Source organism: Daucus carota, chromosome 3 (genome assembly GCF_001625215.2).
Source record: "Daucus carota subsp. sativus chromosome 3, DH1 v3.0, whole genome shotgun sequence".
Taxonomy (NCBI): domain Eukaryota; kingdom Viridiplantae; phylum Streptophyta; class Magnoliopsida; order Apiales; family Apiaceae; genus Daucus; species Daucus carota.
In genome coordinates, this window is record NC_030383.2 from 38,931,592 (window position 1) to 39,003,680 (window position 72,089).

At 35.5% G+C, this 72,089-nt stretch overlaps 6 protein-coding genes across 8 annotated transcripts; 2 read left to right on the top strand and 4 right to left on the bottom strand.

Moving 5' to 3' along the window:
• Positions 1-23,268: 23,268 nt before the first annotated feature.
• On the top strand, positions 23,269-25,627 carry LOC108211549 (cation/calcium exchanger 4). The gene has a single exon (XM_017383182.2). The coding sequence runs from the start codon at positions 23,592-23,594 to the stop codon at positions 25,437-25,439; it is 1,848 nt and encodes a 615-aa protein (XP_017238671.1). The 5' UTR covers positions 23,269-23,591; the 3' UTR covers positions 25,440-25,627.
• A 575-nt stretch (positions 25,628-26,202) lies between these two features.
• On the bottom strand, positions 26,203-27,866 carry LOC108211059 (RING-box protein 1a-like). The gene is made up of 5 exons (XM_017382547.2): positions 27,609-27,866; positions 27,471-27,521; positions 27,323-27,382; positions 26,985-27,056; positions 26,203-26,856 (listed from the first exon to the last, which is right to left on the bottom strand). Exons 1-5 carry the CDS (start codon positions 27,748-27,750, stop codon positions 26,819-26,821), a joined length of 363 nt encoding a protein of 120 aa, XP_017238036.1. The 5' UTR covers positions 27,751-27,866; the 3' UTR covers positions 26,203-26,818.
• A 177-nt stretch (positions 27,867-28,043) lies between these two features.
• Positions 28,044-31,349, bottom strand: LOC108211058 (mechanosensitive ion channel protein 10). 2 transcript variants are annotated; one of them, XM_017382545.2, is made up of 4 exons: positions 29,769-31,349; positions 29,561-29,684; positions 28,879-29,172; positions 28,044-28,747 (listed from the first exon to the last, which is right to left on the bottom strand). In XM_017382545.2, exons 1-4 carry the CDS (start codon positions 31,133-31,135, stop codon positions 28,253-28,255), a joined length of 2,280 nt encoding a protein of 759 aa, XP_017238034.1. In that variant the 5' UTR covers positions 31,136-31,349; the 3' UTR covers positions 28,044-28,252. The 2 variants fall into 2 exon arrangements, with proteins under 2 accessions (XP_017238034.1, XP_017238033.1); XM_017382544.2 differs by having other exon boundaries at positions 28,858-29,172.
• A 6,037-nt stretch (positions 31,350-37,386) lies between these two features.
• On the top strand, positions 37,387-44,624 carry LOC108213502 (phospholipid:diacylglycerol acyltransferase 1). The gene is made up of 6 exons (XM_017385302.2): positions 37,387-38,002; positions 38,977-39,199; positions 39,756-40,039; positions 41,939-42,248; positions 43,225-43,481; positions 43,830-44,624. Exons 1-6 carry the CDS (start codon positions 37,521-37,523, stop codon positions 44,311-44,313), a joined length of 2,040 nt encoding a protein of 679 aa, XP_017240791.1. The 5' UTR covers positions 37,387-37,520; the 3' UTR covers positions 44,314-44,624.
• Positions 44,625-44,873: 249 nt separating this feature from the next.
• On the bottom strand, positions 44,874-46,424 carry LOC108213470 (formin-like protein 5). The gene has a single exon (XM_017385265.2). The coding sequence runs from the start codon at positions 46,422-46,424 to the stop codon at positions 44,874-44,876; it is 1,551 nt and encodes a 516-aa protein (XP_017240754.1).
• A 6,086-nt stretch (positions 46,425-52,510) lies between these two features.
• LOC108214818 (U-box domain-containing protein 34) lies at positions 52,511-60,335 on the bottom strand. Of its 2 annotated transcripts, none has more exons than XM_017387025.2 (10): positions 59,971-60,335; positions 57,943-58,064; positions 57,700-57,815; positions 57,226-57,347; positions 56,825-57,117; positions 56,268-56,357; positions 55,565-55,990; positions 54,633-55,382; positions 54,336-54,524; positions 52,511-52,868 (listed from the first exon to the last, which is right to left on the bottom strand). In XM_017387025.2, exons 1-10 carry the CDS (start codon positions 60,167-60,169, stop codon positions 52,788-52,790), a joined length of 2,388 nt encoding a protein of 795 aa, XP_017242514.1. In that variant the 5' UTR covers positions 60,170-60,335; the 3' UTR covers positions 52,511-52,787. The 2 variants fall into 2 exon arrangements, with proteins under 2 accessions (XP_017242514.1, XP_017242516.1); XM_017387027.2 differs by having other exon boundaries at positions 57,943-58,061; positions 59,971-60,111.
• Positions 60,336-72,089: the final 11,754 nt, after the last annotated feature.

Genomic DNA, 72,089 nt, shown 5'->3' on the forward strand with positions numbered 1-72,089 from the left:
GCTTTTTTGGTTATTTGGAACTTAGTTGGAGTTTGGTGGAATTAATTTTGGCCATTTAAAATTAATTAATTTTTAATTCGAGTTTATCCAATTAATTCGAATTATTAATTAATTGGTTAATTGGAAATAAATTATTAATTGAAATTTGAGAGAAATTTGAGAATTAACATTTTATTTGAAAAATTCTCGCTTAATACAATTTCTAATTATAAAAATGGCGGGCCAATTTGGGAGACGAACTATAATGGATATTTGGATCCTGATTCCAGTTTGGAAAGGTTCAAACCTTGGGTGAGGTTTTTAAATAGTCAAAGTCTGGTCAGTACGGCGATCACTGCACATGCTGATCTATAATTAGACCTCTTCAGGACTTCTACTCCATTGCCATCCACACTACTCTTCTGGATAGCTTCAGGGTTTCCGAAAACATTACTGGAGGTCGAAGCATTAATATTTCAGCTGATAATGTCAACAGGATTCTTGGATTTCCACGTAACAACTTTGCTGATATTCCAACAGATGCTGAAATCACTCAATTCTTTCAGACTATTCTTTACCAAGGAGAGATTCATCTGCCAAGGATGCTGAAAGGGAACTTGAAACCTGAGTGGGATTTATTCTTCGATACACTGGCAAAGGTCTTTTCCCCAACCACTCGAAGTAACTTCAACATTATCTCCTCCCTTCTTCAAGTCATTGGATTTTGTATTGTTCACAATCGACCAATCAATTTTGGCAAATTGATTCCTCAGTCGATTCTAAAGAAGTTGGGACCACTCAGCAGTCGGTCTATTGCACAGAATGCCTGGGTAGTATGTTTTTACCCTCGGTTCATAATGTTGTTTTTGAACGATAAGATGACAGACGCTGAGAAGAATTCTTATTTCAATTCTCCAATCGCACCAACTCAGCGTGTCTGTACCAAGCTGATGAAGGCATTGACCAACAAGAGAAAGTATGAGAATATTCCACTTGTTGTTACTCCATATCTGGTGGACCAGTTCAATGCTCAGCCACAACTGCACCAGTTTCAAGTGGCACAACCTCAGCAACAGCAACAACAACAACAACAACAACAAGATCAACCTGAACAACAGCAACAACCACAACCACAACCAGAACCACTACAAATTCAACAACCAGAACAACATCAATCACCATACCAATCACCACATCATTCCCCTCTACATCAAACATATTCTTCACATTCATTTGAAGACGAACCTCAGGAATACAATTTCTTCGAAACTCATCCGTCTTCATCTGAACCACTACCACAACAACAACACACTCACAATATACCACAAACACAATCAACCTCTAAACAATTACCTGCTGACTCAACATCTAACCCGGAGCTGCAGTCCTTTCGACAGGACTTACAGGTAGCTTAGGTACTTTCTGACTTGTCATCTAATTTTAATGTTGATGCGTCAGATTTTGTTTGTGACCTTGATTTTGTTTTCCAGACTACCAGCAATGAACCTGACAACACACAGGTTCATAACCAAGCTGATGACATCATTCATCCAACTCTTTCTTCTGCAAACACAACAATCAACACTCTTAATCAACCCATTCGTAAGATTGCCAGAAAGAGCAGTTCGAGCAGTTTGACGAGTCAACCCGCAGCTCTGTCTTCCATTAAGAAGCCAAGGTTGGAAGCCCTGGAGACATCTGCAGCCTCATCCTTGCCTTCCCAAAAAGGCTTGGACCTAGAACAGGCAATGAAACAGTCTCTGGACTCATTCTCTCAACAGGAAGATGCCATTGAAGTTGACCGCCCTGCCACGGTACCATGTACAGAGTCAAGCACTGCGCTAGCACTCACGCTAGTGCAAGACCAAACAGATACACAGGTTACTATGTTTACTGAGTGCACGGATTTTCAAAACCAAGTTAATATGTATGAAAACTTTGCTGATCACACTTTTTTTTATGATCAGGAGGTACTTGGCACCATGCAAGTAAATCTGCCCTCGCAGGCATCCGGAGGACAATTTGTTCCTCTACTACCTTTGAACCCATCTCAGGGGACATTGGTAGTCTATACGAGTACAGCTGGAAGAGTGCAAACAATGAGTGATGAAAGGCAAACACCGAGCGATACACATGCACGTGAGGCTAGTGAAACAGCTCTGAGTGTACGTGAGGTGAGTGCACACACTGACCCGGCGCTGTTTGAGGAACAAATTGCAAAGCCTAAAGATGAATTAGCCCGGATGATAGCTGAAAATGAGAGGCTAAAGGGTGCACAGTTGGTGACCCTAGAAAAGAAAACAGATGAGAGGCCATCCAGTTCTTCCAGGGATGAGCTTAATGAAGAAATTCATGAGTTGACTGTCGAAATGAGATCTAATCATGCATTGTATATGGCCAAATTTGATGATATCGACAGTAAACTTGATCAACCCCTTAGGAACTCAAAATCTAATGCTGATACCTCCATAGAGGATCCCTCAACTAAGGGGGAGAATAGAGGAGACAAAGGAGACAGGGATGACAAGGGAAATAGCTCAAATCAAAGCAACAAAGGCAATACTTCTGAATCTGCTCCTGACAATTCTGGAAGGTCAAAAGGCAAAGAGCCGTTACATCAATCTGATAATGTCTTCAATTCTGACAATTATGATGATTATCCGAAAGACATGGATGATGATGACGTCTTCAATGCTACTTACCGTCAAGAAGAGGAAGAAGGCAAATTTGAGGAGAGCTACTTGTTCCAAGATGAAGAACCTGTTGATTCTGAACATGAAGAGAATGTCCGGAAGTTTAAAGCTGAGAACGAAGCTAGGAAGCGTAAGCTTCGTGATTACCAAAAGCTTCTAGAGGACAAGCTGATCACTGAGGATCAAATCAAGATTGAAAAACAGAAAATCTATGATGCTGCGTGCAAGTAGAAAAATCTTGATATAAAAACGAAAGTCGGAAAAAGCTGGGACATTTTAAAGAGAATATTCAATGGACCTCAAAGGGAGCCTTTCAATGACAGAAAGTTCTTATCTCTGATCTACGATCTTCGAGAGGTAAACCCTGACGAGGATATCTTTATGCATGCCTTTGCTTTGGAAATTGATTACTTGACTGTAGGAGTCAATAATTTTCTTGAAGAGTGGGAGCTGATTGTATATACACAGAGGAATGGTTCTTTCAGATTTTCTGTTGAATTTCTCAAATCATTCTCTGTATCTGAGCTCTGGGTACTTCGCAACAAGGTGAAGCATTGCTCCAACCTGAACGAACTCCTTCGCGACAAACTGCTGGATTGTGCTGTCTTCAATAGTCCACAGGTTGTTAAGAACCCATACTGTGTGAAGTTCGTTCACAAGGAGATCTTAAGCACTGTCTATCTCAATGAAGAAGCTTTGCCAAAGTACCCTGCTAAGCAGCTGGCTCTAGCATCCACTCTACTTCGAACCAAGGGCTTCGCTTCTAAAGCCAAGTCTGATGCTGATGATGTGATCTTGTCTTACTGCACCCGAAGAAATATTTCTCAATACTTTTGGAGGATGAAGGGTGTTACAAAATCTCAGCCATCAGACTTCCGTGAAGACCCTGTGGAAATGGAAGTGTTACATCAACTGGCTCTGGCAAGGGAACGTAAGAAGTGTGGTGAATCCACTACATCAGAAATGTCAACCAGGGAAGAACCGTTAACTCCTGTCCTTCACAGTTCAGATATAGAAGAAGGAGAAGCTGATCTTTAGATTTGATAAGGAATTTGTTATATATGTTCAGAAAGAACATCCTTGTGTAATCTAATGTACTTGTTTGAATTCTGGTCAATGTTTAACTAAATACCATAAACTTTTTGCGATTTACAATTCATGTTTAATCCTTTGTCTTATCAGCTAGTTGAGTTATCCTCTCGATAATTTGCATGTTATGTTAACAAACAAATAGGGGGAGATTGAAAGGCATATGTTAAGCCTATTTGTATTTAAGAGTATCAACTCAACTCTGATAAGAAAGAAAGTAAATAGCAAGCACTATTGAAGGAATCCGTATGAAGAACGTCAAGTGATTTATTAAAATCATATGTCTAAAGAATTCAAGATGCTGCTGCACACCACTGAAAAAAGTTCATTAATATGTTCAAGCCTCAGTGTACAAATAATATTTTGTAGCACATCCAGAAGTCCAGAAGGTATAAAGTTTTAATACTTTATTTATTTAGAAGATTCCAAACTATTTCTACTTATGAAGAAGAACTACAAAGACAAAGACTCGACGAACAAGCCACTTCTCAAATGTTTAATTAATAAAGAATTTTTGAGTCAGCTAGATACAGATGAACCAGACAGTACATTTGTGTGTCAGCTACTCAGATTAAATATTCTGCGTCAACAATAGGTGGTCGTTCAATCAAGACAAAGAATCTGATCTTTTAAAGGAAGTCAGAAGACCTGTTGCTGAAGAAGTGCTCAATATAATTATTCTTTTAATTAATTCACATCTCAAAATAATTATATAAGTTATGTAATTTATTTATTAAATTGATTCACACTCGAATTAATTTAATTTATGAATTTATATAATTAATATAATTAAGTGGATAATTATTGGATTAATTATATAAAGAAAATACATAATTATATTGTTTTTGGGCACGGCGGTATGACAATCTATTTTCAAATAGATTGTCATACCGCACCCTGTTGAGTGCTTATGACAGTAGCCATGACAAACACTTGGTTTGTCATACTGATTGAAGGAGGCATGACAATCCTTATATTGTCATACCGAAATCAAAAGGTATGACAATTCTAAGGATTGTCATACCGTTTCCATGACTTAGGGACCAAGGGTGCTTGTCATACCGTTTCTCATACGGTAGTCATACCGTTTGTCATACTGATTTGATAAGGTATGACAATGCTTGTGTTTGTCATACCTTCCCACTTGTGCCATGACAATGCCTTGTATTGTCATACCTTTCCATGTAATTGTCATAACACTTTGTTAGATTGTCATAGCACTTCCTTAGATTGTCATGGCTAGCTTTGTCATACTAGTTCAAGTGATTTGCCTATAAATAGGCCTTCACATCTTCATTTGTATGTTGTTCATTGCCTTGTAAACTTTCAAGTTGTTTGTAACTTGCTATTGTTATATCCTCAGTTTTCTGTGCTTTGATCACTCGGTTGTTTTAATCCGCTAAGTTAGAATACTTCCTGTCAAATTTATTCTACGAACTAGTGGACATTAAAACGAACCATATTAATTATATAATGACTTAAAAATTGTTATATTAATTAATTTAAATCTGATTAACAAGTTATACTCCAATCAGATTATTCCGCCGCGATTATTTTCTGACGATTGTATTCAACCCCCCCTTCTACAATCATATTTGGACCTAACAATATCTTTCACCTCCGCATCATCATTCTCCTGATTGACCTCTGGAGAGTCAAACACAGCCCTGGCAACATCCCATTCCTCTCCTTCCTTATGTAAGTTGGCAAGCCTCCTTTCCCTACGAATCTGTCTTTGATTTTCTAACTTCTCCCCTGCTCTCCTTTGCTCAGCATGATCTCTAGAGACATCAACAATGTCCTGAGGATTTGCAATTTCATACTCTTCAGCAGGGAAAATGTCATTGTGATATGCAAGTTCATCAGCAAAGACTTCATTCTGAGGGATTTCTCCTTCCTCCAGATCATCATCAGCTCCAACCATCCTAATCACCCTGTCAGTGTCCACAAACTCAGGAATATATTCATCATGATCATAGCTTGATTGACCTCGAAGAGCAGAGTCAATAAGCTCCTCAGTTACTCCAGTGATCACCCTCTTCCCTCGTGCTTTTTCCACTGCTCTCTCCCCCTCAGTTGAGTAATCCTCTCGTGAAAGTTGAGACGCTAGTAGCTTAGCCTCTAGTGCAGTCAACCTGTGCTCCATTGTAGTCTTTATTTCCACTAACTCCTCCCGTAGAACAAGATTTTCAGCTTCTAAATGTTGAACTTTGAATTTCAGAGCCTCAAATTCTGTCACAGATACAGTTGGAATAGGTGTTTCAAATGTAGGTTGAGCTGTGGGGTTCTCACTTGATCGTTCTACAGGTGTTTCTCTCGTGTCACTCATAGATTGAACACTCAGTGGGTTATAGGGTTTCTGTATAGCAAGTTCTGTTGGTGTTTCCCTCTCACTCAAAGAAGTTCCAGCATCCATAGTAGTTGTACCTGCAGAAGAAATCTTCTTAGCCTCTTCTAGAGAGGCCACAGAAGGTGCAATGAGGGTTCGTGAGCCCTCGTCCTCAGTTTCCTCGTCAGATGAATCTGATTCATAGGAAATAAGTTGCCAACTACGCGAAGGTAGTGAGTCCTTAGATGGATCCTGAGTTGGAATCTCAGGGTGGGTAGACACAGGGCTCGAAGGATGTGATCCTTGAATAGGCGAAGCACCCTGGTTTCCCACAACTGCCACTGACGGCGAAAGACTTCGTGACAAGTCCTCCGTAACTGGCACACTTCCTGACATGAAGGGCTCAGAAACAAATTGCCGTTCACCTTCGAGAGGTGAAGAGTCCCGTGAGGGATCTGGGAATGTTCCTCCCAGGGGGGTAGACAAGGGTGGAGATTGTGGCAAATCACCCAAATTTCCCCCAGAAGCTTGTGAAGGCACTTGACCCTGAATAGGATCAGAAACAACAGTGTCTATCCCTAACATGGACGACAAAATGTTCGCTACCGTCAATTCTTCAATAGTGTGTGCAACCTCACTGTGCATTGACATAATATTTGGTTGAGGTGGTGAAGAAGTAGACAATACTGCAGTTGTCTCAGGTTCCATTCTCCCAATTTGACTAGGAGACAGAGCTGCAGAATCAGAAACATTCTCCTTGTGTGGTGCACTAAAGGCACTTTATCCCTCGCGCTCTGATATATCATGTGGTTGGCTAAGGGGTTGAGATGTTTCTGCTACAACAGTTTGTGTATAGGTGCCTGGGTTATGAATTTGTGGGTTGTCAAATTCACTGGCACGTGGAGGAAGTGGAGTGAGTGGATTGAGATCCAATAAATTCTGAACCCAATCTTCAGGTGCACTAAATGACAAATTATCAGGATCATAAGTAGGCATACCTGATTGAAGTACTGGATTGTAGGTATTCGTGAAGAGCTCATCAATATCCAGCAGTTCATTGTCATTGATTGCAGCTTCAGTGGTTTGGATAGGAACATCCACTTCATCTTCAGAATCAGTGGTGTTGTCCTGTAACGAATCCTCTCCTTCTTCAGATTGATCATCATTTTCAGAGGAGTTCTCTGCAGCATCCTCCACTATTACTTCCTCTTCCTCCTCAGCAACATTCTGAGCCTCAGGAATTTTATCTGGAACAACAGGCTCAGGTTCAGGTTCAGCTTGTTGGACGAGAACTTCTTCAGCCACCACTTCAGCAGCAACAGGTTGAACAGGTGGTGGAGGTACGTTCTGATTTAGAAATGCTTGCATTGCCTCAGGGATCACCACTTGCTCATTGTTGGTGTAGTTCTGATGGTTTTCCAGCATTGAAATAACTCTTGTTGTCATGAAGCAGGATATGATATTGTCTGCATTTGGATAGACAACACGCTCAGCAGGGGTCAGCATTTGATTCAGCATTATCTAGAAGAATCAAGGATATAAGAGCACGTGTCTTGCTTTCCTCAAAGAATCCTGAAATGCCCCCATTATCAAATGACCCAGATTGATCCTTGTATTCTGAGCAATAGCTATGCCAATCTCCTGACTGAATGTAGTTATTCCATGAAATCCACCTGTCTTGGGTGCAAATACATAGGAAATGGAATTAAAGAAGAAATTTCATTCCCTAGGCAGACGTCTGACATAAAGTTTTGATGGAAGTTCTCCATCAGTTCCCCTTTGACAGTGAATGGCATAGAAGAAGTTTATTCTCTCAGCTCTTTCAGGTGCTGCCTCGAAATCCTCTGTTGGCAGTTGAAGTGCAGTGTTCAGAGAGTTTTCAGTAATGATCGGTGTTCGTCCCTGAATGACACATTTAATGCCAAGTACCTGTCCTTCATTTACAACAGAAATAGAAGACAGAAAATCTCGAAGTAGAGACTTGTTAAGCATAACAGATTCAGTCATAGCAAACCTAGAAAAAGAAAACTCAGACATATATCGAACCCAGCGTCGATAATTTGCTTGCGTAATTAAATTATTATTTTCAACAATTGCGTAATTTGTCTTCGGAATATCAAAATTTGCAGCCATTTTTAATTAAAATTAAAAATTGATTAGAAATTTCGTTTCACGAGAAATAACGGACAAATATTCACTTTTGTTACGAAAATAATTAGTAAAATACGCTCCGAAAAACCCTAAATCCAAGAATTTTAGATTTCGATGAAATTACAATATGTCGTTCCTCTCGAAATTCTAAGAATTATGGTATCGGTCTCGCAAATTTTAGACACAAAAATCACAATCAAATCTAGCCTAGAAGTTCAAGAGTTTCGAAAACCCCTTACGAAAAACAACGACGGATCGTTAATATTATTATATAAAAGTGAAGAGCTCGTCAAGGGGATCACAAAACTACTCTTAGATAACAAAATGGGCAAGATTTGGTGTGAGTTTAGTGATTTTAAAAACTCTCGAGTCGTGAGTTCTTGAAAGCAGTTGAGAGGGTTTTTTGCTTGTGTATATGCGTGTGTGTATATCAGTGGAAATAAAGAATAAATTAGAAGAAAAGACTGCTATATACACGCATAAACAAACACACAAAAAAAAATGCTGAGTGATGCACAGTGATACACAGGGGTATCGAGGCGCAAATTGGTTAAAGACCAATTTGCCCTTCATAGAGTGCACTGAGATATGCAATTGGCGCAATTATATTAATGACCATAGTGCACCCTATACGTGCAGTGGATGGCGCAAGTTCGATGAGTCTTAAAAAGTTTCCAAGTCAAAAATGTGCCCCGTATCACTAGTGAATGATACCTGGCGCAAGTTGTTCAATGACTGTTTTGGCCTCCATACATTCACTGTATGAGGCGCGAATTCAGTCACTGACTTAGAAAAAATTTAAGTCAAACATCTTGTCCTTCATATCACAATTAAATCAGACAATATTTTACCAAACTAATTTCAGTTAAATACTATTGAAATAATTATGCTGCAAATATTTTAATTTAGAATCTAATTAATGGATAACTTAAAATAATTTGAATTGCTTCAAATCCATTAATCAAATTAAATTAAAATATGAATCAAATAAATACCAATATTCATTAATTGAATATAAGCACTTAATTAATTCAAGAAAATTAATTTTAAATATCTACCACTTAACAAATAATCACATAATCATATAAAATCATGCAAATCCTATAAATCATGGCAAATAATTAAAACTAATTATCAGATAAATATGTAAATTACTGGATGCTCTTTGGAAATTCACAAGTCTTGAAAATATGGACATTTTAAAACTTGTGAACTTACGAACAAATTGTAGTTATTTCTTGTCTAATTAATTAGACATATTTAACATCCCAAGTTCACCAACCAGTCTAGAGAAAGTGGATTCGTCTAGTGGTTTAGTGAAGATGTCTGCAATTTGTTGATCAGTAGGTACGAAGTGTAACTCTACTGTTCCATTCATGACATGCTCGCGAAGGAAATGATACCTGATATCAATATGCTTAGTCCTGGTGTGTTGAACAGGATTGTTGGCAATGGCAATGGCACTCGTGTTATCACACAGAATCGGAATTTTATCCAACATGAGTCCATAATCTTGTAGTTGATTTCTCATCCACAAGATTTGAGCGCAGCAACTTCCAGCAGCTATGTATTCAGCTTCCGCTGTAGATGTAGATACGGAGTGTTGCTTCTTGCTGTACCATGACACCAACCTTCATCAAAGAAACTGACAGCTTCCTGAAGTTCTTTTCTTATCAATCTTGCATCCTGCAAAGTCAGAATCTGTATAGCCGATTAGATTAAAACCTCTATCTTTAGGATACCATATCCCTAGATTGGGGGTTTCCTTAAGATACCTAAAAATACGCTTAACAGCTATAAGATGAGACTCTTTAGGATCAGCCTGGAATCTAGCACATAAACAAGTTGCGAACATGATATCTGGCCTACTAGCAGTTAAGTACAAGAGAGAGCCAATCATACCTCGATACTTCGTGATGTCAACTGACTTACCAGATTTGTCCTGATCAAGTTTGACAGCAGTTGGCATAAGGGTTTTGGCAGGAGATGCTTCTTCCATTCCATATTTCTTCAGAAGATCCTTGATGTATTTAGATTGACAGATAAAAATACTGTCAGGCTTCTGAATAACTTGAAGTCCTAGGAAGAAGGACAATTCTCCCATCATGCTCATCTCGTACTTGCTCTGCATAAGCTTAGCAAATCTCTCGCATAAAAGATAATTAGTAGAACCAAATATAATGTCATCGACATATACTTGTACAAGAATTATATCATCCTTATGCTTTTTATGGAAAAGAGTTTTATCGATGATACCTCTGGTGAAACCATTTTCAAGTAGAAACTTGGAGAGAGTTTCATACCATGTTCGAGGGGCTTGCTTCAGGCCATAAAGTGCTTTGAAGAGAAAGTAAACGAAATCTTCAAATTCCTTATCTTCAAACCCAGGGGGTTGTTCAACATAGACTTCCTCTTCGAGATCACCATTCAGGAATGCACTTTTCACATCCATCTGATATACTTTGAAGTTGGAGTGTGCAGCAAATGCTAAGAATATCCTGATTGCTTCAAGCCTAGCAACTGGAGCATAGGTTTCATCATAGTCGATTCCTTCATTTGCATTAGGTTCCCTAGTATCAGCTTCAGGTACATCTTCTCCTATGTAAATGTCATCCAAATTCTCAAATTCTAGAGAATCAGATTCATTTTCCTTTTGAAGACTTGGGAGCTTGGTATCATCAAACCTTACATTGATGCTTTCAATCAGCTTGTCATCATTGATCAGATAAACCCTGTAGGCCTTTGACTCTAAAGAATAACCCAGAAAAATGCCTTCTTCAACTTTAGCATCAAACTTTCCCAGATGCTCTTCTTTTAGAACATAGCATTTTGCACCAAACACATGAAAGTAACTCAGTGATGGTTTTCTGTTGGCCATTACTTCATAAGGAGTCTTATCCAACTCTTTGTTAATCAGGGTACGATTTTGAGTGTAGCAAGCAGTATTCACAGCTTCAGCCCAGAAATAGATTGTAAGTCTTGATTGACTAATCATTGTCCTTGCTGCTTCAATCAAGGTCCTGTTCTTCCTTTCTACGACACCATTTTGTTGTGGAGTCCTTGGAGCTGAATACTGACGAGATATACCCTTATCAGTACAGAATTCATTAAGAACAGCATTACAAAATTCTGTTCCATTGTCTGATCTGATTGCCCTTACTGGCAAATCTGCTTCCTTTTCAATCTTCTTGATATGATCAATGATGACTTGTGCTGCTTCATCCTTTGTATGTAAGAATAATACCCATGTGTATTTTGAGTAGTCATCGACGATCACAAGAGCATATCTTTTCCTTGACATAAAAGGAATGTTAACAGGCCCAAACAGATCCATATGAATCAGTTGAAGGGGTGAACCAATGTCAGTCATGCCTTTGCTCCTGTGTGATGCTTTCTTTGACTTCCCTTTTTCACATGCACCGCAGAGTCCTTCTTGACAAAATTCTTTATGCGGCAGTCCTCTCACAAGTTCTCTTTTGACTAAAGAATTCATAGTCTTAAAGTTCAAGTGTGAGAGCTTCTGATGCCATAACCAACTATCATCAGCAGAGGCCTTGCTATAGAAACACTTGACCTCCCCCTTACTTGATGAATCTATGTCGGCTATAAACAAACTTGATTTTCTTACACCACGGAGTGTAAGATCCTTGTTCTTCCGGTTCTGGATCAAGCAAACTTCCTTCTGAAAGATTACGTCGTATCCTTTGTTACAGAACTGACTGATACTCAGTAAATTGTGTTTGAGTCCTTCTACCAGAGAAATATCTTCAATGATGACATTTCCAACTTTCAGCTTACCATATCCCGTTGTGAATCCTTTGCTGTCATCTCCAAAGACTACAATCGGGCCGGTTCTCATAACCACATCTGTGAGCAGGGACTTTTCTCCAGTCATGTGTCTCGAACAACCACTATCAAGAACCCACACAACTTTACTTTTCTTTCCTGTGCCCTGCATTCACAAATGGATTAAGCTTTCTTTGGTACCCAGACATTCTTGGGTCCAGGTGGTTTAGTAGAAACAGGAGTATCAACAGAATCTGATTTAACATGTGCTTGTTCATGGGTGACTGGACTCTTCTCCTTTTTAGTCTTAGCAGAAGTGCTTTTAGACTTGGAGTTTGGAGTTTCCTTCTTCTTAGAAGGACTAGCAGTCTTTGCCACAGGGGCAACAGCAGGTGCAGGCATATTCATATTCATGGTAGATGATGCAGAAAAAGATGCATTTAACATGGTAAAACATGCAGACATCATATTCATAGCACATTGCATGCAACCTACTTTACCACATGGAAAATGAACAACATTCATGTTAACAGTATTAGGCATGCTAGTAACAGGAGTATCTACTTTAGTCATTTTACATGCATGAGTAAGATGATTAGTAGAATTGCAATTGTTACAAACCTTTCTAGCACTAGGAGTCATAGAGTTGGTTTTCTTAGCATCTAGCTTACCATTCCTGTTGTTCTTCTTTTTGTTGGAACTAGTACTTTCTAATCCAGTTTTATCAGAATCTTCTCTAACTTGGGGATTAGAAGGTACATCTTGTGTTTCCTGTTTTACTTGAGGCTTAACAACTTCCTCATTTTTCAACTCTTCCTTCATGACAAGGTGTTCTTCTATCAGAGGTTCTGTTTGTGCCTTTCTAAAGATAGGGGTCTTGGTGTTCTTTAGAATCTTAGGTACATTTGTTCCTTCAGGAGCATTCTCAATTCTAGCTGAAACAAATATACCTTCATTCTCTTTTCTTTTCTTTCTTTTATAACTTTCCAAAGAACTATAGTCAAGGCCAATAGCAACCTTCTTATCGACCCTTTGACTATCCAAGATCTTTTTCTGTAGAAAAGCAGAATTCTGATAGGCCTTAAGCTTAGTTTCTAGGTCAGCTACTTGGGACCTAAGGGACTCCTCAATTTCTGCACTACACTTTTCCTTATTCTCTAGATATTCAATTCTTTCCTTAAGGTTAGTGTTCAATAGTTTCTCTAAAGCTAACTCGTCTATCCGTTCTTCAAGTTTAGCTATCTTTAGAGAAAGACTAAAGTTATCTGATTCTGAAGCTAATAAACTAGTGTGCAAGTTATACATCTCTTGACCTAGTTCATTAATAGTCTTTTTATAATCAGCAGTAGTCATGTCATCAATAGAAATTTCAGGAGAGACCCGAGATGGAGATTCCTCGATTATGTCATCCATTAATGCAAATGCATAGTTGCTCTAAACAGATTCATCATCAGAATCTGTGTCATCCCAGCTTTTTCCCTCAGCAATGTATGCCCTTCCTTTATGCTTGGCAACCATTGCTTCCAACTTAGCTTTCAGCTTTTCATTCTCTTTATTCAGATCCTCATAAGAATTCTTCTTATCATATGAGTTGCTTCTTTCTTTGATAGGAGCCGCTTTGGGTTTCCTGCACTCTGTTGCAAAGTGCCCTAAGTCATTGCAGTTGTAGCATCTGACTTTGCTCTTGTCGTACATGTTTGGTTTGTAACTGCCAGTGCTTCTAGACCCTGACCTTGAGTATCCTCCTTTGTTCTGAAACTTTTTCCCTGAAGCTTTCTTGTACCGGGGGTTCTTCCTAAACTTGATGTGCTTGAACTTTGCAGCCATATAAGCCATAGACTTATCCTCCAGCTGCTCTAGTTCTTCTTGAGTATAAAACTCATCTTCTGGATCCATAGAAACTTCATCAATTTCAGCTTTTACAATTTCAGACTTGGTAGAAGGATAATCAGTCTTGACAGATGAACAATCACTCTGTGTAACAGTGTGATCATTAATGCCATATTCAACTAGTTGCTGATATCCAAAGTATGGTTCATCAGCAATAAGTGCAGTGGTCTTTTTTAAGGCCATACCCTTGGCTTCAGATGATCCACCATCATATATAATCTTTCTTTGTTCGAGTTCCATCTCAAACGTCTTCAGTTTTCCAAACAGTCTTTCAAGAGTCATGGTTCTGAAGTCGCTTCTTTCCCAGATGGTCTCAGTCTTCACAACCAAGTGGGGTGGCATCACGAATGAGAACTTCCTGTTAATCTCTTTCTGTGGATAAGTCTTTCCATGTAGAGTGAGTTCATTTAACAACAACATGAACCTCTCATAGATTTGAGAAATGTTCTCTCCAGGTAGTGCCTTGAATGTTTCATATTTGGCAATCAACATATCGTATCGGTTTTCCCTAACTTCTTCAGATCCCTCCATCAATGCCTCGACAGCATCGCACATCTGCTTTGATGTTTTCAGACTCAGAATAAGATGTGTCATAGTCTTGGTCATTGATTCAACAATTATGAGTTGCAGATTATGGTCATGTGCAATATATTCCTTGTTAGTCTCAGAGTATTCGCTTTTCTCTTTGGGAACAGACTTTTGTGGAATGCAAACACCGTTTTCAACAGATTCAGGAATAATCTTCATTGGCACAAACGGATCATTTTCCAGAATCCCAATGTACAGGGGATTAGCAGCTCTGATGTACAGCAACATTTTCATTTTCCAGTTGTTGTAGTCTTTGTCAAATGGAGGTACCTTGATTCCTAACTTGTGTGTCGACATTGTTATCAGATAAAATTACGATTGTACGGACAACTAGCTTCTCAGATTGGTAACGAATCTCAGATCTGTATATCGATCAACCTGGCTCTGATACCAATTGTTAGGTCCAATCAGACGTAGAAGGGGGGGTTGAATACGTCTAAACCAATTTCTTCGATTAATTCAATTGTGTAATAATTCTGTTTAAGTCCAGTTAAATCAATCGTATTCAAACAACTCCAGCAAGTCGGGGAATATTCTTATATTAGAAATAATCCTCGGGTGCTACAAATTCCAACACGAATGTCGGCTACAGAGACTACAACCACTCTAATACAAACTCTCGATTAAATCGATATTCTAACTTTGCTCTCGAGAATGTGTATAGTGTGTGCACTTTACAAAGTGTGTAGTTGTTTTCAAATGAAAACACAAATCTCTATTTATAGGCTTCAACATCTAACCATGGTTAACGAGTTCGTCCTGGACGAATTGAGTTCGTCCTGGACGAATTCAATTTAACTGTGGTTAGTTAAATTAATTTGCCCAAGACAAACTCAAACCTGCGCCAATTATACATACATATATATATATATATATATATGTATATGTATATGTATATGTATATGTATTGCCAAGTTGTGCCCAAGTCAAAGTTTGCGCTTTGACTTGATCAAAACTTGCGCCTGTGTTGTGTGAAAGGAAGTTGCGCCACCTGATCACTACTGAGCCATGACTTAGAAATATTTTACTGTCTTAAACTTGCGCCAAGCCTAGTAGTGGTCAAACATTGCGCCAGTAGTCAAACTTTGCGCCAGGAGTATATGAGTGAGGGCTTTAGTACTTAAAAAATATTCTAAGTTCTCACAATTCAACTTGCGCTTTGACCAGGGTCAAAACTTGCGCCTCTTCATGAATTGCACCCCTCTGTTCACTGTGGAGATGTACTTAGAATAATTCTCTAAGTGCCAAACTTGCGCTTCATGGCAAAATATATACATATATATTAATTAATTGTTTGTCACTTGAATTGATTTAATTCAAGTGACTTAAATATATATATATATATATATATATATATATATATATATATATATATATATATATATATATATATATATATATATATGTACATATTAATTTGAGTCTCTGGCAACACATTCTGGAATAGCTCAATTGACTTGATCAATTAATTCGTCGATCGAATCCACTGAATAATTTCGTATGTCCTGACGTCCTGTGCATTGGTCTGGTTCACGAACGACTTGAACTGAAATAATTCCTTGAATCCTTTTGCTTGAAAATATACTTGATCAGTCATTCCGGGTTAGATGTTGCTTCGTTAAATTTGATTATAAATAATCAAAATAAATATACTGGAATCTTCTGGTCTTTGATACTTGATATTCAGGCAATCTTGATAGCAGAAACTGATTGAGCTTTATTCATCACTGAGACTTGAACATATTAATGAACTTCTTCCAGTAGACGGATGTTCGTCTCAAATATCTTGATTGTCTTTGTCTGTTCATATCGAATCTCCAACCTATAGATTCATGTATTATACTTACGTATTGTTTCCAGTCCTTCTGTTGTGTTGAGTTATCGTAATTACATTTAGGTTACATTATGCTTTACAGTACCCTTGGCTTCTACCCTGATTGTCTAAAATGAACACGCATAATCTTTTAGAAACATTCAAAGAGCTTGAAGAACCCTAGTTCTTGGATTTTCAAAGAATCAAACACACATTTGAACATGCGATTGAACTTTAAGTCAAAAATATGATATACCAAAATGAATGGCAAGAGATGTTCTACAACATACAACCATTGATCAAATCACATAAACAACATCAACATCAACATCAAAATCAAAAAATCCTAAATAAATCCTAATTAATTCAAATTTAAAACCTCAAATTCAACCCTACCTGTGAATCCCTTGTTGTTTCAGATGATTGAACTTGATTCTACTCTTCACAAGCTTTGATTTGAGTATTTACGCGTCGAATTCCGAGTCCGTTAACGCCTTCAAATCTTCGATTGAAATTCAAGAACACTCTCGTTTTCTCTCGATATTCATAACTAAACTGACTAACTGTATAAAATAAAGTACGATAAAGGCTATTAATTTACGATAAGTTGGTACCTTTTTGGATCATATATGATATGAAAATACAATACTTTATAACTAAGTATTAGTAAAACAAATCCAACTGGTACCGGTTTTTGAGATAAGCATCATCAAAATAAAGCATTTAAATAAAGAATTGGGTTCACTGCCCCGCAGGTGCACATACTTTAATAAAGATTAATATGATAATCAAAATATCTTGGATAATGAAAATATATGACTTGCATGTATATCGAGATGATTAAATATTATTAAGATAATCATAAAACCGACCCGGAATCCTTACAAGCAAAACCTTACTTCGGATCGAAAAATTTAAACATGAAAAATGCTTGGATTACCCAAATTAGGCTAAAAACAAGTTTTCTCGAAATTTTAATGTAGCCGAAACGTGAAAACCGTTACGAGTGGACAGTTTTAAAATAATCAAAATAATTAATAATTAACTCAAACAATGATTAATTAAATCTGTAAATCCATTGTAATATCATATACCAACATATAAATTAATAGGAAAATATCTAAACTAACTATACCTCATTCTAAGAATATAAAAATTATAATATCGCAAAAACGAACACATATAAGTAGTCAAAATAAGAAACTAGATACCACATAATTCACCAAAATTCTTATAATAATTTATATAATATTCATATATCATCAAAATAATTACATTAAAAATCACGGATATTAAATTATCACTTCAACTACATCAAAATGGATAAGGGCAAAAGGTCAATGAGTTCGGGTTCCAACAAACATCAACAAAAAAAGGCAATTGAAGTTGAAGTTGGGAGGGATGACCAACAACCAAAATAATCAGCATCCCTGAGAGCTCCAATGAGCCTGAAGGATCTTACAAGACAAATGTCGGCTAGCTGAAGAGCATGCTTAAGAGGTCGGATAGAATGATTTCTATTACCGTCTACGCAAGTTTATTACTAAAAAAGGTAAAGATTGGGTTCCAATGGAGCAGGAGGTTGACGATGAGGGTGATCGATATCCGCACGCAAATCGTTAAATTTTATTATGACAAAGTTCGTGAGATGCGTGGAGTGGAACTTTCAATTGAGCAGAACCATCAGCATATATTGCAAGATAGATAGTGTAGGGATTTACAAGCCATGCACTTCAGGAGGGAGAAATTTGGGAAGTTTGAAGCGATCAAAGAAATATATATACCAATTTCTTTGCTTCTCCGAAACAGACTATGGCGGAGGATGAAAATGAAGATTATGGCGAGTAATATGTTGTCGACCTCACGCAGGATTAAAAACGTTATTGATTTATTCCAACAAGTTATCATGTTCAAATTTTAAATTAAATATTCGAATTTTAAATTTATGTTATTAAGAAATTTGAAGTTGGAATGAAACTTTTGCATTATTAACTGTTTATTTTAAAAATTACATTTTGTTCAAATATAATAATTTTATTGAATCGAATTATGTTAATTATTATCCAATTTTATAAATTATAAATAATCTAATATTAAATAAAATTTGCCTACTGTCTTATAACGATTTAAATTTTGATAAACTTTCAAAATTTACTTCAAATATATAACCAATTATTTTAAGTTAGAATTAATAATAAAAATAAGTAATATCTTTTTTTGACTTCGATAGACGAATAGTATAATTATATAAAATATTTTACATACAACTTTTACTTATACTAGTTATTGTTATAGAAATATAGTATCGTATTATATTTTTAATTATATTAATAATTATAATTTATATGAATTCTACCACTTCTGGCTGGGGTTCCTGTTTGGTCAGGGTTAGGGTAAGCAGCTGTGTCATCGTGAGGGGTTTTGGATGATCCTTAAACATATGTGAAAAATAATATTCCCTCCGTGTTTTTATATGACGGTATTGTTCATAGACAAATTATCAATTTATTTAAAATTTTATATATGATTAAATATAGTCATGAGTGATCTTGTTGATTCACAATTTTTTTTGTCAAGTTTGTTGATTCACATTTATAAATACTTTAATATAATGAAATTTATATATTTAATACTAATTTAAATTAATAAGAGACGGAGGGATTAAGAAAATTTAATACTCTTGGCCCCCGCGTGGGGCGAAATTAAACTCTCCCAAAGTGTCTCCGCCCTTGTAAAATTTCAGTCACTTTTGTCATCGCCTGTGCTTTAGGCAAAGATGTTTGTTTATCTTCATGTACAGTACTTGTTTTTGTCAAAAAAAGTTCGGGAGGCAACAGATATCCCACGTATTTGACTTTAAATTAAAAAGATATTTTGCAATAACTCAACCACCAGTATGTCGACAACCACATTAGTTGCTGAGAGGCTTACATCTGTGTCAACTGACTCAACAATAAAGGGAGCAGGAGATGCTGTGTCATGAAAGAGAGGTAAACCATAAAGTTAGCCACGCGGCGGACCCACACGCAGACTTTTAAGGCTCCGCACAATACTATCAACTCCAGCATAGTAGTATTATATACGGAGTAGTATGTGGTTGTTTTGAGTGCCGACCTGGGAACTACTGTACTCCCTCCGTATCTTTTTTCTTTTCCTATTTGTAATGTCGGTACTGTTCATAACATGAGACAAATTACTAATTTACATCTAATCTATAAAACTAAATATAGTCATGAGTGATCTTGTTAGATTCGTATTCACGAGTACTTTAATACGGTGAAGTTTTTATATTTAATGCTACTACGAAATGAAAGATATTAACGATCAAAAGTGTGTGTTGGCAAACGTGAAAAGTACAAACAGGAAAAGTATTTAGGGACGGATGGAGTAGTATTTAACTAGCCGCTGGAGCGGTTCGTATTAACAGTCCTCTTTACATTTTGACAGAGGAGCATATGAAATGACGTTGGTTAAATTGATTAATTTTAATAATAATAATAATAATAATAATATATTATGTGTGACAAAAACTTAATTTTACATCAACACTATTAAATGGAATAGATTTGTATCATAAATAAATTTAATTTTTTTTTCATACTTCTCACCGAGTGTAGTTTTACTACGTTTTTGTGTTAACATTTTTCACTTTTATTTCATATACTTATGGTTTATGACATTTAATACTTTTATGTTATGTGAAATATAATAAGATTGATTTTATATTATAAAATAAATTATATATCTGGAATCCTTATTTGAAAAGTACAAACTTTTAAATCATATAAACTAAGTTAAATTGAGTGAGATATATTTAAAGTTCATAACTGAATTTTGATTATTTACATCTCTCTTAACTTTGGTTTACATAAATTGATCTCCGAAATAACTTGCCAGAATTAACACTTGACTCTAAATTAATCAAATAAATTGATATTGTATCGATTATGATTATGAAGTGTATCTAAATGTTACGTAGGTTATAACTATCGAAACAATTATTATAAGGTACATCCTCCGGACGCACAATTAGTTTGCGAACGTCGAACTATTCCATTTTTATTAGATAGGTACTTGAACAAAACATTTCTCAAATCGGATTCTTTAATGTTTTCAATTGTTTGTATCAAGTTTTTGTGTTAAGTTGATTCTAACGAACGTTAGAGTTTTGCTGAGTTTTGCTGACATGACGATACATCATCAATACAAGTAGTTGATGATATTTTATTTTAAGTTCTCTACGAAAATATTTTTCTACAACCACTGCCATCCGGGAACCACCATTGCTGCCCCTGGATTTCGGCCCGTCGCCTCTACCGGAACACCAGCCGTCCCACTTTTCAGCTGTCGCAGTCATGAATAAATCATAGTCGATTATATCATGAATAAATCAAAACGACGGTTATTTTTCAAGAACATGACAGTCATTTTTTGAAAAAATAAGAATTTATTTTTGAAAATAATATTTATATTTATATAAGACTTACTTTTATCTCAAAAATATGTACTTACATATTTTCAGTTTATATTTGAAAAGTAATACGAGATTGATGGTCTAATCGTTAAAAGTTAAAAAGAAGAGTGATGCTGAATAATATCTGAGATATGTAGAGGCTGTTTGGTTGAATTTAAAATAAGTGCTTCTTGCTTAAAGTAAAAAAGTGAAATAGAAGTGAGAAGCAAATTAAGACTTATAAGTGATTAAAGTGTTTGAGAAATAAGTGGAAATCGTGAAACAAAAGCTAACATTCTTAGCTTTTTATAAGTGTTTCTTGACTTTATACACAAATGGTACAAATAAATATTTTTAACTTCTAAATACAGATCAAGCTGAGTTTAAAAGCCCAGCCAAACAGCCCCGTAACTTTTTCAGCCCCATAACTTTTTTAGCTGTGCAACAAGTTTTTAGTCAAAAGATACTTTGCACAAATAAAAGTTTGTTAGGGCTTTGAGTTCTTTTGGTTTTGGACTATAAACCATGACAAGCTTTTTTTTTTTTTTTTTGAAACCAAAACCATGACAAGCTTAGTTGTAATTTAAAAATGGCACAAAAATTATGTTTATGAGTAACAAGTTACAAGTATATTAATGAATGATACATAAATAAGTGAAAATTTTAAGAGCAGATTTATAAATATCTAAATTTAGACCGGTTTCAGCCTAAATTTTTCAAACAAAATTAAATCTCGATCCAAATTTAGATGCCGACAATATTCACTGGTCTAATATTTTTAATAAAAAATATTAATTTTTCATCTTTATATATTTAATCAATTAATTGATTATATGTTAATATAACTACTAAGAGTTATAAGTTATATTCAATATTTTTTAATTACTTATATAATTATATATATTAATTTTGATATATAATAAAACTAAACATTATTAAAATTTACTAAATTCAAATTAACAGTACATTAAACATAGTAAAATAACGATTACACTCGATGAAACTTAATTGTAAATACAACGTACACGAAAATATAGTATAGATTAAAATTTCAAAAACATAACATAAACTAAAATTTTGATTTGATCAAATAGATTTTTCCATGATTTTCCAATATAATCATAATACTTCGTTTAATATTAATATGAAAATTTATATTATTATTAAAAGATTAAAACAATAATATAAATATAATTAGAAGAAAAAATAAGATATTTATACACGAATGTTAACCACAATTAGGTCTATGGCTGAGCAAAACCGAACCAAACCGAACTAACCGAACCGTACAAATTCGGTTCGGTTTGGTTTGGATTTTTTTAAAACTCCGGTTAGTTCGGTTTTCGGTTATAACCGAACTTTTAGTTCGGTTCGGTCCGGTTTTTGAAACACAAAAGTTCGGTTTAACCGAAATAACCGAAGTTTTATATATATAATTTTTAAGTTATATTTATATATAATATAAATACTATTTATAATTTATAATTATATACATTACTGATTAGTCTGACTTACTACCACACTCTAACCCTAAACTCTACAGCGGCAGCCACCCACCTTAGTACCCGCGCCTTGCGCCACCAGGCCCACCACCAAGACCGCAACTTCAAGAGTTCAGTTCCGACTTCTATTTCGTTGCCTTTTGTTTTTTTGGATGAAAACATCCAGCAGCAGTGAGCACTGAGCCTTTGAATAGCTACTAATATAGATGCTTGTATTTAAATGCAGATGAAAGCAGAAGACTGGAGATGGCCACTTGCAGCTAGGCAGCCATGGATTTCAAACTCCGGTTTTTTTTTTTAACCGAATCGAAATAACCGAAGTATTTCGGTTCGGTTTCGGTTCGGTTTGAAACTTAACTACGGTTCGGTTCGGTTTTCAAAAAAACAAAACTTCGGTTTTCGGTTAGTTCGGTTCGGTTCGGTTTCTGACCGAACCGACCGTTTGCTCAGCCCTAATTAGGTCAAACTATAGAAATGAAATAACGACTTAGATTTGAATTTGGATCAAAATTTAGGTGAAACTGTCGTCATCCAAATAAACTAGTGCACATCCAGAATCATTCAAAAAGAAAAAAAGAGGTCAGTAAAAACATTTAATATGATAATGAGTGATGTGTAATATTCCTGCAGATTTCTTGCAGACCTGCGATCGACAAATATAGTTATTCATAAGAGATTGACTATAATTATAAATAACAGCCATGAGCGAGAATTTTTGAAGTCATTAGGTATAATTTTGATATGACAACTAGAATTTTAACTAAATGATTTTTATGATCGGAGATGCTCTGGCCTCTTGCAACAAGAATTAAGAGAAGAATCAAATTTAGGCTGAAAACTAATCCACCGTGCGAGATGGCCTAATGAATCAGTGTACGTCAAGAATCATGCAAGCAGACAAAAGAAAAGGTTGTTAAAAATATGTTATTACAAGTTACAACGACAATTAAGAAAAGAATCAGAGTCATACAGACTCGTGGCGTTGTGTGTGATGTAACACTTGCTACGCTACGCGGGACTTTGGAAACTTGGAATCATCTCCCCTTTTATCTCGCTCTCGGCACCACGTTCGGACAATTCCCATTCCCACACGAGCGCAGCACATATATACATTTAACTACATACATACACACTCCACCAAGTTTCATCTACACTCTCTCTCTATCTATTTATCTCCCCGTTTACTTTTTCTTCTTGATTCTGACGTTCAGGGGTTGCGATCTTGTTTGTTTTCACCCAATCCCACGCCCTTATTTGTGTCAAGACTAGAGAGTCATCTTGTCCGGTGGAGAAGTCAATCTTTGTTGGTCAAAGTTTGATGAGTGTTAAAAAGATGGGATTTATTGATTTTTTCAATGGTTTTTATTACAACAAGCAGAGGAAATTTCGTGGAGCTTTCAATGCTGTGTGTGCTTCTGGGCTACTTATCTTGTTGTTTTATCAGAAAGGCTTTTCTACTAGTAGAAATTTGGGTGATGATGGAACTGTGATCCGAAGAAATTTAAATCAAGGTGGACTTGACTTGTTTAGTGCTGAAGAGCCTGATGCTTGTACTGGATTGTATCAGCATACAGGCTACGAAAGCCAGTGTGACTACTTGAATGCCTTTCCTCTTTGCACCTCAGGGGGGCTTTTCGATTACATTAGGTTCTTCTCTTGTGATTGCCAGGATGTTCAAATTTTGGCCTACTTGGTGCTGGGAGTTTGGTTGGTTTCTCTGTTTTATCTATTGGGGAACACGGCTTCCGACTATTTCTGTTGTTCTCTGGAGAAGCTCTCTGATCTGTGGGACTTATCGCCCACGGTTGCAGGAGTGACTCTTCTTCCGTTGGGTAATGGAGCCCCTGATGTGTTTGCTAGCATTGCTGCTTTTGTGGGGAGCGATGACGGAGGCGTTGGGCTTAATAGCGTGTTGGGTGGTGCTGTGTTTGTCACTTGTGTTGTTGTCGGGACTATTTCTCTTTTAGTAGCGAATCAACGTGTTCAGATTGACAAGGAATGCTTTTTAAGGGATGTGGCTTTCTTTCTGTTTGCTCTTCTTACCTTGCTTGTCATTTTGGTTGTTGGAGAGTTGAGTATTGTCGGGGCAATTGCTTTCGTTGCCATCTATGTTGTTTATGCGTTGTCTGTTGTTGCTTATGAGATTTGGAGAAGAGATTCAGGAAGGGGATCGGTACCTGTTGCAGGAGATGGAGATGAGGAATCTTCTTTATGCGCCACACTTCTGGACTCTGGAAATGAGGTGCCACATCTGGAAACTAAGGTACCTCACTGGATGTGGAATTCCAGTGTAGCAATCTATTCAAATGAATCCATGGATTCCAGTTTGCAAGAGACTCCGAAGCATTTGTGGGGCTGGAACGACCAGGAGGCCGTTGAAAGCTCATACCTGACCTATTCTAAAATATGCTCGGTTCTGGAATTACCATTAACACTTCCCAGACGATTGACTATTCCTGTAATTGAGGATGATCGGTGGTCAAAGGGGTATGCTATGGCCAGTGCTACACTTGCTCCTGTGCTTCTGGCATTTCTCTGGAATACCCAAGACAATTTGAAGTTTTGGAATGGTGAGATAGCATACGTAATTGGGACAGTAGCTGGTTGTGTTCTCGGTGTCCTTGCATTCACATTCACCACACCAGATCAGCCGCCTCATAAAAACCTGTTACCGTGGATTCTTGGTGGCTTCTTTATGAGTATAATCTGGTTCTACATTATTGCAAATGAACTAGTTGCTCTGCTGGTGTCTTTAGGTGTTATATTTGGAGTCAATCCATCTCTTCTTGGGCTAACTGTACTGGCATGGGGCAACTCGATGGGTGATTTGATGTCTAATGTTGCCCTGGCATTGAATGGTGGTGATGGCGTCCAAATCGCCATGTCAGGATGCTTTGCTGGACCGATGTTCAACACGCTTGCTGGTCTGGGGATCTCTATGCTGCTCGGAGCCTGGTCTGTCAGACCGGAGTCCTATATAGTCCCTCGAGACTCCAGCTTGTACTATACTCTGGGATTTCTGATGCTAGGGCTTGTATGGTCACTTGTTGTGCTACCAAAAAACGACATGCGCCCTAGCAAGTTGTTAGGCATCGGCCTTATGACTATCTATGTAATATTTCTCTCTGTAAGGATGACCATGTCAATCTGGGATGGGACCCTGTAGGTTTAGGTTAGCACTAGATTGGTTATTGTACAAAAGAGTAGGGCATGTGCAGAATGAACATTTCATTTTCTTTGTTCTCTTTTTACCTCAGAAGCTTTTTTGTGCCTTCACTTAGGATGCATATGGATGTCAAAGCTTTAATGTATTTACATTTTGAACAGCAAAAGAACTTTCATATTTGATATTAAGCCCTATGTTTGTATTCTTACCTGAAGAACTGATCTTTATACTCCACTCTGTACTTACCCTGGAACTGAAAGAATCATAAATTTGTACTCTTGCTCCTAGTCCAGATCGACTTGATGGAGCTTCTATTTACAAAAATTCTTTTTGTAAATAAAGGCTCCGAACTGATTTAGAGGAATCCTCACTGTCTCGTATTCTGGAAGTTCATACTCCCAACAAGAACAGAAAGGTTGGTACAGTATATAGTCTGAAACCCTTTACAGGGTTCCAGAGACGAGGGATCAGCTTCTTACATTTTAAATCTGGGGACTAGCGCGTCTTTTTGGTGCCTGCATTTAGCAGTTGATGCCTGATGGCGGCAATAGCACCTGTGAATCTTGGTGCTCTAAACTTCAAGCAATGTTTTGCAGATATATTAGTCGGGAGTGTGTTTTATATATTTCTGTTGGCTCTGGATTTCAAATCTTTGTGCAACAGCAAAAATAAGCCTCATGCAATTTTGTATAATATCAAAATACTAAACATGCCATGTTCAGATCAGACCAGCCAAGTTTCTGAAATAATATATCTAAAGAGGGGTGTATTGGATTGGGATTTTAAAGCATTTTTTTGCATTCATGAAATCCGAGGGTATTCGATTGGGATTGTTTGAAATCCATTAAAATCTTGAGGTATTGAATTGGGATTTTAAATTATGCTACAAAATCTGGTGGTATTCGATTGGGATTTTAAATTATGCTTTAAAATCCGATGGTATTCAATTGGGATTGTTTAAAATCCATTAAAATCTGATGGTATTCAAATGCTGATGGATTTTTTTTCATTTCATAAAATGATGGATTTTGTGGCATTCTTCAGTGTATTTTAAGTTTTTTGAAATCCCACCAAATTCAATGGGATTTTGAAGCATTGTACCTAAATCCTATCAACTCTGCGACATTTCATCAAGAATCCGCACAAAATTAAAATCCCATACAATCCATTAAAATCCGTAGACTAAAAACAATGCATTAAAATCCCAATCGAATACACCCCCGTTAATATTCGTAATACAAGAGCGCGCATCTAGTTTGGGTGTTGCAGTACACAAACAAATGGACTTGCTTCAAGTATAGTTGTAGCATTACTTCGAGTATCCAAATTAATGTCATTAGAGCAAGAAAAACTGACAGCAAGGATCAAGACACGGAGTTTTAATGACCGTACTTCTGAAATTCCCATTCGCTGTTATCTGAGCAACAAGATAGCATACAGAAGGTTATATACACCCACACCATCAACAAATGGAATTCCGATGATACAATCATGGCATCAGAAAGTGAAAATCCACTTCCACACAAGCTCAAGTACAGGGCGTACCTAATGGACATACTTGTCGGGTTTTCAGCCATCGACTGATGCAGTGGAAGTGAAATGCATGGTTGCAGACCCCTGCAAATTAATTTCACTCAATTTAGTTTACTATATATATGCTACCAAATGTAGTTTCTGTTATGTTTTTAAACAAACAGTGAAATCAGTGTCATCTTCTGGTAGTCGAGGAATAATATTGCAAGTGTGAAACACCTAAGATCCTATATACCTAAAACAATTATATCAACATCATCGTTGGAAGAAACTTGCAACAATTCCATGGAAATTATGTCAAAGAAGGCCTGAAAACAAGATATAATTATATAAGAAGTGGAGAATGATACCCCAAGCCACAGTGCACTCCTCACTTGTAGCGCTAGCTTGGTTAGCTTGACACTCGATACCTATATATAAAAAACCATAAAACATGATAACAATAGATGAAAGTATTGATGAAACCAAGATTAGAGTGAGAGAGAGAGAGGGACTGACAAAGATCCATGATATGATTCCTGCAAATAGCACAATTATCCACCACAATATCTGCAGGCAGCAGAGCAAACAAACAGATTAGCAGAAACAACAAAATTATAGTATTTATGATGCATGATTATACGAAGAACAGGGTACCCCAGGCCCAGAGAGACACAGCGTTCCACTTTTTGATCTCCAAACGCTTATTAGCTTTTCTAATGGCAGATGATGATGATGTTGAAACCGTTGAAGCCTCGGCTGCAGAAACCATGTTCACATCGGTGCTCACAGAAGCCATGATCGCTTCTCAATATACTGCAATTACTAAGATTTTGGGAGTGCAATTTTTACAATTATATATAAAAACCAGCTGAGCCCAAGTGCCCAATGCAACACAGTGTCGTCATCCCCTGACATTCTGTCCACACTTCAATGTTTCTCCATCTCCTTCCAACCTTAGATATCATTCTATTCAACTATGTGCTAAATTACAAGTAAACAATATTATATACAAATCAACCAAATTTAAATAGCATCACTGACAGAGTAACTAAGACACCGCATTTGACTGAGATGATTTTCAGCAAGAGATTCTTGACAGTAATCATTCCTCTTCATCATTAAAAATTTTCTAGTACATACAAAAATCCGTCAATCAATATAGTAAGAACTATGAAAAAGTGTGCACTGCACTAGGCCACTAGTAAAACTACCAAGAGGTTCTTGCCAGTAATCATTTTTACTCTTCATAACCAATAATAATGACTATCAACACATATGCCCAGACCATCCTTGCTCTTCTAAGAACTAGCCATTTGTGTTTGACTGTTGTTTCTTGCGGGTGGGCCAGAACTTTCTAGATATCTTAGCTGAACTTCTTGGGGTAGAAGTCTATATTTGATTCCAAGCTCTTCAAAAATGTTCTTGAGCTCATAAAGTAATTCAGATCTTCGACTAGCCTTCTCCCCGTAATTTTGAAAGTTTATGGTGTGAGTCATGTAAAGAGCCATTTTCATCTCATTAATATCCTCTATATCCCTGATCTGCACACTGTGATCAGGCCGCCAGTGCTGAGGCTTGCTCTCCAAGTACTTCTTTATTCTAGCTTTCAATGCTACAATATTCTCCGCGGAAGTGGATACATCTACAGAAAAGTTGACAAAATCACCCATCTCCGGGCTTCGATTGAAATTGCTGATTGCTTTAGTTGCCAGAACAGAATTGGGATATGCTATCTTTTCACCGTCATATCTCAGGAAGATTGTTGTCAAAATGTTCATTTCCTCCACAATCATCTGCGAGATTTCAACATATTAGGATAATGAACTAAAATAACCATCAGAAAGAAGTGATATATATATCAAAAACAAATCGATCAGACTGGAGTTGCAGGTAAAGATTTAACTGGGTCAGGATAAAATATGACCTGCACCCCATCAATAACGCAACGATCACCAACATCAAACGGGTGCATCACAAACACAAAAATGGCGGCCTCAAATGCAGTCTTACAAGCATTACCAATCATGAATACCAATAGTAAAAGCTGAGATGAGATGAAGACTAAGACTTGGGTTGTCGCAAAGCCCATCAAAAGTAACCAAATGATTATAATCATAATAAATACTATGACGGAGGTAACTTTGGTCAGCTCCTCGATGGCTGTTTTGGTGTCGTGCAGTGAATGAGCCAGAATTTTGCGTTCGTTGTAGACATTCACCTACACATAAGAACTAAAATATAATAGCCAGATATGTGTACCATTACGAACATCCCCTGAAGGAAAATATATAAATATATACTTGTAATAAAGATTAATGATAATAGCATAAAGCCATACTTCTATCAAGAACAATGCTGCAGCTGACTAGCTGATTAGAAGCAACAAATTTACTATTTAAGTTTTTGAAATAGCCCTTGGACACTTTTACTCGGGCAGGAAACAGAATCTGTAGGAATATCCTAAAATTATATTACGAGGCCGTCATCAAATTCATAAGATGTTATGTCCAGTTGCTGATGCAAATCACAGGACAGAATGATATAATTTTTCTTAGAGGAAACAACGATTTTTGTTATAAACCTAAAAAGGAAAAAAGATGTCCTACCACCCAATCCCGGAAGGATGATTTCTTAATTTGTCCCTTTTCTCCTTCTTCCCCAAACAATAACAGCAACTTATCCACTTCTTCGACCGTCATGAAGTCTAACAGGTCGTCCTCTTGAATAAACCTAGCCCAGAAAAAGTATAATTAGAAATCTCCAGTACAGAGTGTATGCTACAATGATTCAATTTCAGAAGGCTAATTTACTTACTTAGAGCCATGCTTCGCTACATTATTGAATATACGGTAAGCAGCAGCCTTTGCTTCCCATTCATTTGTAATAGATCCTTGTTTCTGTCCATGCTCCTCCTCGTCATCAATCTCATCAAGCGCCCCAGAAACTGTAGACAGCCCTGAACTTCGTATGACCTTGATCAGCCCTCCTATGGTCCAAGCGGATACCCTTTTTCTCCTCATCTTCTTAAGCTTCTCTATATCAATTACCTCTTCCTTACTCACTTCCTTTCCTTTTTTGAGACGTCTGAGACATAAGCAACCACTAGTCCTACAACTATCAGTCCTTCCAGAGAACCTCATTAATCGGGGTCCAGAAAGGGTCCGAAGAATATACTGGTGAAGGATGGATTCCTGGATCCTGTCAAAGAAATTGGTGACATGAAAAGAACTGGCTAATAGCTTTACTAGAAAAGTCTTTACCATCCACAATGCTGCTCCAATAAGACACGAGGCAAGCCCTCTCGTGATATAATTCAATATCTTAGTAGTTTCCCTTGATCTCTTCACTCCACGGTTGATCAATAAACCCCATGCTAGAAGAATCAGAGCAAACCAAAGGAATACCCGAAAACCTTTTTTCAGACTATAGACAAAGTAGAGAACCTTGTTTTTTAGTATAAAACTTCGTTCAATCCCAAACACTAAAACTTTAGTAAACCATCCTGTTAGCATTCTACCGCAGAATATAACCAGCACAAGTACAGACCATTTCCATATAGCTAAGCTCCATATCGTGCAATTCCTCAGTTTGGGAATATATAAGCTAGCAATCAAAAATCCAACTATGCAAATGAACACAACCCACTCAAGTAAAATCATAACCCTGATCTTCTTACCCTTTTTCTTAATCACCTCGAGGATTTTAGCGTTGTATACGTCATCCTCCTCTTCTCCTGCAGGTGATGCCAGCAGTGGCGTTTTTGGTGTCGTGGGAGCTGTATTAGTATAATGAAGATTACTAACAGGTGAAGCTGTATGAGACAAATTCCTTGGCGGCTGTCTGGGATAAGGCGGCTCAGCTAATCTAGATTTGGACCTTGAACTATACACTGATCGCGCCAATGATCTTCGTCGAGTAAGGCCTGATTGTTGGACTCTAGGAGACGTATTCAGAGCCGGACTTAAGTTCATAATCTCGACAGAGGAAAAGCTTGTTAATGCAGGCACTTGTGTTGCTGAACTAGGACTTTGAAGCAGCCCTAAAGAAGTATCCACTGGAAGGTACTCTGAGAAAGAGTAAGACCCAGATGGCAGGTCTTGTAAACTATTAGAAACAACTTGATTATCTTTGATTGTAACCAAGACTTCATCACCATCTTTCTTCTTTAAACCACCCTCCATGAGTTTTGAAATGTCTTACAAGTTACAACAGAGAGTTAAATATCATGATGATTCATCTATATATATTAACATAAGCTCCACATTATCCCAGATCGCATTTCTTGAAATGTATAAACACATGTTGGTTTGAATAGAAGAGAGGGGAGGAAGGGTAGATGGATGCTTTGCTGCTGCAAAGTTTTGACCTTTCTTGCGTACATGAATATGCAGAGTTGGTGATAATCATGTCAACCAAATCTTTTGTTTTATACTATTATATTACGGATTATTTAAACAGGCAGGGTTTTGAATTCATTTATTTTATGACAATGGACCAATTTTTTTTGTCACCCAGGGTGGCAGTGAAGGATGAGATGAATGACTTTAATCATTCAACATCTGCTTCCATGTCTTGCCAGGAAAAAGAGAGGCTGCTCAATTTTTTTATTTCATGAATGCAATATGAAATAATACAAATTAAGATCAAGTGAGTATGTGATCATATATATTATATTCTTATATAATAAATATGAGGAGGATAAGGTTATCTTATATTTTTATATATAATAAATACGAGGAGGATCAATAAGGCCTGGTATGGTATTGTAGGTTGAAATACATACCAACTTTTGTATCTTATTGTTTGATAAAGGTGAGGATTACATAATAAAATTTATAATATAATATTTGAATTTAAAATAATATTTTTATTTTGATGTTCTAAATTATATTCAAGTAGATTTCGTAAATGTAAATATGTTTTCTACTCTTTTTAAATTTTAAAGAAATAGAATAAAGATAAATACAACTTATACTATTTATACTTATACCACATATCACAAAATAAATCGTTAGATTTTATTCCTTAAATCGTGAAAACTCTTAGTTTTTTTTTTTTTTTTAAATTATGCAAACTTTTCATTAAAAAGATGAACCCCAATGCTAGAGGCGAAGGAGATTTAAAAACAATGGAACAGTTGAGCATACAAAGTATTCTAGCTAACTCATGAGCCACTTTGTTAGCACATTTTTTGACAAAAGAAACTGTGAACCCCGAGTTTGAATGAAGCTTTGCTCTGCAATCCTGCACAATGTGGCCAACTTCTAGCCGATTTATACATTGCTTCTTGAAAGCTTGGACTGTATTCAAGGAGTCTGTTTCTACTATCTCATGCATTAAGTCTGTTGGTTCCGGCCAGGACAGAGCCTCACTAACTCCCATAGTCTCAGCCTCCATAACCGAAAGTAACTTTAGGCAATCTAATAGTTTTAGCTTGGAGAAATTGACCTTCACAGTCTTGCAATACCATGCCAATAGAGAAAAATTCAGCTCCTGCAGTGAGTCAATCCTTGGTTAAAAAGTGAGTTAGCATATTAAAAATTAAAAAATAATCAACCTCTTGAAAAAATAACACTCCAACTATATTCATTCATTGTCTATAAATTTTTATCAGTCAGCCTTCTGTGGATGACTATAATTTCTTGAACATATGCACGCTTGTAAGAAATTTGTAGAAAAATTACACATCATTTATTAACATAACTGATGTATTCAATTTTAACAATTTAAAATATTAATAAATAACATATTATTTTTCCTGACCAAAAAAAAATAACATATTATTTTTAATTATAACGAACCAATATGGTCAATACCACTCAAGCACACGGTTCGACAAATTTTGCACAATGTTGTAACTTAGTCAACGATTAGAGGATCTCCAATTGGGCTGACTATAATTATTTGACAAATTTATATTACAAAATTACCAGACGTAATAATTTAGAATTCAGGTTATTCAAACACTAAATAATTCAGTTATCTAACGGGAAAATTAATTCTAAAGTCCCTGAACTATAGGCACTTTTTTTTCTAGATCCTTGAACTATAAATGTCAATTCATAAGTAATTCAATTCTTGATTTTTTCCTACCTGGGTCCTTCCGTTATATCTGGTTTGACGCCGTTAGTTTTTCCGGCGAACTTGGTCGGAAAAACTCAAATCCGGTGAGCTCGAATTTTCCGACGAGGCTAATTTGAACATTAAAAATCACGAAAATTATATGAACATGCTCATAATCACACGATCTATTAATCTACATCATTATAATTCGAATAAAAGTTATTAAAATGAAAACTAATATTCAACTCAAAATTCGGAAACTACCAAACTAAATTTTGATGGTATAGATGGATAGGGGATTGAAAAACGAGCAATTTGGTTACTCAAGCTTCAAATTTGGATACCGGAATCACCTTCAAAGTTATCTTTGATTCTCATGAACTTAAGAAGAACTAACGGCGTCAAACCAGATCTAACGGAAGGACCCAGGTAGAAAAAATCAAAAGTTGAATTATCTATAAATTGACATTTATAGTTCAGGGACCTAAAAAAAAAAGAGTTCAGGGACTTTAGAATTAATTTTCCCGTTATCTAACTCATATATGCAATCATGCGTGATTCATAGCTGGGTCCGAATCCAATCCAATGGTGTAAAAAAGCTCAGCAGTCTTTCTCACCTAATCGTCCTCATCCATTCTACGTTGTACGCTGTATTGTCTGCATTACCTCCTTGTCTCGATTAATAATTTCATACTACTTCCAATCCACGGCATGAACATTATCATTTTATTATACAATTAACATTAAAATTTCCATTGCACCATTATTTACATTTCATTTACATATTGTCGACCATTAAACACTCAAGTTGCCTAGTAAATATCACCAGAATCCAGCCATTTTGTACACACACTCCCTCACTACCAAATAACAATCATGCGAGAATGGGATCCTCCCTCCACCTTAACTCCGCCATCTCCTTCTCCGCCGCCAAAGACCAGCCTTCCTATGCTATACTACGGCCTTGTGGTGGTTGCAGCCGCGGCGTTAGTCCTAGCAGTATACAACTTTATCATAGTAAAATGGTGCGCCAATCAGCGACACCGAATGAATGTTCCAAATTCGTCAATCGGATCAAGTGTAGACAGCTCTAGCATAACCAACTTGGGAAGAAGTTTCAAGTATAAAAAAGGAGAGGGTTCAGTTTGTTTAGGATATGATAATCAAGAATGTCCTGTTTGCTTATCGGTTTTCGAAGAAGAAGAACACGTGAAACAACTTCCAGTGTGCAAACACTCATTTCATGCTCCCTGCATAGATATGTGGCTTTACTCTCACTTAGATTGTCCTCTGTGTCGCGCTCCTGTGGAACCGCAGCCACAAACTCACCACAGACCATCCACATCAGGAGCTTCGATGACGGATCCAGTGCTACATGCTTGACTGTATTATTCACCAAGACTTTATGAGTAAGGATTGAGGTGCTTTGTTAAGATTCTTAGATGTGAATCGGGTGATTCAGTTTAAAGGAAAGAGACATCAACCAGACTTCATTTGGCAGGACTTGGTTTATGTAGTTCAACTGTTCAATACACCAAACAACATGTAGCTAGATGCATGTACAGAGGTTTCGTGGAAGCTGCACTAACTTGTTATTCCATATTTTGGAATAGCCTATTTTCCTATTTATCACCTAATTTCTTTATTATTTAGATTATTAAATAGTTACTTGGTCACAAGTAATTATCCTCTCTCTGAAACGAGGAAAGGATCAACAATTACAAAAAAAATATTTCCAAATGATATCTTTTAATTCAGATTTTAACATAACTTATCGCTAAAGTCTCTCGGGATAGACCTGATGAAAACAAAACCGCGTGAGATTGATCCTATAAAAACATAAATATGAAGGCATCCCTTGGATATGAGATCCGATACAAGGGACAAATCAAGAGCTCAGCCCTCTTTTTTCATAAAATCCTTGTTAACCAAATTCCCCCGTGAACAAAACCCAAGTTGACTTGTTCAACTTTAGTTGCAAGGAAGCGATTTACTGGTCTCCTAGGCTCAGAGAGCCAAACTGAATGGCTGCATATTTATTCACTGAGACTCTAAACTTGCTGCCATCAGCAAAAAGAAGCAAGACATGCAAAACTTCAAATATTAGTCGACTAAATGAGATTATATACTTGGGTTTCAGCTATTATAAGCCTTTTTCCACTATTCTGTGCAGTTGGAGTAGATGCACAGGATGCACTCAGAAGCTGCTACACCATAATCACAAATCACAAACCCAAGTATAATATAAATTACACTATTTTAAAACTCAGGCCTGAGCAGTCCGGGAAAATGCCAATTCACGCTATCAAGACCAATCCAAATGAAAATGTACAGAGCAACCGTTGTAGGAAATCCATAGTGCTTCCAGGAATGGGAAGGCTCGTCAGAAACGAACAAGTAACAAATTCAGAAATTAATCAACAGGCTGCTGATACAGTGTTGAGAACAGCCCCGGTCAGTTCGGTAATTTGGCATATACGACAAGTAACATACATAATGTAAACAAGAATCACAGGATTCGAAGAGAGCTTTCCAGAATGATACAAACTCATATGGTGTGTTTGGTTGGGGTGAATGATTCCGGATGGAATGGAATGAAAAATGAACTATTTTATGGACAATTTTCAAGAAATTTCATTCATTCCTCCGTTCCATTCCTTACATCATGTGCTAGATTTCACACCTTCAATTTGAGATGGAATGCTCCATTATCTCCCATCCTCAATTTCTTCTCAAATCTCATCATAGCAATTTTGCACTTCCTCAATTTTTTTTTCAAAATTTTCTTCCTATCTCTATTAGTTTCAAGTATTTTTACTCATTCCATTCCATTCTCCCCAACCAAACACAACAATAGTTTATATTATGATTTTTCAGAGATAGAAATTCAAATTCCAAAGTCATGTTAATAGGTGATACAAATCACAGAATAACTCGTACGTATGAGTTATGGGTAGAACTCAGTTGAATAACAAAAGTCGAAGATAATCAAATTATATTTTCCGGACAGTATAGAATCACAGCAATGTAATAAACAACGGGTTAAATAGGTCACCTAAGTGGTATATCCTCACAAATGTTAAATGATATTATGTGTATTACTAAAATATATATCAAATAAATAATTCTAAATATGTGCTTGAGAAATAAAAATAGTTTTTATATTTTTTATACATTTTTTTTCTTGAAAGTTATCATCTATTATAAGTATTTTTAATAGATATTTTCTTAATAGAATTCCGATTTTGACTTGATTAGAAAAAAATTACTCCCTATGTCCCTCTAGGTAGTTTACATTCACTGTTTAAAAGTTTAGACATCAAACTTTTATCTAGAAAAAAAAAAATATTATGTACTTAGAATTAAGTTCAATGGAGATCAATTTTTTTTTAGACCTGAAGACTACCTATGTTCTGCAAATAAAATATTTCATAAAAACATAGCAGAATGTATAGTTTTTCAAATCATGTTCTACGAAATCATTATTTCATTTAAAATCCTGAATATCATATAAGTTTTACATGTGGAACATTACAAAATATTTTGTTCTATGAAATATGTTTAGTTTGCAGAATATTTGCTCAACTTGAAGAACATACATTATATACTTATTAAAATATAGATGATCGTCAACAATTTTAATGAATACATGATATTTGTAGAACATATTTTAGAGAATAATGTATTTTATAGTGTTTTGATTGCAGAATATACGTGGTCTCCGAAGTCTCCGGTGAAATAGCGGTCATCATAAAACTTTCCTCTAATTTAATAGAACAAAGTTCCATGTAGTCCACATATTTACTGTAGTACCGTAGACCACGTACATTCTGCAACTATAGAATGACATAAAAACATTGCAAAATGTGTTATTTTGCAAATCATGTACTATAAACATAATATTTTGTTAAAAATTTTAACAATCCTAAACATTCTACAAGTTAAATAGTGAAAAACACATTATTCTGCAAAACATGTTACATATTTACATATTACAGAACATATGTGTTCTACTTGTCGAACATAAATGATTTTCAATATTTTTCATGAAATAGTGATATTTATAGAATGTATTTCACAAAATAACAAGTTTCATACATTTTGCAATGTTTTTATGCCATTCTATAATTGCAGAACATAGTGGTGTACGTTACTACAGTAAATATGTGTATCAGATCAAACTTAACTCTATGTACTTGTACTATACTGTAAACGAGTCTTAACAACCGTGTCAAAAATAACATTTTTTTTTTTTGAAGTCGTGTCAAAAATAACATAAACAAACGAGGGCACAGAGTGACTAAGATTTCCTAGAATTTGATTTAGAATCCGGAAATCCGACTTAGTTGGTTGGACTATATATGGGTGTACATCGAGACAAACCCTAATTCTTTGAACACATTCTGGTACAGGAACTGGAACACTGACACTTCAACTGCCCAAGTCGATTTGCGAGTCTCCGTATCCCCTAATTGCGTATACATAGACTAGTCTATACTCAACATGCCCGGAGCGAGGCGTAGAAAGGGTGGTTCCGATACAAAGAAACCACAATCCGGAGAAGCATCATCCTCGTCGTCGGCATCACCATCATTTAATAAACCAGATAAACCCCCAGCCCCCCCGCTTCCTGATAAAAATTATAATATACAAAAACGAAATGAAAATGTCGTCAAAAAGTGGTCTTGTATCGATAGCTGTTGTTGGTTTGTAGGCTTCATTTGTTGTTTTTGGTGGTTCTTGTTGTTTTTATACAATGCAATGCCTGCTTCTATCCCTCAGTATGTCACGGAAGCGATCACGGGTCCTTTAGCCGACCCCCCTGGCTTGAAATTGCATAAACAGGGGTTTGTAGCCAAGCATCCTGTTGTTTTCGTTCCCGGGATTGTTACCGGTGGCCTTGAATTGTGGGAAGGCCATCAATGTGCTGATGATTTGTTTAGGATGAGGCTTTGGGGTGGTACTTTTGGCGATGTTTATAAAAGGTATTATTATTATTATTATCATTCAGTTGTAACATTGTTCCTTATAATTCTAGTGTCAAATGTATAATCAATCAAAGCATTAGTATGAGTGACGTCGTGTCCTCTACTCGGCTTGATCCTCTGATTCCACCTGCATTTGATACATCACTTGCACACACATGTGTATATATGTTATATTAGCACGGCTTATTATTTCTGGTTCATAATTATTTTTATGGAGTTGGGATGTGTCGAATCTTTTAAATGGAAGGAGGCCTTATCTATGGACCAAAATGGAATTGAATGAGGGGAATCGGATTATTAGGGCTTGTTTTATGGAACTGAATATTATAATATAATAGTTTGTCTATGATCTGTTCGTTTTTGACATATTGCTGAATTTTTTCTTCCCTCCAACCAGATACTGCAGGCTTTTACTTTTTATTTCCCTGTAGTTTCCATGTCACCTGCCAGGTTTTGCTTCTGAGACGGTGCTCAGTTAGGCACATAATTAGTTTCATGTTTACTTCACTGTATGATATATATTACTAATAGATTAGGCACTGATCTTTCTATTTACTTGCCGAATTTTGTGGAGTATATTCCTGCAAGAACTAAAAGCAATCTTCAGTTTCACGGTTTATCATCTCTGCCAGCATATTACAGTAATCTGGTTGATTGTTATGTATGCTATAAGCTGAGTTTATTAACGTTTTGGACTCCTAAACCTTGATTTCTGAATCCGTAAGAGTTGCTTCAGAGACTAATTAACAGGACAGAGGATTTTTGAAAAAGACAAATGAAGGATGCGTAAAAGTAATTTCTAAATGCTTCAGCAATTCAGACTATATATGGTCACTTTGTTATGACTTATGAATATGTGATAGCAAAATGTTATATATATCTATACTATGTGTAAATACTCAATAATGGAGCTCCGTAAATCATTGTTATTCATCTATTGAATATTTATTCCATATGTTTCAATTTTGTAGACCTTTATGTTGGCTTGAGCACATGTCACTGGATAATGAAACTGGCTTGGATCCTCCTGGTATTAGAATTAGACCTGTATCTGGACTTGTAGCTGCTGATTACTTTGCAGCAGGTTATTTTGTATGGGCGGTTTTAATTGCTAATCTGGCTCGCATTGGATATGAAGAAAAGAATATGTACATGGCAGCATATGATTGGAGGCTGTCCTTCCAGAACAGTGAGGTTAATCTCTAATTTAATTTCTGAGGATTGTATCATCGACTTTGCATGTGTTATCTCCTTTTAAGGCCAGGTTGGCCTGGGACTATAATCCTTCAAAACAAAATAGCCTAGAAGTTGATTCTTGACTAAATTACCCTATAATCGTTGTTGCATTTTGACTCTTGTGAATTTAGTCTGTTTTGAAAGTGAATCTGTAGAGCCCGAGTTTTTGAATGTCAACTAATTATGTTGATTATACCCAAGTTACAATATCTTTAGGTACTTGATCTTAAAGTTAGATGTCTTCGGTTTGAATTGGGGGCTATCCACATGGAAATTTTGATCCTCTTATATGCGTTTGACACACAAAAGCTTAAAAAAATATAAGTCATAGGAAAATTTTGATCCTCTTAAATGCGATCAAACTAAAACAAGTGGTTACAAAATACTGAGGGGTTTAAAATTTTTACATAATTTTCTGATGGATCAATACCATATTAAGCTTGGAATAGTGGAATACCATTTTGTTCTTGCATCAGGATGTTTGACTTCATCCTGAATATATTGATTTGACCAGGTACGTGACCAGACCTTAAGTAGGATAAAAAGTAATATTGAACTCATGGTAGCTACAAATGGTGGGAATAAGGTTGTCGTAATTCCACATTCTATGGGTGTACTGTACTTTCTGCATTTTATGAAATGGGTTGAAGCACCTGCTCCAGTTGGTGGTGGAGGTGGATCAAACTGGTGTGCCAATCATATAAAGGCGATCATGAATATAGGTGGACCTTTTTTGGGAGTACCAAAGGCAGTCACTGGATTATTCTCTTCAGAGGCCAGGGATATAGCTTTTGCCAGGTTGTCCTTCTTGTAAATATGTGTGTGGTTTTTGTTTTGTTATTTGCTTCCGTGCTCTTCCATATATTTATGTGATCCAGTATGCAGAAAATGGTGGTAAAATATATTGGTGCATTTAGTTCAAACTGTTACATAACTAGTAATTAATTGTTATTTCTGTCATTTGTTTACTTGTGAGTTCCAAACCAGAAAAGTTGAAATATGTTTTAAAACTCAAAACTAAGGGGTTTTTTTTTTCTGATATATGTGAAAAACTTATGATTGAATATCTTTAACTGTGTTATAGTCATTCACTCATTCGAAAAAGAGTCCCATGTATTGTAACTAGGGTCCTATTCCCTAGCAACCGCGTGTTAGATAAGGTTTATCTAACACACTGTACGGGGGCCGTTAGATCTATATTTTAAAGGCTCAGATCCAATCTTGGGTTTTTAATGTATCCGCGGAAGGGAAAACTCTCTATCCGCGGATATTTTCCGCGGAAGGGAGTTTCCCTATCCGCAGATATATATAGCGGATACATTAAAATCTCAGATTGGATCTGGGCCCTTGAAATATAAATCTAACGGCCCCCGTACAGTGTGTTAGATAACCCTTATCTAACACGCGGTTGTCAGGGGACAAGACCCTTGTAACTACTTTTGTATTAGATCAAATCATTCATCAAAAAATGCTTCTTTTTTTGTACATATATAAAGTATAGACTGATGGGGACAATGGTTTTGAGATGAGGGTTCTGTTGGGAACAGGAAAGAAACCGGTAATAATTACTGATTTCCTATTTATTGTAAAAATTTTACAAGGAAACAAATCATTTAGTTACCTGATTCGTTGAGATTTATTTCTTGCATCCTAGGCCTAGAATATCTCGTAGTAATTAGTAAATTTGTACATAGTTTCTGTTCTTGTACTATACCTTTATAATGGGCTCTTTTGGTGTTCTCATAACTTATTAAGGACATGAAGGCAAATTATTTCCCCCAAAGATGGGTGCTCCTTGTCCTCTTTTTGACCCAAAAATGAGATTCTGAGTGAGGGGGAGTGTTATAATATAATATAAGATACTAGTAAATCCTTTCCTTGATGCCTTAGGATTTTGAAGAACCCGTAACATAATAGGTTTTTTGAAATATCCTTCAAACAAGTCTTAAAATGCTAACGCAAACCAGTATATGTTCAATATCAATAGCTGGCCTCAATTACAAGAAGAAATCACTATTTATAATGAAACTACATAGACTAATACTCTGGAGGCAGTGACCTGCAAATGGTGTAATGACTTTGCTCCTCGCTTTTGTTGAATTATAAATAACCACTCCAATGAAAAAGCAATAGTGACCAAGATGCGAGATCTTTCCTAACTAAGAGAGACCAAAAAACTAGGTTTCATTTATTTTGGGATTGGTCTGACGTCACTGCATAATTGATACTTCTAAAGTGCAATTGAGCAGTTTGCTACTTTTTACGTGCATAGGCTCTTGCTTTATCTCCTGTAGCTTTCTAGTGGCAAGGCGATGTGACCATAAAATGGTGTGTGCCTGATTTGCTTGCAAGGCCCTTATGTAAGTAAATCAAAGCAGACATTTTTAAAGGACAAGTTTCTGTTTAACGACTCTGTTTTTATCATTTCAATTACTGTCTCCTTTATTCTTCCTTGTACATTCTTCTGCTTCCTTTGTTCCTCTTCCTACATGTTCATCTGCGTCCTTAAATTTTTGTCCGATATCATTTTATAGTTGCAAAAGTTTATGGAAGACATCTTGCTCAGCTAGCCACCCTAGATTTGTCAGAAATGCATTTATATTAACGCACTTAAAGAACTTAGATCCATTTTTGTCGACCATAATTGAATAGTGTACTTTTCTTCTGTACTGTTATCAAATCATATTCCTTATGCAGGGCACTTGCACCAGGTCGTGTGGATTTTCAGACTCTACAACATATAATGAGGATGACTCGAACATGGGACTCAACAATGTCTATGTTACCCAAAGGAGGGGACACCATCTGGGGAGATCTTGATTGGTCACCTGAGGAAGACTACAAATGTAGTGTTCAAAAGTTGATGAATAATGATAGTGAGATAGTAGGTCAAACTGGGGAAGAGAGTTCAGAAAATGCAAACTGTGTCAAATATGGCAGAATGATATCATTTGGAAAGGATTTGGCTCAAGAATCCTCATCAAAAATTCAGAGAATGGAATTCAGGGTAATATTTAACTGTTAGCGAGCTCTGCTTCATTGCCTAATGTCACTACGGACACAATTTAATCCATATGATATTGTTCTTCGCTTCTTTGAGATAAGGCTTCCTTGTTAAAAAGCTTCTTTGCATGAATTTCTAAAAGGATTCTGATCTAGCAACTCTTATATTTATACATTAAGTGGCTCTGGCATTTAATTGTCGAGATACATTAATTGGATCAGTTTCTCCTTAATAAATAAGTATGGGAATATAAGATCCTCCGTATTGGTGGTTTCTAGCCTGTATAACTAGGACTAGTGAAATCCATATTCTTTACATTAATTGGATCAGTTTCTCCTTAATAAATAATTATGGGAATATAAGATCCTCCATATTGGTGGTTTCTAGCCTGTATAACTAGGACTAGTGAAATCCATATTCTTGAATGATCATCGCAGCTGCTATCTATGACAAAACACTTACCTCCCTGCTGTTTCATGGGTCCTTTGTCTTCCCTCTGTCTTCTAATGCTCCGGAATACTCTGTTATTATAGGATAATATAGGTGCATCCAGAAGTCAGCTCCTTTAGATTAGGATTCTGTATGTAATTGAGCATTATAAATATAAGCAGTTTTATTGCATACCTCCTAACTCAGTACTTCTTTGTCTATTATTAATCAAATTTAAATGGTCCCATCAAGACTATTGCATGGAACTACGCACATGAAATTGTACTTGAATCTTGATGAGAATATATTGTTTTAGGCAAGGTTGATTACAAGAAATTGAATACTGAAGCACACATTTGCTTCCACTGTGGTTTGAATCCTCGACCTTCAGTAAGAAATGACGAGAGACTAGATTAAGGCTTGCAGACTGATGTCACTTTTTTTTAATGTTTTTCTACTTCTCTTCTCTAGAAACAGAAACCGTACATCATCAAGATGTCTATATTTTCCCTATGTTACATGATAATTACAATAATTTGTTTATTTGTAGGATGCCCATAAAGGCAATAACCTTGCAAACACATGCCGTGATGTATGGACTGAGTACTGTGATATGGGCATCGGGGGTGTTAAAGCTGTCGCCGATTATAAAGTTTATACAGCTGATTCAATTTTGGATATGCTGCATTATGTTGCGCCAAAGATGATGAAGCGTGGCGGGTCTCACTTTTCATACGGAATTGCAGACAATTTGGACGACAAAAAATATGAACACTACAAATATTGGTCCAATCCCCTGGAGACAAAGTGAGTGAATGTTGATTTTCTCATTAGTAACATACTTGCTGATTATTAAGTTCAGCTATTTTTTTTTTAATTTAAGCATATTAAAGACCACATCAAGGTGTCTTATATAAGTGACTAGCAATTTATTAAGCTTGGTTCCTGGTTTTTTTTTGGCATCCTTAAGGTCTTTGGCATATTATCTGGATTCTGGTCAACTATCTGGATCTCTGATACTATAGCAGTGTATATTTTCAACCTTGAATAAATACCCTATCTAAGCAACAGACATTTCTATAGTGGTCAAACTCAAACTTCTTTAGCAAGTCTATATTATGACGCATGCGTCACTCTTTTGCTGTGCTATAACAGGTTGCCAAATGCTCCAGAGGTGGAAATTTTTTCTATGTATGGAGTTGGAATTCCGACTGAAAGAGCATATGTATACAAACTTAGCTCTGCTGCCGAGTGCTACATTCCTTTTCAGATTGATAGCTCTGCAGAGGGTGAAAACGAAGAAAGTTGTTTACATGGTGGAGTTTATTCAGTTGATGGAGATGAAACCATTCCAGTGTTGAGTGCAGGTTACATGTGTGCTAAAGGTTGGCGAGGAAAAACTCGGTTCAATCCTTCAGGCATCCGTACTTACATAAGAGAGTATGTGCATGCCCCTCCTGCCAATCTGCTGGAAGGCAGGGGAACCCAAAGTGGTGCTCATGTTGATATTATGGGGAATTTCGCACTGATAGAAGATATTATACGAGTAGCCGCAGGGGCAATGGGAGAAGACATTGGAGGTGATAAAGTTCATTCTGATATCTTCAAATGGTCTGAAAAAATCAATTTAGATCTATAGAGATATAAATTTCTGTCACGAGAAATTTAGAGTAGCCGTTGGTGGTTTCTGCTAACATGATATGCAGAGAGATTGCTGAAGAAAACAAGCAAATGGTGAAAGCGATTATACTTTCCCTTGTGGGCTGCAGTTGGGTTGCTCATTTCAAATTTACTTAGATATCATCTATCTATCATTGGTAGTTGGCACCATGATTTTTTTCAAAATTTTCCCCTTGATATACTATCATTAGGATGGTGGATACATTCTAGTTGATCGGTGAATGTAATTATGTTGAGCAATAATATAATCTTCGGCCTTTTTATTTCTTTTCCATTTTTTTGTTTCAAAGCACTGGAAAAGAAGGTGATCAAGTGGTCATAATTTTAAAAAGTTAGCAATGGCAGATGGTGATTATCAAAGAGTGCAGTCTGCAGAATTGTTGATCATATGAAGTCATCAAAGCATTTTTCAGCCAAAAATTCAAACTGAAACTCCACACAAATTTCAGGTAGCTAGCTCAAGATGCATGTCTGAATTGTATGTATGTACAAGAACTAGTTGTTAACAAGACGGTGATACTATTGCTTAGCCCTGAGAGAATTCATTTTCTCCATTCTCCATTCGTCTCTCAATCTTGCAATGAAATTATCAGCCTTGGTGTTAACATCCGGACTGGGGCAAAAAACATCCCCCGCCCTTGGTGTCTGTGTCTCACTCGTCGACGCCTGCTGCATTTGAAACGGCGGTGGTGGAACAGGAACCACCGGCGACTTTGCCCCTGTAGTTTGATAGTAATTGCTTGTCTTGGGCGGCAGGGGAGGTTTTTGGCGACGCGATTGTGGTTTTAGTGGCAGAGGAGGTGGAGAGGAAGTTTGCTCAATTTTTTTTGCAGGCTTAGAGAAATTGTTGAGAATTGATGATCGTGGTGGTGGCGGAGGTGGAGGCGGGGTCGGGATGGTGGTGGAATTGAAGCGCTTGCTTATTCCAGTAGTGTTTTTGAAGATGTTACTGAAGATTGAGTTGGGCGGCGGAGGCGGTGGTGGTACAGATGGGGATACTGAATGAATTTTTTTGCTTTTATTTCCCTTTTTAAACATGTTGTGAAAAACTGATGGAGGCGGAGGCGGAGGAGGTGGTGGAGGAGGAGGCGTCGACGGTGTTATTGATGAGGCTTCAAAGCCAGATCTGATCATAGTGGCATCATCGCATGTGTTTCGTATCTTAAGCTTTTTCTTGTTTTTCTTTGCACGATTATACAAGGATGCTATTGCGGTTGCTATCTCCGTTGTTGCTCCGCTCTTTTTCCTTTGTAGCATTTCAGTCTTTTCCGCCGGCAATGATCTGGTATCAGTCTTATCCAGATGATTACTTTCCGCTCGTCTTTTCATAGACTCCTTCCTCACTGATCTTCTTCGCTTCATAGGAGCCTCATCTTCTTTTGGTGGCTTCTCATCTTCTTCTTGTTGTGGTGGTGCAGGCTCATCTTCTTTTAGTTGTCGCGCCTCATCTTCTTTTGGCTGCAGCTGCTGAGGAGGAGGAGCTTGTTCATCATAAGGTTGTTGCGGAGCAGCTGCTGCTCCTCCTTGTGGCTCTGGCAACGATTCAGGTCTCGTAATTGCTGGATATGTGGATTCACAAGTATGAAGATTATGATCTTGTGAATATATATTCAGGTCAAAATCATCATAAAACCGATACGCTCTATTATTCTCGGTGGACCGTAAATCTGGATAGGAGCTGCTACTCCGCATCAGCTTACCAGCACCACTTCCCTCAGGAAAATTATGATACATGACCTCCTGATCAGAAACATTTTGAGTCACAGGATCGAGAACCGAAGCGTCGTCGTTGTTTTGTTGTCTCAACAAAACACCGCAAAAAATAGCCAACAAAACGAGTAAAATGTTGAGAGAATCCCAGCCTTTCTTAATTGAAGTGGGAGCTTTAAGGAATTGAGATACATTGGAAAGAAGAGGAATGAGTATGAAAGCAATAAGTATCAATGCAAGTATGGGGACAATTATAATCAAAGCCACCGGATTTAAGGTCGGGGAAGAGGAACGACGGCGTTGAGTAGTTGGCGGAGGTTGGAACCAGAAGGAAGGTGGTGCGTCTCCCTCGTGGTCCATGGGTAAGGAGGACAGATGTGTAGCCTAACCAGAAGTACAGTTGTAGAATATGTAATGAAATCAAACCAATGGCTTTAGTATAATTAATTTAAGCAACTAGCTAACATTATTACAGCACTACACCATAAAGGTATGGACATAGAATTATGTTTAGATTTTTCGGAGGATAAATTATGTTTAAATTAAGAGCAATTGACACTTTGTACCTCACAAGTTTAATCGCTTTTTCGATTTGGTCCCAAACAAAATTTCTTGTCAATATGCATCCTAATATTTAAAAAACGCTTCAACATGCATCCTTTCGAACATTTTCCATCAAGTTGACGGTTAAAATTAACGGCTACAGGAGTAAAATAGTAATTCTGTAGACATCCTTCTACTGTTTTTTTCAATACAAAATTATTATGAGTCAAAAGGGTGCATATTGAAGCGTTTTTTAAATATTAGGGTGTATATTGACAAAAAAATTTGTTTAGGACCAAATCAAAAAGAACACTTAAATTTGTGGGGTACAAGTGTCAATTACTCTTAAATTAATTCAACTATCCCACACAAATTTGATAGGTAAAGTATGAATCTTAGTAAAATTTGATCCATTTTTGTTTGACCCATAATTTTTTTGACGAAAGAGGAAGAATTTATTAAAGTACTTGACTCAATCGGGTATATCTTCAAACTATCACCTACGATATAATTATGAAATAAGAAATCAATTAAATAAATAGCTATTTTGATTTAAGATTGATTGACATATAAAATATAATCTAAAAAGTATTACAATAATATTTCTATCTATCCACCTCATATTAATTGTAAATATAGTAGCATCGTAAATATTTCGATCTAATATTTACATTTATCAGTTACATCAATTGATATTGGAAAACCGCAAAATAAGAATAATTTTTATTGTGAATGGTTAGATATAAAGTTTATAAAAATACTGAAAATAAAAGAGAAGATGAAAAGACAAAAATGTTTAATCAATGAATGAGAGAATGTTTTTTTTGGACAACTATGACTTATATAGCCTTACAAATTAATATCTGTTTTATGAAGTTCTGAGAATGAGCCAGGGTCGAACCCAGGACCTGAGACGACAAAAGATAAACTCTTAGCCGCTGAGTTATTTAACCGTGCTATGAGCGAGAGAATGTTAATGAAGCGAGAAGATAAAACTGATTTTGAAAGTGGACTCGCAAAATTTCAAATCCTGGATCTTGTTTGACCCATAACTAATAAAACAATTAGATAATTTTTAAACTATCTGAAAGTAATCCAAAAATTATAGACAATATGATATGTTATATGTCGTTAAAAGTCATAACAAATACTAATATAAATTAATAATATTCTATTTAATCTAATTTAAATTAATTTATACATTTCAAATAATATTTAAATACTAATTTATTATTTTAAAATGTATTTATCAATAATTTACTTTTAATCGTGTTTAGATTTCCTGTAAATTAGATTCAACTCGAATATCCTCTTATTTAAACTAAATTTTGACGACTTGCTTTGGAATGGCCGAATTTCTAATCGCCAACCATCTGCACGAGGGTAAGGACAAATCCTCTCTTCAATATTTAATTATTAAAATGAAAATAAGTGAAAAGGAAAAAAAATCCTGAATTATTTCAATAATTGAATTTTTATCGGAGAACAAAAGTTATATGATTATAAACTCGAATATCCTCTTATTTAAACTAAATTTTGACGACTTGCTTTGGAATGGCCAAATTTCTAATCGCGAACCGTCTACATGAGGGTAGGGACAAGTCCTCTCTTCAATATTTAATTATTAAAATGAAAATAAGTGAAAAGGAAAAAAAAATCCTAAACTATTTTAATAATTGAATTTTTATCGGGGAACAAAAGTTATACGATTATAATATATTATTATATAATTATAAAAAGGTTGAATATATTATGTTTGTGATAATATAGTTTAGTTATATATTTATAAATGAATATAATTTTTATTTAACGTCAATAAGATTTTTGAGTAACTAATATATATAACATATCATTTTTTCAATTTCTTAAATTTATTTTTTGTGAAAAGTAATATTCATTTAATTTTTATGACTTTAGACATAAATTATAAATGAAAACGAAAAATATTAGGAAAAACAATAAGTACCTAGTGGAGGGTGGGAGATTTATAACGAGAAAAATTGGATAATTTTTAAAACTAAAAAGAATCAAAAAGATTTTTAAATTCAGTGAAAAAACATCCACAAGCCGAATTGATCTAATTATTCCTCCTCTTATTTAGAACATTAGTAGCCTGTACTAAAATATTAATGTAGTTTATAAACACTAATATACTATGTATGAAGATAAAATTAATATTTATAATTTGATTAATTTATATATTCTGATGGAAATAGAGACTCTAAATTTCCAAATTTTTAATTAATAATAGAACTCTTGTATCCATAAATTTTTGGGAATTTGGCAAAAATTTCTCTTTTTGCTATATTATTGGCTAGAATATTTGTAACCGTACGTTTTCTTTATAAACTCAGTTAAACTAATTACACAAATACGAGGCTATAGTCGTCGTATTCATCTTTTCATATCTCTTTATACTCTCCTCTCACTATTTTTTATAAATTCAGTTAAACTAATTGCACAAATACGGGGCTACAGTCGACGTTTTCATCTTTTCATGTCTCTTTGGACTCTCCTCTAACTATTGTCTCCGCTCTCTCCTCGTACTCTCTCTCATAGCCATCATGCCAACACCAAGCTCCCAAACCAGAATTAAAACAAACCCAAAATAGCCAAAATTTTCCACGCAAAAAACTATCGTTTAACTCCCAATTAACATCAATACTCGGTCTGGAATTTACGGTGTTTCAAAATCAGATATCAAGCATGTTTACATCAAGGTTACAACAGAAGATTTCGAATTGCGAGAGAGGGAGAGTGTGAGAAGAGAGAAAAGTAAAAAAGAATGGTAATTTCGTGGGAGGTGAGAAGAATTGTGTGAATGCGGTTGTGGGTTTGTGGTGATGATGATGAGTAACGGTGGGTGCGTAGAGGTTGTGTTTGGATGAACGCTGTGAAGGTCGAAGACGGAAGGAGGAAGTTATACAAGTATGTAAAAATTAGAAATAATGGTTGTTTCAAGTTGATTTTGTGGTTGATTTTGTTATATTGATATTGGCCCCATGGGGTACTCTATTTGCAACCAGTTGCAACTTATTTTGCAACTAAATATAATTTACAACAAATTTTTTCAAAGTTACATTTATGGTTACATACAAGGTTGCTAACAGGTGCATATATAATTTTGCAGATACAACCACCGTATTTTTGTAATTTTTGTTTTAAAACAGTATTTTTGCAATTTTTTTTAAAAAATGACAATAATTTTACAAAAATTCTTTTAGATATGAATATATATGAAAAAACACCTAAATTTTTCATTTAAAATCATCTAACTCATCATTTTAGAATATTTTAAACTCATTAAAAAAAAAGACAAACATTACATGAGAGTTAGTACGTTTGACTATCTTAAAAAAAATGTTAATGCTTATAAGTGAAAGTTATTTATAAATGAAAAATAGCTTGTGTTTTATGTGGTTGAATAATTTCTTTGATATTTACAAATTATCATATATATAATTTACTATTATTATTATTATTACTACTAAAATATTAGAAATTATCTTTTAAAATAAACCTTTACACTTTTGTAAAATCGAATTTAAAAAATAAAAATAAGTTACTAAAAAATTGAACTTTTCAATTTTTTCTGATTTATAAGTCAGTAAGACTTATAAACAACACAAATAAACTATTTCAAACTTTAAAATTCAGGAAATGGATTTTTAATTTCAGCCAAACACCACTTCACTCTGAACAATTTTGCTAAAAATGTGGGCAACATTCTGCTTTGTTCAGTTGATGCTACTAAGCACAATTAGTTGAATAAAGGCTCCCTTGCTTTATGAGTTGGTTAAATACACCACTGGCAAACAAAGTTCAGTTTGTGTGCGATGACTGTAGTTTCAATTGGTGGTATTATATAAAAACAATTCCTTTTAAGAAAGGTGCAAAGAAAAAGGGCATCACAACAGCTCCTGATGTAATGAAATATAATTTAAATGCTTACAGTAAAATACTTAGAATCATCTTGAACAAGGTATATTCATATTAAAAAAATATCAATTAGACTAGCCTAGTTTAAAAAATGAACAGGGAGTACTAGTATTTTATAAAATTAAAAAAGCCAACCAAACTTGTGATATCATGGCATAATAAATAAGGCAATGATTTATTGCAACCACTTTATGTGGGTAACGAATAGCCAATAGAGAGGGTTTCTTGTAGAAAGATACTCCCTCCGTCCCGTTGGATTGTTAACATCACTTTTTGGCACGCTTTTTAAGACCTCTATAAAATATAGTTGCATGAGGTTTTTTTTTTATAAAAAAAATTCTGAATAAAAGTTTGATGTTTAAACTTTTATTCAGAAAAAAAATAAATTAAAAAAACATTATAGAACTATACTTTATAAAAACCTCAAAATGCGTGCAAACAGTGAACGTTAACAACCCGGTGGGACGGAGGGAGTAGTTTGATTATATTAATTATTTAGGAGTGGACGATACAGAGTGAAAATGACAAATTTCCCCCACAAGTTCTCTCTCTCTATAATGAACATCTGTTCTCCTTTGTCAAATTAATCCCAAAAGTGGAAAACCAGCAATAATAAGAATTAGAGTTTGCAATATATATATATATATAGGCTCGTGATCATATGGAAACTACCCTTAAAATAAAAACTAAAAATCAATTCAGTTTAGTGATATTCTCAGTATAATTTAATGATATTCTCTTTAGAATCCAGTGATATGTATTGCACAAATTGGTCAAATTTTCCAGAAATCGATGAAAATTTGTGGATATATTCTTGTACTTGATTCTGATGGTGGTGGAGGTGAAGGTGGCGATTATACTGCTCAGAGGGAGGCTCAACGACCGGAATGAAAAAGATGTTGGGTGTTGGGTTGGTGTTGTCATTGTGCAAGGCGGTGTTGCGGGGGTGGCGGGGTGGATTGGCTATTGTTGTATTGTATTGCCGGTATTCTGGGAGAGTGGGCTAGTGGCTGGCCGAATCTAGTTCGAAGTGTTGTAATACAGGGGATTGGAAGATATGAGTGTGTGTGTGTGTCAGAGTCGTGTGGTTGATGGCTATGATTGATATTTATGATGGCGTGTTGTTGTTTGAGGGCTTGTGAGAGTTCTCTGATGAGGCAAGTTGACGATGTCGGGAGGTTGACGATGTCGGGAGTGACGGGGGTGAAGCTGCCAGAAGAGAGTCGTAGGCAGAGACCATTTGGAGAAGAAGGTGGGGTTGTTGAAAAATTTAGTGATAGTTTCTGGTATGTAGATTAAGGAAGCTTCTATTTGAGTAAGACTTTATATATATATGTAGGGATATGATCAAATAATTTTTTTTTTAAGTTACAAGCTTGCAAACGTTTTTTTTTTTGTTTTTTTTATTCTCCCAACCTGTTAATTCTTAGTTATAGAAAGTATCTATGTTGAAAATTATTAAAAAAACATCTTGATTTTTAAAAATAACACATAAATAAATCATGCATTCAACACATTTGTAACTGAGTTCAACAGTGCAGAACACTAAGAGTGCTTAAACTATACCTCTTGGGGTTGGTTAATGTTTAGAAAGATAAATATTAGTTATATAATACGTTTAACTTAATTTTTACATTGAAAAATTAGTTTATGTACTTTTTCAACACAATTTTAATCGATGTTAAATAAAATATGTTAAAAAATATTGAACTCAAGTTATATATGTGTTAACACATAAGTTATTTATGTGTCCATTAAACAGGAATGAAGGCATTACTAGAATTAACATATATAATAGAGATTTTTTCATAAATACCTAAGCATAAAATAATTCTTGTAAAAAATACTGTCTTTTTTTTAAAACAAAATTACAAAAACACTATTTCTGAAACAAATTTTATAAAAATACAGAATTTCACTTACAACATATTGCAACTACTAGCAACCATAAATACAACAACAAATACAACTTTAAAAAAATTTATTAAAAATTACGTTTAATTGCAAAATAAGTAGTTAGTGTTTGCAAATACTAAAAATGAGTGCCCCTTCAAGCACGTATTAATATGAGAAAAGCAAGCACAAAATCAACTAAAAACAACCACGAAAACTTAATTTTACATCTAGTTAAGTCCTCTTGATTTTCTACTGTGCTTCTCTGGTCAAACTCAAGCACTTTATTCTTAACAGAAGCCCAACTAGATATTTGATATAAGCATCTCATCCAATCCTTTGCATACATTATGCGGCCCAGGTCCCTGGCAGGATATTTGACGGAAGCATCTCATCCAATCCTATACATACATTATGCGATCCAGGTCCCTGGTACATGTATGTCAGGTAGCAGTTAAGTAACTTACATATTCTTGGCCGTTGAATGAATATCCAGGAGCCAGAATTATAACATACGTTCAGCGCCGTACATGGCCTGTACAACACTTTTTAACCGCTGAGCATTTAACCTCGTACAACGCTGTATGTATTAAACTTTTGTTATAATCCTGGCAGCCGCCAAGAATCTGTAAGTTGGTTAACAAATCCCTGGAATACAAATGCGATATGCCAGGGACCAGGACCCTATAATATGTTCTATATTAACACAAAACATTAAAAAATAAAAATAATCGAAGCAGTACCTGAGCAAGAACACAAGTAATACCAAGAGAAATGGAGAAGCAGACGAGGATCTTGCTGGGGTTCAAATGCTCCAACAAGATTATGAAAGGGGGATAAGTACATAGTCCATTTTATGTATGAAAGGGGATATTCTGACCCAATGCAAAAGTTCATGGCGAGAGGAGAGAGTGCGAGCAGAGAGAGTATAGTGAAAAGAGAGTGTGAGAGAGAGACGAGAGTGAAAGGAGAGTGAGAGGAGAGAGAAGTAAGAAAGGAATGAGAAGGTGAAGATGGTTTTTCTGAAATTTAATTGTTTGAATATTTTATAAATTAGTAATTTGTAAGATTTTAGACATGATGTATTTACAAATAAATATCCGAAAATTGGTATATTTTTCAAATTTCCTTTATAATATTCAGTCGTCTAAAGTGAAACGAACATATCCCAGAATATGGACTACATTAATAGTGCCACTCTCACCCTAAACAAACATAATCAATTAACTTAAAGTCAGAAGTTAGTTTGAGATAATTTTTTCGATGACATAATTTCTTTTATAAAAATTACCCTTAAGTCCTAATTTACCCCTAAATAATTTTTATTTTTATTATTATATTTTTAATAACCCGCAAGTTATTAATAAGTCAAGTCACAAGTCACAATTCCACCCCAAACCGTCTGGAAACTACACTCAATTAATTTCAAGTCTACTTATTGTACATGAAGTGAAAATCAGTAATCAGATAATCAGAAATCAATTTAAACAATCGGAGAACAAATCAGATATATTAAAATAACTAAAGACATTGTATAATCATCATTCCACTAAATTTTATTAATTGAAAACCCTGACTCCGTAGCCAATAGTTTAAATTTATAATGATCACCAGTGGGTTAGCAATTTGGATCAGCCAAAAAATATATAACAGATGGAATATATACACCATAATGTAAAATTTAAGCGGAAAAAGAATAAAGTTCTCTCCCTATACCAGCAAGAGGAGAATATGTGTAACTGACCTGGTATATATATTTTTAATAACACAATATTTAACCTACGAAAAATGCTAGAGCACCCGAATCTATTCCCAAAATGAATCTCAAATACCACGTGTCATGATTCAATTGGCGTAAAAATAGTGGAAGATTCAAGTGTTTTTCAGTGCAGGTACCTGTGGATGTTGTACACGAGATGTCCACTCTTGTATGGCAGAACGCAAAGTGTGATTTGGATGAATCATCTTTTGCTGGAGACGGAGCTTTGTCACTGGCGATACGTTGTGTTTCTCAAGCCACAACTTTATTGCTTTGTGCTCATAAGTGAAACCATCAGGAGCAATGTACGGATCAACCATTACTTCCTATAATTGTCATCCCATGATATACATTATTCAAAATGAGATATATCATTCTATGGTAAGTAAAATGATATCCATAACATATTTTCTCAAGGGATTTCAAGCATTCACCTGAAGGATCGGACAGTAGTAATGAGCAGGTGCGTCAATATTAAACCTCTGCACCTCTGTGTGTGAATCTGAAAAGTCAACAAGTTTTTTTAGAACTGGAAGCACTTCTTGGTCAAGATCTGGCCTATCTCTGCATCTTAGACTGGAGCACTGCAGTGCTATTCGAGCGAGTTCCTCTGCTTCGGGTAGTGGCCAATCTGTAACTGACTTATCTAGAACTTCATATATGGAACCATTTTCAAGAGCATCCTCAACTCTCAATATAAGACCCTTTGGCCGGCAACCAGTCAACAATTGAAGAGTGATGATTCCAAAAGCATATACATCAGATTTAGGCCGGATAGTGCCTGTTCTTTGATACTCTGGATCCATGTAGAAAAGGGTACCAGCAATAATGGAGTCGCCATATTCTGTGATGTTGTCAGGTACAACATCTGAAATGAGTTTCGCCAAACCCACATCTCCAATTTTGCTCACAAAGTTCTTGTCTAACAAGATATTCCCAGGTTTTAGGTCACAGTGAATGATTGGATCTGGCTTTGAGTTATGTAAGAATGCAAGTCCACAGGCTATTTCAAAAGCTATACGAAATCGAATAAACCATGGAAGAGGTGGTCTGCCACTTCTCCGGAATATATGATCTTCCAGGTTCCCCTTCTCCATGAATTCATAAACTAGGCAGCCATCTTCTGGACAAGCTCCAAGTAGTAAAACCATGTGCGGGTGACGTAATTTGCTGAGAACTTCAACCTTCAATTTTAAGGCCACATTAGGAAGTTTGCCGAGAACCATAGTTGATTAAAATGCCAGATGCACATCTTAAATTTATGGGGATAGTTTACAGAAGAGTAACTAGAAAAATTGAAAAAGCAATCATGTCTTTGTGATTGTGTGTGAATGAATATTATGTAATTGGTTGAGAGATCAAAAACCTCTTTCAGAAACTCGTGTTTCTTATCGGCACCAGGACGAAGAACTTTGATGGCCACTGGGATGTGATCAAGCTTGCATGTGTAAACTTTTCCGTATGCTCCCTCACCAATTAAGTTATTCACGGAAAAGTTACCAGTTGCCATTTTTATTTCTTCACGTGTATACCTCTTGTACCTTTTATCACTCAAGAAGAGTGCATGAGCAATCTTTTGTTTCTCCACGGACTCTCTGAGGTAATTCAACTCAGCTAGCTCTCTTTCATAGCCCTCCTTGGTAAGCAAATTTCTTGCGATCTCAATCTCTTTCACGGCTTCCAAATGCTTCTCTTTTTCTTCAGCAGCAATTTTTCTGAATGTTTCTTCTCTTTTAAGAGCTGCATTTACTCTTTTTGATTCTTCAAGGCAGTCAGAAGAAATAAGATGGATCTGCAGAAAGTAACAACTAACAAACATCAAACAAAAAAGCATGTCATAACGTAATGCTAAAATGTAGACTCTCCTGCTTAATGTATCTATTCTTATTAAATAATACAACTGTAATTATACGAACTTGGAAGAGTGCACAGCATCAGAATTTATTCATCTCTAGACTCTAATTTAATGGTCAAAAGCTTGACATTTACTATTTTATTGCGTTATATTTATTGCAGTAGTCCTTTAATTATTAAAAAGTTAGAATATGTAAATGTTATCAGGGTTTCACCTTAGCTTGAGCATGGACCAGGTTTTCACATGCTTGATTATACATAGCCACAGTATTTCTCAACTCTGTACGCACCCTTTCAGCTTCAGCCTGCATCCCATGTTCACAAAAATACTGATCATGTAGTCATCGACATTAGTACCTTCCCCAAAGCATCCATACGTTAAATTTATTGAGCACAATATTCTGTATGCCCAATATAAAATGGAAGAAATTTTTAAAATATAACTAGATCTATCTGTTGACCTATATATATAATAAAAATATTCATACACATCATGACTGTTTATATATAATTTTGGAAAGAACTGATTTCATATTATTTTGGATAAGTAACTGCCAATTTTAATGGTCATAAATGATTCAAAATATATCAATGTTCTTACTGATTATAAAACATTCCAAAGCATGTATGTAGAAAGTGAAAACTGAGACAATGAAAAATATTTCGGAGTTTAATTAAAAAAGTCAGAGTAGATTATTAAGCTTACCACAATTTTCTCATTTTTAAACCAAACACAGAACAGAAATAATTAGTCAGTTGGCTAAGAAAAAACCTGCTCCACATTCTGAGAAGAAATATAGGTAAATTGATTTAGCTTATGAGCATCTGCAACACCAGCTTCAGCGGTCTGATAGTTACCCTGCTGAACAACTAAAGAATAATTATGAGAACTTCCATGTGGTAATGATTGAGAGTGTGGATCATTATATGCAGTCATTGATGATGCTCCAATCATGTCAAAATCTTTAGATTCCACACTGGAAGAATAATGTCCAGATGGCAGTTTCTTAATCCTGAAAGATCCATGCTTATTTTGAGAAAACAACCAAATCTTAGAGCTTCTCCCTGTAAGTAAAAAACATGATATATAGAAATATAAATAGGTTCCAAATGTATATTGCAATGTTTTTATAAAACGAAAGTGCTTGACTGATAAAATTGTTTCCATTTTACCACTAGTTGACAAAGCATTGACTGAATTGGTGATGAGATTGTCTCTTGACACCACGTATATAGTACATGTGCCAGGCGCATCTTTCAGTACTGTTGATGGTATACCAGGGCCCTTTATTGTCCTAAGGGAGGTCATACATGATAACATGAGAAAATAATACAAATCATATGCAACAACCCTAAATAAGGCTAATAATTACCAAGTAACATATTTGTCTATCAAAAATAACATTCCTTTGATTGAAATTTAAAGGATTGAGATTTAATATTACTGAGAAGAGGCAGATTTATATATAAGAAATTGAACAATCAATTTACAACCAATTACTCGTCATCCACAAGGCATAATTAATACGAAAAATGCCAAGATTAAGCAATTTAGGACTACATATTTAAAAAGCATCTCCAGATCTTAGTTTTGTATGTGTTCTATATTTCTATATAAAAATGGATCTTAATTTTGATTAATATTACCTTGTCATAAAATTAGAAGTCCAGGAGCCCAATACTAAATATGTTATTTTTGAGTCAGATATATATCTTACAAGCACTGCTGCAGGATTTTCCCCTTCCAACACTAAAGTTTCCATCTGTAAAAGGTTTTGAAATTCAGATTTTAAGCAGTCATGCAAAAAAATGGCAACCACCTATGAGAAATTTTTGGTCACTGCTTCAAGTATCAATCGCAAAGGCTACAAACAACTTTAAGTAATATACCTCTCTTGTTTTGCATAGTTTCTTGTACGGAACGAAGATATCTTCAAATTTCACTTTCATCTCATGAAGATACATAGTCACCACATTAGCATCCAGCTCTTTGATTGGGATAGGAGGTCCTGCTATTTAATCATTAGAATGCCAAGTGAAAGTCGGCTTAGAACATTATTAACTGTTTCTCCCTTGCGAATACTACATCATCCCACCTTTATTGGTCCACTTTTTACCTTCTAAATACATATATTTTATGTGTTGTAGTCGTAGATAAAGTACCTCATATAACACTTTTTAGTATGTAGTTCTAATTTCTAACAGGGCTCTCATATTATGCACTATGATCAGATTAACTGATTAAGCATTTCCTTTTGTATACTATCACTCCACCTTGGGGCATTATATGAGAATCAAACCTGAACACATTTCAACATAGAAGATACAACCTTTTTTACCACCAGATATTCACTAACTCACTGCATCTTCAAATATCATATACTTCTCTAAATCAATATTTTCCTCCTTAAATACAAATATATGCCAAAGAAATCTTGCCGGAAAAAAAAAAGCACTATGTAGTTTATAGTAAAACTTTTAAGTAACAATGCATGCTTTAAAACTTTTTGCATAAATTACAAAAAACAAACTGGTGCTGTTATAAACTATAAATTGGTTCATCAAAGAAAAATTTGTTCACCTTAAATTATAAATTGAATTGCTTTTATATCTTGGCCAAATGACATTGTACTCAAAATTTTGCATCATCCTAAACTTGCACATTCATTTATTTTATAAATATATTTTTCACAATTGCACCTTTAATTGTTTAAAAATTAGCACATTTATGGTCACATTAACAAGATAACTTTTCAATTTTAGAAACACTAATCAAACACAATACACATGAAACACTAATCAAACACAATACACATATTCATGCTTATATGTAGTATACTGTATTGTCTTGTTTTCAATTAAGGTATACTTATATGTTATGGCTGAAAACAAATCCAAGTAATCCACGTTCAAACCCAGGTTCGACTCTTTAAAAACATATATAATTCGTATTCATATAAAGATTATTCGAGCGAATTAAAATCCCATTTTATAATTCGAGCGAATACCGAGTGAATCCAACCACTCTGATACTTAATTATATTTATATAGAATGGTTCGAATAATTTAGAAAAAATGCCCAAAATACCTATTCCATGTGTTAATTTGCCCAAAAGACCAATTTTCAAAAACACTGTACAAAATACTCCACACTGACAGTGGTGTAGTATCATACATTCAGATACTCCACTGGCACGGTAATACTCTACTCCTTCGACATTGGAGTATCATCATGATACTAGCAATAGAATATCGGGTATTTAGGACATTATTTGTCAAATATTGGTATTTTAGTCAAATATTATTGAAAATAGGATATTTTGGACAGCCGCCCAATAATTTAAGAGTACATGAATACGTATTTATTAAAAATAGTCTACTCAAATTCATAAATTATGTATATACTTATGCACAATATACATTTTATACAGATAATATTTATATTAATACAATACTCTATTAATGATTGCATTTTACTTGTAGGCTGTAGCAAACAATTATCCGAGAATTCTTCATGTTTTTATTACCTTTTACAAATTCAAATTCGAATATACAAAAATACGTTATTCAGTATTCATTCGAGCCAAACCTAATCAAATACGAATATTAATATTCAAACTGGAGTCCAATCTTGATAAAAAAAATTTAAAAAAAAAACTTAATATAAATCCGGATAAAATCAATGATATTGTTATTCAACACAATTCACCCCTATTTTATATGAATATAGTGTCTTTAATATCATTTTCGTAAAACATCATGTATTTAAACCTTGATTTACATCATACATGTTCCTACATCAAAACGTAAACAATTGAATGGTAAGGAAGGAGAAGTATGTTACTAGAGGCCCAAACCCAAGTTAAAGGAAGCTGGGATGCTATACAAGTTACAAGTAAAAAACAAAAAAAAACTCACAAGGTGAAGGGATGGAAGTGATGGTAGGAACGACGTGAATTAAGACGAAATGATGAGCTTTTGACATCAAGTTCTCCACCGCCCATTTCACGGCGCGTAGGCTGTCCTTCCCCCCTTTGCCGCCAGGATGACCATTAACAGCCACCGCAACTGACGTCATCTCCGCCGGAGAGGTACTAGTACTCGTTGTGAAACTCATCACTGTGTATGGCCATACGCTAAAAGCATGACCACGTATATGCCAAGCAAAGTAGGGAGGAACACACCGATGACTTTGACTATATTTGTTGAATATTCAACTTTCCAATGCTAGTACCGCTTCCGCCCATCGGCAATCTAGGGGTGAACAAACCGACCCAACCCGTGAAACCCGACCCACGCCAACCTTTTTGAACCGATTAAACCCTTGAAACTCGACCCAAATCAATTTTTTTTTAAATCGATTAAACCGAACCGTTCAAAACCGATAGTTAAGTGGGTTCATTTTCAAAGATTGGGTTGGGTTAGGGTTTAATATATTATAATAAATTAGCTTTCGTCACATCATCTTTATGTTTAAATCTAATTATGTTACAATATAGTGCATGCAAATTCTTTTGTGCAGTGTCATTTGATTGTATTTCAGTATTTTAATTTGTTTTGTTAAGTAATATTTGTCTAATTCGTGCTAGTTTTTTTTAGTGCACCTATTAGCTATGTTCTAGAAGTGTCAATAACATCGAGCTAGCATAGTATTTTTTTTTTTAAACATCAAGCTCTCTGATATGAAGTGCATCCACATAGTTCATAATATTGATCTAGGAAATATTGATAAGAGATATGTGAAGTAGAGTTAGATTTTGGAAATATGAAAGTTGAAGTGGACAACTAATTTGAAACAAATTTCTTTCTTAATAGTGGACATGTAAATTGAAACAGAAAGAGTATCTATTTTTATTTTTAAAAATATAAATTTTTATATTATCATGTCACAAACAAAACAATTAATTGTTTATTACTTTTGACAAGTCCAATCTTTAATTTTTTGACATGATAATATAAAATTTTAAATCGATCAAACCAACCCGAACCAACCTAACTCAATATAAAAAGGGTAAGGTTGGGTTAGGCATATATTTTTGGATTAACGAGGTGGATTTTTAAAAACCAAACTAATTGGGTTGGGTCGTTTTATTGACTCTAACCTGACCGACCCGACCGACCCAACTGTGTTCACCCCTAATCGGCATGATGTCAAAATAATCCGATTAAAACTAATTCGAAATCTGAAATTTTAAATTTACGCATCTGATTTTTTGGATTTGAATTTGAATAAAAAATTTAATTTTTAAACCCGAAAATATTTGGATTTGGATATTACTTCCGAAACCCAATTCGAAATCTGAAACCTGGTCCAAACTTATAACTCCAAAAAAGCCCGAATATATTATATTAGTTAAAAACTTATAAACTTTTATACACTCTTGGATCTAAAAACAACTCGGCGGACAACGACTGTGATTGAAAATTCTTAACGAGGGCGGTGACAATTTAATAAATACATTCAAAACTTTTCCTTTTCCTGACATATTTGTTACTATCTATCTAATATAGCAACATTGGTAAAATAATTCGAAATGACTAATCTACCATTTGTTTATTATACATACTTACATATACATATATACAGGGGTTGGTTCAAAGACGAACCAAAAATTATTAGTAACCTAAGTAACTCTGTTGAGGACTGTCAAATTATTTCTGAAATAGAGCATCAGATGAATCCACGTACATCCAAGCATGTGCATTCAGTTTCTTTTCCCATTTTGTATCTGACTGCTATAACTTCTTTGGCAATTTCATTTTGTAATTCTAATAGTAATTATCTTTTATTTAATTCATATAATATAATTTATCTATAAACCGAAAATTATATAACATAATAATACCAAATACATTAAAATACGCGAAACATATTACTTACAATTATTATTTGCAAAAAATCCCTCAAAATCTTTTTTTTTAAATATAAAAATTAAAGATATGGTGTAAATTTTTTAACTATTAAAAATTATAATAGTGATAAAAACATAAAAAATACTGAACATAATTATATATATATATATATATATAATTTATATATATAGCTGTAATTAATTTACAGGACACATATTATATTATATTTACAGAACATGATTATATAAATAATTATTTGTACTTATTAATCATAACTTTATTCAAAATATAATAATATACAGAACACAATGTTATATACATTGTACGATATTATTTTTCATAAATAAATATATATGTTTTGTAGAACATAACTAAATTTCAAACATAGTTGCAAATGAAACATAATATTTCTATAAATTTACAAAACATAAAAATATTAATTAATCTATATTTTACTTGTTGAAATTGTAATGTAATTTTTTTGATTTATATTAGTTTAATGTATTAGAAAACATGTTGAACATATTTCAGAAATTTGTTGCGAGGTTGTATCCAATGGAAAACATGTTGAATTTATTTTTAAATTCTATTGAACATTTAGTCAGGTACTTCATTTTCAGAAAAATAAAATTGTGAATTAGGTAAACATAAATGATTAAAGAAAAGTAAATGCACTTGTTCAGGAAGATACTTTTGTAGCAATTCTCCAAAATCCTATAAGGACATCCTCACAAGGAAATATATCTTATTCAATATTTAACTGAATTATTTTCTAGTGAAAAATCACAGAATCTTCAGTTATCAACATCTATATGTCCTACCAAATCACTAACTGGTATAATGATAATCTCTGTATCCACTAGTAGCAGAGAAGCCGCCATTGATGATGACGAGGAATTTGGTAACTCATTCATATCTATTGATCAGTTACAGAATGACTTTCGAGAATGGTTAGCACTACAGGTGGAAAGAGGTTTGATAATTGTATTATTTAAATGTTAATAAGTGTATTTAGCTATTTTTAGTTGTTGCATCCTTGAATCCAGCTCAAATCTGTTGAGTATATTATGAAGTTCTACTTCCTATAGCCATTTTCCAAGTTGCCCGACACAAAAATATATGAGTGGCCGATTAATCTGAGTAGACATGACCTTTCTTTTTCTTTTAGATACTATTACTGATATGCATGTGTAGTAAAAAGTTTCCGTATATGATCATAAAATTTAAATCCAGATCATATATGTTTTTCTGTGTAACTTAATAGGCAATGTGTGCAAGAAGGGAAAAAATGGAAGTCGAACCAAGTATTGGAAGGGATGTGAAACGATGGCATGTGTTACGTAGGAAGATTCATTAATGCATCAGGAGATCATCACTATGAAGCGACAAGGAACAATAAAGTCGATAGTTCCTGATAAGCGCATCAGTGACTAATACAAGAGCATCAATATGAAGATACTCTTAGGAATATGTAATGCTTGATGATACAAAGTTATTTTATTCTTACTTAGAATAATATTTCAATGTAGCTGATCAATGGCTAGCATGCTAAGGCAGTAGAAAGTGATCAAATTCACCCATCAACGGATAATGTGGTACTGTAACAAAGCAGGAGTATCGTAGCAGTTGATATGTTAATAATGTATACTTTTAGATTAGCAGTTAAGCTATCAATGGATGAGTAGATAGGGTGACATAATTGTAAATATTTGAAATCATGTAATCTATCGAAGTGAAGTGAAGATCGATCGCTAGTCATGAAGTATCAATGTCTAAATAATCAGTTTATCAATCACTACATCAATTTCATTAATGGCTTATCATGGAAGGCTATTAATCGCTAGTTCAAGGATGCTATCAATTGATAAACTTAGTAGTTGAAAGCTACAAGTCAAGTAAGAGACAAGAAGCACATGGGTTGATGTGACAGATGCTGCACCAGTTTTGGAAGCTAAACCAAAAGCAGTTTACTCAAATATTGAGAACCTTGAAGCCTACCATTTTTGGCAAAGCAACAAGAATTTCAAGCTTCCAAATGTTCTATCAAGTCCAAGAAATTATATATTTGTAATAGCTAGAAAAGGATTAGGAAAATACTTTTACAGACTAGTTTTGTTTCTAGCAATATATATTCACTTTGTAATTTTCACTTCAAAGTATTTAAACACTTAGAACTGAAGAGCAAAGCATTAGAGATAGCAAGCAAGAAATTGTAAGCTTCTGCTCTTCATTCTTTTGTAAGCAGCCAAGTATTTCTTACTTGGAAGGTTTTTAATATAAAAATCTCTCAGGTGGATCAAACAATCCACCTGAAATTTTTAAAGATCAACGTTCTTTTAATTTCTGTTCTGTGATTATTTTTCTTGTAAGCTTGAATATAATTTGTTAAGCAAAAATTAGTTGAAATTTTTGTAGATTGTATTCAACCCCTCCTTCTACAATCTAACTTATTGTTTGCATTGTCTGAATAACAGATACTTAATTAGTCTCAAGTATTATCACTAGCTGGAGATTGAGTTCGAAAGACAATAGAAGAAGATTGATACAAGGCAGCTTATTTATAGGGAATTACTCTATCTGTTAGGTCCAATCAGACGTAGAAGGGGGGGGGGGGGTTGAATACGTCGTACCAATTTCTTCGATTTAATTTAATTGCGGATAATCTTGTTTCAGTCCATGTTAAATCAACCGTAAATAAATAACTCCAGCAAGTCGGGGAATATTCTTATATTAGAAATAATCCTCGGGTGCTACAAATTCCAACACAAGTGTCGGCTGCAGAGACTACAATCACTCTATTACAAACTCTCGATAAAAACGATCTTCTAATTTAACTCTCGAGAATGTGTATAGTGTGTGCACTTACAAAGTGTGTAGTTGGTTTCAAATGAAACTACAAGGCTCTATTTATAGGCTTTACAAAATCTAACCATGGTTAACGAGTTCGTCCTGGACGACTTGAGTTCGTCCTGGACGGATTCGTTTTATAAAAATAAAACTAACTCCACAGAATCATAAGAGATTGGCGCCACTTTCATATACACATATATATAAATATATGTATAGCTAAGTTGCGCCCCAAATATACTTATATGTATATTCCAGTGGCTTTACTTGTGAAAGTCAAAGATGGCGCCCTCCAGGTCAATTGTTGCGCTTATACAGTGCTCCACAGTGTTGATCAACTTAGAATTTTCCACAGCTCTTCAAAGTTGCGCCTAGAGATAATGGTTGGAGGCGCAAACTTTGACTTAGTCAAAGTTTGCGCTCCAGGAGACTCTCCTCTGTGCCCAGTGGAGTTTCTTACTTAGAAAAACAATTCAGGAGAATTGTTAGCGCCAAGTTTGACAAAGTCAAAGGTTGCGCCTTTGACTTTGGTCAAAGGTTGCGCCTTTGACACAGTGAAGCTTTATATGACTTAGAGAATTTTAACAAGTGTTAGACTTGCACCTCATATATTCATATATATATATATATGATTAATTGTGTTAATTTAATTACTTGAATATATTTGTACTCAAGTAATTCACAATTAAAAATATATGTATATATATATATATATATAACACTTGAATCCCTTGATGATTTCTTCTGATCTTTTAACTGACTTGATCAATAATTCGTTGATCGAATCCGCTGAATACTTTCGTACATCCTGACGTCCTGTGCACTAGTCTGGTTCACGAACGACTCGAACTGAAATAATTCTTTGAATCCTTTGCTTGATAACACACTTGATCAGTCATTCCGGGTTAGATGTTGCTTCGATAAATTTGATTATAAATAATCAATTTAAATATACTGGAATCTTCTGGTCTTTGATACTTGATCTTCAGGCAATCTTGATAGCAGACACATTGAACTTTATTCTTCACTGAGGCTTGAACATATTAATGAACTTCTTTCAGTGGACGGATGCTTGTCTCAGATATCTTGATTGTCTTTGTCTGTTCGTATCGAATCTCCAACCTGTAGATTCCTGTATTATACTTACGTATTGTTTCCTGTCTTTTGTTGTGTTGAGTTATCGTAATTACAGTTACGTTACATTATGCTTTACAATCTCCCCCTATTTGATTGTTAGAGTTCGACAAGCAAATCCTTTAAGAGGATAACTCAACTGACACAATGAAAAAGCATACTAATTTAAACAGGAGATAATACTAAGTACAGTCTGGATTATATCTTACAATTTCCAGAATTCAAAAGTAAATACAAGTAGCCATTTGTTCCTCTAGCCTGAACTAATCTGTCCTTGGTTTCTTGGCTCTTGCATTAAGCAGCTTTTGCTCAGCTTTCCTCTTTGCAGCTTCCTCTACTCTCTTCTGAGTAAGCTTGTTTTCAATCTCTTCAATCCTTGCTGTAATGGTACTCAGTGCCACTTGCTCCAGTGTATTCTCAGGTGGAGGTTGCTCTAGATTTTTCTTCATCTTCTCTAAAGTTTGCAGGTGAACCATCTTCTTCAACTTCTTAAAAGTGACATTCATCTCCATTCCTTCAATTTTCATAATGATCCTTGATGGATGAGCACGAACTCTAGAAGTGTTGTGGACAGTCTCTACAGCTTTTCTTATCTCCAGAAGATCAATCAAATCTTTGAGCACACTCTTGTCTTCTTTTACCACTGACCACTTAACAGCTGCAACTGCACGAGTGATTCTTTTGGAATTGAGTTTTCCAATCTCTGTGAGTGGTATAGCAGTGACTTCAGAGTCTTTCTTCTTCTTGAATATTACAGATGTAGGATTGTAAGTAACAACAGGTGCATTTGGATTTTCAGGAATTTCAGGGTTGAGTGGAGGCAGTGGATATGGTGGTTGACGATTGATGACTGATAAGTCTAAATCTCTCAGAGCAGCAAAGTTCAGACGATAAGCATATAGCAATTCAGCAGTTAGTCTTCCCTTGCTAGTCCTTGAGCACTTCTCCCTGACTTGAGCTTCCAGATATTTCAGTATACGAGGATTGTATGTTGATAATGCTTCATCAGTGAGTCCAATACTCTGAATCATACCATCCTTGAAATACTTGATAACTGAAGGCTTGTCATGAATTTCAACTCCAATGTCAGAGATCCATTCTTCCACCATATCTCTGAATATTTCATTATGCTTTCTGCCGGTTGAGATGATCTTGTTTCTTACCACAAACAGCTCAGTTAAAGAAAGATCTCTGAGAAACTGACTTGACACATGCTTGAGTCCATGGCCTTCTCTCTGTAGCTCAAATGATATGTTCACCATCCATCCTCTCCTGGGAAGAACAGCAACAGACACAGTAGAAATGATATCATTTAACACCTCGTGATAATCATGTAAATCCTTGTAATTGTTCCTGAAGGAGTCAAAGATATCTTTCACTTCGTCATCATTGTTTTCTTGAGTGACCTCTGGAAAATCAAACACAGATCTAGCAGCATCCCATTCAGCTCCATCTTTATGTAAGTTGGCAAGTCTCCTTTCCCTTCGAATCCGTCTTTGGTTTTCTAACTTCTTTCTTGCTTTCCTTTGCTCAGCATAATCCCTAGCAACATTAGCAATGTCTTGTGGATTTGCGATTTCAAACTCTTCAGCAGGAAAGATGTCATTGTGATATGCAAGTTCATCAGCAAAGACTTCAGTGTCTGGGATTTCTCCTTCTTCAAGATCTTCATTCTCAGCACCAACCATCCTAATCACCCTGTCATCCACAAACTCAGGGATGTATTCATCATGACTGTAACTGAATTGATGTTTCAGAGCAGAATCAATCAGTTCTTCAGACACCCCTGTGAGCACCCTTTTACCCTTTGCTTTTTCAGCTGCTCTCTCCCCCTCAGTTGAGTAATCCTCTCTGGAAGGTTGAGATGCCAGCAACTTAGCTTCAAGAGCAGCCAACCTTTGTTCCATTGTTGATTTGATTTCCACTAACTCCTCCCGTAGAACAAGATTCTCAGCTTCTAGATGTTGAACTTTGAACTTCAGAGCTTCAAATTCTGTCACAGATACAGTAGGAATAGCAGAGTCAATTGAAGGTTGGGTTGATGGGTTCTTACTAGATCGTTCTGCAGGTGTTTCTCTCATTTCACTCAACACTAGAGCACTCAGCGGGGCAGAGGGTTTCTGTATAACTGGTTCTGTAAGTGTTTCCCTCTCACTCAAAGAAGCTCTAGCTTCTGTGGATGTACCTGCAAGAGAAATCTTCTTAGCCTCTTCTAGAGAGGTCATAGAAGGTGCAATGAAGGTTCGTGAGCCTTCGTCCTCAGTTTCCTCGTCAGATGAATCTGAGTCATAAGAAACAAGTTGCCAACTACTCGAAGGTAGTGAGTCCTTAGTTGGATCCTGAGTTGGAATCTCAGGGTAGGTAGACACAGGGCTCGAAGGATGTGATCCTTGAATTGGCGAAGCACCCTGGTTTCCCACAACTGCCTTTGACGGCGAAAGACTTTGTGACAAGTCCTCTATAACTGGCACACTTCCTGATATGAAGGGCTCAGAAACAGATTGCCGTTCACCTTCGAGAGGTGAAGAGTCCTTTGAAGGATCTGGGAATGTTCCTCCCAGGGGGGTAGACAAGGATGTAGAATGTGGCATTTCATCCAAGTTTCCCCCAGAAGCCTGTGAAGGCAATTGACCCTGAAGAGGATCAGAAACAACAGTGTCTGTCCCTGACATGGACGACAAAGTGTTAGCAACCGTCAATTCTTCCATCGTGTGTGCAACCTCACTGTGCATTGGAATAGTATTTGGCCGAGGTGGTGAAGAAATAGACATATCTGCAGTTGTCTCAGGTTCTATTCTCCTTTCTTGTCTAGGAGACAGAGCTGCAGTTTCAGAAACAATCTCCTTATGTGGTGCACTTAAGGCACTTTCTCCCTCGCTCTCAGGAATAGTAAGTGGTTGGCTGAGGGGTAGAGTAGTTTCTGCTTCAGTTGTTTGTGAGGTGGTGCCTTGGTTATGAACTTGTGGGATTTCAAATTCATTGGCACTTGTGATAGGAGGTGAAAGCTGATTGGAATCCAGAAGATTCTGAACCCATTCAGGTGCACTAAAGGAAAGATTGTCAGAATCAGAATGAATACCTGACTGTAGCAGTGGATTGTAAGTGTTGGTGAAGAGTTCATCAATATCCACCATTGCATCATCAGAAGGTGCAGCTACAGTGACTTGAACAGGAGTATCCACTTCATCCTCAGAATCAGTGGAATTATCCTGTAAAGAATCCTCTCCGTAAGATTGAGCATTGTTGTCAGAGGATGTTTCAGCATCTTCCACTATCACCTCTTCTTCCATTTGAGAAGTTTGAGTCTCAGGGATATCAGCTTGATGAGATGACTCAGGGACTTCTGCACTTTGTGTTTCAGGGACCTCCTCTTCCTGAACCACTGGATCAGCAACATGTTGAATGTGTGGTGGAGGCAAGTTTTGATTGTTCAGGAATTCTTGCATTGCCTCCGGAAGAACCACAGCCTCATTGTTTGTGTAGTTCTGATGATTCTCCAGCATAGATATCACCCTTGTAGTCATGAAAGAGCATATGACATTGTCTATATTAGGATAGACAGCTCTTTCAGCAGGAGTCAGCAGCTGGTTCAGCACAATCTGGAAGAATCGAGGATAAAGAAGTACATTCCTGTTCTTCCTTAAGGAGTCCTGAAAGGCTCCCATAATTAGATGTCCCAGATTGATTCTTGTGTTCTGAGCTATTGCAATTCCAATTTCTTGATTGAAGGTAGTGATCCCATGGAACCCTCCAGTCTTTGGTGCAAATACATGAGAAATGGAATTAAAGAAGAAATTCCATTCTCGAGGTAAATGCTTCACATACATTTTGCCTGGAAGATCACCATTCTCCCTCTGGCAATGAATAGCAAAGAAGAAATTTGTCCTTTCAGCCCTATCTGGAACAGCTTCAAAATTCTCTGTTGGAAGTTGCAGAGCAGTGTTCAGGGTGTTCTCAGTAATTGATAGTGTTCGTCCCTGAATTTGACAAGTAATACCAAGTACCTGTCCTGCATTCACAACAGAAATAGAAGACAAGAAATCTCGTAGAAGAGATTTGTTAAGATAAACAGATTCGGTCATAGCAAATCTAGCATACGAGAATTCAGACATATACCGTACCCAGCGTCGATAATTCGCTTGCGTAATTAAATTATTATTCTCAACAATTGTGAAATTTGTTTTCAGAATCTCAAAATTTGCAGCCATTTTTAATTAAAATTAAAAATGATTATAAATTTCGTTTCACGAACAAACACGAACAAATATTCACTTTATGTTACGAAAATAATTAATTAATAACGCACCGTAAAACCCTAAATTCAAGAATTACAGTATGTTATACTTCTTGAAATTCTAAGAATAATGGTATCGGTTTCGCAAATTTTCGATGCTAAACTCACGTTGAAACCTAGTCGAGAAGTTCAAAAGTTTCGAAAACCCTCTCCGAAAAATAACAATGGATCGTCACAAGATTTATATGAAACTGAAGCTCTCGTCAAGGGGGTCACGAAACAGGTCTTAGAAATCCAAATGGACAAGATTTCGACTGGGTTTTGTGAATTTGAAAAACTCGTTTCTTCGAAAAAGAATGGCAGTGGGGAGCAGTTCTTAAGTCGTGTGTATATATGCGTGTAAGTGAGGAAGATGAGAAAGAAAAAAAAAACAAGTGTAGCATATATATGTGTACAGGAGAGGGGAGGCGCAGCAATTGAAAAGACATAAGTGCCCCTTATTCTAGACACAGACAACTTAAGTTGGCGCAACATGTGGATTTACCAAATTGCCCTCTATACATAGCACAGTGTATAGAGGCGCAATTTTGACTTAGACAAAAACAATGTCACAAGCCACGGTATGCTCAGAGAGAGTATCCTAGCGCAACATTTGACTTAGTCAAATGTTGCGCCAGACACAGTGGCGCCGAGTAGATTTAGAGGAGTTGGACTTGCATCTGTGTATATATATATATATATATATATGTTGGCTAGGGGCGCAACATTTGACTTGGTCAAATGTTGCGCCTATATGGTGTCAACACCAGTATACATATATATATATACTCGGACAAATACCAAACGAACCCTCTAAATCATATCAATTTATTAAACGTATTTGATTAAAAATCAAATATTTTAATAAATTGATATCACAACTAAATTAAATACTAGGTAACTAAATTAAAATTTAGTTAGCAAATATTTAATAAATTATGCTGCAATTACTTTAATTAAGATTTAATTAATGGACAACTTAAAAAAAAACTTGAATTGCTTCAAATCCATTAATCAAATTTAATTAAAATATGAATCAAATAAACACTAATATTCATTAATTGAATATAAGTACTTAAATAATTCAAGAAAATTAATTCTAAATATCTACCACTTATCAATTAATCACATAATCACATAAAATCATGCAAATCATATAAATCATGGCAAATAATTAAAACTAATTATCAGATAAATATGTAAAATACTGGATGCACTTTGTAAATTCACAAGTCCTGAAAATATGTACATTTTAAAACTTGTGAACTTACGAACAAATTGCAGTTATTTCTTGTCTAATTAATTAGACATATTTAACATCCCAAGTTCACCAACCAGTCTAGAGAAAGTGGATTCGTCTAGTGGTTTAGTGAAGATGTCTGCAATTTGTTGATCAGTAGGTACAAAGTGTAACTCTACTGTTCCATTCATAACATGCTCGCGAAGGAAATGATACCTGATATCAATATGCTTTGTCCTGGAGTGTTGAACAGGATTGTTGGCAATGGCAATGGCACTCGTGTTATCACACAGAATCGGAATTTTATCCAACATGAGTCCATAATCTTGTAGTTGATTCCTCATCCACAAGATTTGAGCACAGCAACTTCCAGCAGCTATGTATTCAGCTTCCGCTGTAGACGTAGACACGGAATGTTGCTTCTTGCTATACCATGACACCAACCTTCGTCCAAGAAACTGACAGCTTCCTGAAGTACTTTTCCTATCAATCTTACATCCTGCAAAGTCAGAATCTGTATAGCCAATCAGATTAAAACCTGTATCTTTAGGGTACCAAATCCCTAGATTGGGGGTTCCCTTAAGATACCTAAAAATACGCTTAACAGCTATAAGATGTGACTCTTTAGGATCAGCCTGGAATCTAGCACATAAACAAGTTGCGAACATGATATCTGGTCTACTAGCAGTT

Excerpts from the sequence above, each read along its gene's own strand:
- LOC108214818 (XM_017387025.2), bottom strand. The coding sequence starts at position 60,169 with ATGAGTTTCACAACGAGTACTAGTACCTCTCCGGCGGAGATGACGTCA. Across the intron at positions 55,991-56,267 it reads TGGTCCATGCTCAAGCTAAG|ATCCATCTTATTTCTTCTGA; the intron begins GTGAAACCCTGA and ends TACTTTCTGCAG. Across the intron at positions 52,869-54,335 it reads CTCGTGTACAACATCCACAG|GGACCTGGATCGCATAATGT; the intron begins GTACCTGCACTG and ends TACATGTACCAG.
- LOC108213502 (XM_017385302.2), top strand. The coding sequence starts at position 37,521 with ATGCCCGGAGCGAGGCGTAGAAAGGGTGGTTCCGATACAAAGAAACCA. Across the intron at positions 38,003-38,976 it reads TTTGGCGATGTTTATAAAAG|ACCTTTATGTTGGCTTGAGC; the intron begins GTATTATTATTA and ends TCAATTTTGTAG. Across the intron at positions 42,249-43,224 it reads TTCAGAGAATGGAATTCAGG|GATGCCCATAAAGGCAATAA; the intron begins GTAATATTTAAC and ends GTTTATTTGTAG.
- LOC108213470 (XM_017385265.2), bottom strand. The coding sequence starts at position 46,424 with ATGGACCACGAGGGAGACGCACCACCTTCCTTCTGGTTCCAACCTCCG.
- LOC108211059 (XM_017382547.2), bottom strand. The coding sequence starts at position 27,750 with ATGGCTTCTGTGAGCACCGATGTGAACATGGTTTCTGCAGCCGAGGCT. Across the intron at positions 27,522-27,608 it reads TGTGTCTCTCTGGGCCTGGG|ATATTGTGGTGGATAATTGT; the intron begins GTACCCTGTTCT and ends TGCTGCCTGCAG. Across the intron at positions 27,383-27,470 it reads GAATCATATCATGGATCTTT|GTATCGAGTGTCAAGCTAAC; the intron begins GTCAGTCCCTCT and ends TTTTATATATAG.
- LOC108211058 (XM_017382544.2), bottom strand. The coding sequence starts at position 31,135 with ATGGAGGGTGGTTTAAAGAAGAAAGATGGTGATGAAGTCTTGGTTACA. Across the intron at positions 29,685-29,768 it reads GTAGCGAAGCATGGCTCTAA|GTTTATTCAAGAGGACGACC; the intron begins GTAAGTAAATTA and ends TTTCTGGGCTAG. Across the intron at positions 28,748-28,857 it reads TCATATTTTATCCTGACCCA|ATGATTGTGGAGGAAATGAA; the intron begins GTTAAATCTTTA and ends GAAATCTCGCAG.
- LOC108211549 (XM_017383182.2), top strand. The coding sequence starts at position 23,592 with ATGAGTGTTAAAAAGATGGGATTTATTGATTTTTTCAATGGTTTTTAT.